This window comes from Acomys russatus, chromosome 19 (genome assembly GCF_903995435.1).
Source record: "Acomys russatus chromosome 19, mAcoRus1.1, whole genome shotgun sequence".
In the NCBI taxonomy this organism is placed as follows: domain Eukaryota; kingdom Metazoa; phylum Chordata; class Mammalia; order Rodentia; family Muridae; genus Acomys; species Acomys russatus.
Window position 1 is genome coordinate 39,627,312 of NC_067155.1, and position 67,329 is coordinate 39,694,640.

Below are 67,329 nucleotides of genomic sequence, written 5' to 3' on the forward strand. Positions count from 1 at the left end.
GAAGGGACACAATCTTGAGACAGGAGAGGCTTCAACAGGCATTGGTGGATTAGAGCAGTGTGTGAATGGGTCCAAAAGGTTGGAAAACAAGCAGAAACAGGCTAAAAGAAGCCAAACAAAGGACAGTCTCTGTGTCACTAGGAGGCAAATGTGGGTAGATTCTCATTGAGCCAGAATCTCTAGGGGGCAAACCTACAGAAGACCAAATGTGGCGCTGGTGAGCCTTGAGAAGGCCTTAGGACCGACAACAACAACAGACAGACAAAAAACCCCAAACTCTGTCTGGTATAGTTGATTTCTTCTTATCCCCAGTGGTGGGGGAAGGAGGTCTCGGGGGTTAGGACTCTACACAGCCACTTTCCTGATGGAGTGGCCAGGAGCAACTGCAGGTAAGGCCACCGTAACGGAAAGCCTCACGTACAATTGTGGATTTCCTGGTCTTTTACTAATGCTAAAAATCTTTGGCCTTAGGCAGATGCTGGAAGCAGGTGTGCCTGGTTCCTGGTGGCCTCCGGAGTATTAGAGGCAATTAAACACCCGTTGGCCGATATAGAGAGAAAACAGTGCAAGTTAAAGGGATTAAGCCTAAAGCAGGACTGGGTGAGTCTCCTGAGTGTACTATGTGCATTTCTTCCAGGGGATGGAGTTTGAGGTTGAGGGGACCAGACAGGGGCTCCCTCAGCAGCCAGATGTGGTCCATGGGGAGATACTGGCTATGCCTGCAATGCTGTGCCAGCTAAGAGTCTATAGCTTTTAGTGGGGTGGGCATACATGTAGCCCCAAGGAATACAGGGTTAGCCTAAGGGAACAAATGTTGGCCAACCATTGACCTAGGCCAAACTACACTGCCCCCAAAACTGACCCCTTTAAGCTAATCAGAGGCCCCATGAGAAGACCCCAGGTTACAAAAAAGGAAAAAGTTGTAGCAGGTAGTGGTGTAAGCTTTTAATTCCAGCACTCTGGAGGCAGAGGCAAGTGGATCTCTGAGTTTGGGGCTGTCCTGGTCTATAGAGTTCCTGGACAGCCAGGGCTACTCAAAGAAACCTACCTCCTTAAAAAATATACTGAAGAACTCAAATAGAAATGCCACTGCATCATTACAAAGAACTAAATAAATTAGTGCCCCCAGCTATGCTGCTGTACCTAATATTGCCTTTTTTTTTTTTTTTAAAGATTTATTTATTTATTATTATTTATACAGTGTTCTGCCTGCATGTATAGCTGCAGGCCAGAAGAGGGCATCAAATCCCATCATAGATGGCTTTGAGCCACCATTAGGTTGCTGGGAATTGAACTCACGACCTCTGGAAGAGCAGTCAGTGCCCTTAACCTCTGAGCCATCTCTCCAGCCCCTAATACTGCCCTTTTGATTTAAAATAGTTTTGATCAAATATTTAATAACATCTTTTTTGTTTGTTTTTGTTTTTCGAGACAGGGTCTCTCTGTGTAGCCTTGGCTGTCCTGGACTTGCTTTGTAGACCAGGCTGGCCTCGAACTCACAGAGATCCGCCTGCCTCTGCCTCCCGAGTGCTGGGATAAAAGGTGTGTGCCATCACCGCCCAGCTTTAATAACCTTATTATGCTATAATAGACCTTGCCAACTGATTCCCTTTTTTTTTACAAAAATTGAGACAGGGTTTCACTATGTAGCTCTGACTAGCCTAGGGCTCACTTTGTAAACAAAGATCTGCTTTCCTCTGCCTCCTCTGTGTTGGGACTTAAAGGTAAGTTTCACCATGTCCAGGCCAGTGTGTGTGTGTGTGTGTGTGTGTGTGTGTGTGTTTATGTGTGTGTGTGTGTTTATGTGTGTGTGTGTGTGTTTATGTGTGTGTGTGTGTTTGTGTGTGTGTGTGTTTATGTGTGTGTGTGTGTTTATGTGTGTGTGTGTGTGTTTATGTGTGTGTGTGTGTTTATGTGTGTGTGTGTGTGTTTATGTGTGTGTGTTTATGTGTGTGTGTGTGTGTTTATGTGTGTGTGTGTGTGTTTATATGTGTGTGTGTGTTTATGTGTGTGTGTGTTTATGTGTGTGTGTGTGTATGTGTGTTTATGTGTGTGTGTGTGTGTGTGTGTTTATGTGTGTGTGTGTGTTTATGTGTGTGTGTGTGTGTGTGTGTGTGTTTATGTGTGTGTGTGTGTGTGTGTGTGTGTGTTTATATGTGTGTGTGTGTTTATGTGTGTGTGTGTGTGTTTATATGTGTGTGTGTGTTTATGTGTGTGTGTGTGTGTTTATGTGTGTGTGTGTGTGTTTATGTGTGTGTGTGTGTTTATGTGTGTGTGTGTGTTTATGTGTGTGTGTGTGTTTATGTGTGTGTGTGTGTTTATGTGTGTGTGTGTGTTTATGTGTGTGTGTGTGTGTGTGTGTGTGTGTGTGTGTGTGTGTGTGTGAGATATCTATACGATGACTCACAGAGATCCCCCTGCCTCTGCCTCTTGCATGCTGGGATTAGAGGCCTGCACCTTTCTAACTTCTATTATCACTTGATCTCTGCTTGAAGCAGAAGACAACAGTGGGAGGGTTTCACAACAGTTATCTCCATAATCCCACTTTCCCCTATGGGATGGCGGTCCGGGTCTTTGCATTGTTGTCATGTTCACCCTCTGTTAAAAGGCTCCATTATATCTGGATAATCTAATGCTAACTCTTAAGGGTTTTAAAAGCTTAGGGACCCATTTGAGAGACTTGTGAGCACACTTAAAGTCGGAAGGATGGCTCAGGGGTTAAGAGTGCTGGCTGCTCTTCCAGAGGACCTAGGTTCAATTCCCAGCACCCACATGACAGCTCACAAGTTTTTAAAGCTCTAGTTCCAGGGGTTCCAACACCTTCACACAGACATACACGCATGCAAGACGCCAATGCACACAAAAATTAAAGATTTATAGGGGGGAAAAAGATGGAAAATCAGTTTACAAACGATTCAAGTGCCAGGCACAGCTGAAAAGCCCTACGTTAAAACCCCAGCATCCCAGCATCAGCCTGAGATGCGTGAGAGTCTGTCTCAAAAACACAAGCCAGGAGTCCCTAATGTCATCACTTGGGAGGCAGAGGCAGGGAGGTCAAGTTCAAAACCCTTGTGTACACATTGAGTTTAAGGACCATCTAACCTCCATGAGACCCTGTTTCAGGACATGAAATAAATTCAAAATCTAAGAGAGGACTTGGAGTCGGCTCAGTGATAAAGTCCGTGCTCGCCAAGCATGAAGGCCTGAGTTCAAATCCACAGAACCCATGTGGAAAGCCAGATGTGGTAGTGCACATCTGTACTCACTGCTTCTAGTGAGAGTTGGAGACAGAAACCACCACAGAGGCTCATGGGCCAGCTACCCTCGTGTGTGCACTGCTGAATAACAAGAGAAACTCTGTCTCAAACATGGTAGAAGGTGGGGGAAACACCCGAAGCTGCCCTCTTATCTCTACAGGGACACTATAACACCTACACATCCACACTTGTGTTCAATTACGTGTGTGAGTGTGCACATACTTCTGAAGGTCAGAGGACGTTTTCAGTTGTTGGTGCTTGCACTCCACCCTGCATTGAAACAGTCTCTGTCTCACGTCGTTTTGTTTTGTTTTGTTTGAGACAGAGTTTCTCTGTGTAGCCCTGGCTGATATGGAACTCACTCTGTAGATCAGGCTGGCCTCAGTGATCTGTCTGCCTCTGTCTCCTGAGTGCTGGGATTAAAGGCCTGAGCCACTACAGTGGTAGGAATCAAGCCCGTGGCTTCTTGGGTACCTTAGTTAGCACCTCACAGACTGAGCCACAGTCCTCCCCTAAGCTAATACTTTCCAGTCACCTCCCCCTCAACCCCCTTAGCACTGCAGAGTAGCCTCTGGCCTTTGCCTTCAATCTTGTCAGGGAGACGAAGGGACCTGCATGGCTGTTGGGCTATCAAGGAGTAGAGAGAACCTATTGGAGCTTAGTGGAGAAAGGCATAGGGCAGAGCTTGCTAGTGTGTGCGTCGGGGGTTGGGGGGCATGGTGTAGAAGAGGAAGGAGCCTAAGGGACTGGGGGGGGCAGAGTTTACGCTGGGGGGGGCAGTGGAAAGGTGGAGCAATGGGCGGGTGGAGGAGAGCAAGTAGGAGGCTCATTGTCCCCACAGGGGGAAGTCTTTTGTTTCTTCTCTTCCCTTGGCAGCCTGACAGGATATGAGGCCAAGCGCCCCCCCCTCCCCACCCCGCGCCATGCCAATATCTCCGGTCCCAACCATTAGACTGCGCCTTCCCTTCCTTACCACCCTCCTGATGGGAAAGGAGGCGGGGGTGGGGCAGGGGCCGGCAAGGAGACTAGCTCTGGTTAGGACTACGAGAACGATTAGTGGTTAGGGACTAGGTTACCGGTGTTCTAGAAGGACCCCCCCCCCCTCCCAAAGAACTGGAGCTGCTGGCTAGGTCAGCTTGGCAGGGTAAAGATCTGTGTTGGGGAGGAGCAGGAAGCCAGGTCCCGGGTGGGGCCACCACAGAGGGTGGTAGCAGGTCGGGCCAGGGGGGAGGTAGGCTTGAGTCCCAGAGGAGATGACGCAGGGCTTCAGGCGTCTGCCAGCCCCCACTGTTCTCGCCTGGGAGCCAAACAGCACACCTGAACCCCGAGATTGCCCCCACCCCCTCCATTCCCTAAGGTTGACATCACACCACCAAGACAGCTTGCAAATTCAGGTGTCCCCGGGCCCTCTAGGTCCAGTGCCCCTGCCCTGCCGCTCACACCCTCATCTCCAGGATCTAGAAGGATCCCTAGAGGAATCCTGGAATGTCATTCCCACCCGGAGGTTTTTTTTTTTTTTTTTTTTTTTTTTTTTTTTTGCCTCATCAGCTGTCCTGCAGGAAGGGCGCCCTGCTCGGCTTTTGCCTCCCTTCCCGAGCCCTTTGTTTGCTGGGTTTTCAGGAAATTGGAGGGGTGGTGGCTAAGGGCTCATCTGCCCTAGGGACCTGGACCTGGTCGTTCTGAGGGGTGGGGGTTGGGGGGAACGACAGAACCACCAGACTCTGGAGAGCTTACGGTGGGAGGGAGGGAGGAAATTATCTGAGGTCTTGTTCGGACTTCCCGGGTTCATTGCATTTCCTGGTCGGCCAGGGAAAGGACAGATTTTGTGTGTGTGTGAAGCTGTGGAGGTCACTTTAATACATTGGCAAAGTGTTGGCACAAAGGGGATAAACCAGTTACTTGAATGCCTCAAGTTCATCCTCCTGCGATGGATCCAAGAAGTGGGGAGGTAGCAGGTAGGTCAGATCAGACTGTCTCTGAGGTTTGGGTGGGTTTTTTTTGTTTGGTTTGGTTTTGTCTCTCTTTTAAAAACCGGGGAGAGGGAGGTCCAGCGCGTAAACCCAGAATTCCCGCCTTCCCAGCATACAACCGCAGAAAAGACGCCGATGTGGACGCTCTGGGGCGCACCAGCGTCCTCTCGTTGATTGCCCGCTCTGAAGCCACTGCGGGCGCCGCCATAGTTCCTTCCCTGGGGGCGGGGCCTGTGCAGTCACGTGAGGAGGAAGACCCTGGCGTCGGCTTACAGTTTCTGTGGAGTGGGGGTTTCTGCAGCTGCTATCTAAAGGAATGGCTTTTTAAAAATTTATTTATTTGAGACAAGTCTGGCTACGTAGCCCAGGCTGTCCTTGAACTTGAGGTCCACCTGCTTCTGCCTTGTCAGTGCTGAGGCGAGCAACCATGCCCAGTTTGAGGCTGGTGGGTATCTTAATTTTGAAAGAGGAAGAGACTATAACTAGATTAATCCTGTGTTGTAGTCCTGGACAAAGCATTTCTCCTAAAACAGGCCCCCTGGAACTGGAGTTACAGATAGTTGTGAGCCACCGTGGAGGTGCTGGAAACCAAATCTGGACCCTCAGCAAAAGCAACAAGTGCCATTAACTATATTTCTCCAGCCCTGGGCAAGTCATGTCTCAAGTGACCCACTTGAGCAGAATTTGACCTAAAGGTTAAGGCAGCCAAGTGTACAGACAGGACAAGGGCAGCTGCTGTGACAGCTAAGAATTACCAAAGAGACAAACCTGTGGGTAGGTTGGTGAGGGATTTTCTAGCTAGCTCAACTGAGGTGAGGAGACACACCCTCACTGTAGCCTGCCATCTTGTCTTAGGCTGGGGACTGACTAAAGAGCACGGAGCTGAGCAGCAGCAGTCACCTCTCCCTGCTTCCTGACTGTAGGTGTCATGTGTCACTTTTAATCCCAGCGCTCAGGAGGCATAGGCAGGTAGACCTTTGAGAGTTCAAGGACAGCCTGGTCTACATAGTTAAGTTCCAGGCCAGCAGGGGCTGCGTAGTGAGACCCTGTCTAAAAAAAGAAGAAGAAAGAAAAGAAAAAACTGGTGTGGTGGTGCATGCCTGTAATCCCAGCACTCAGGGAGGTAGAGGCAGGCAGATTTGTGAGTTCAAGGCCAGCCTGGTCTACAAAGGGAATCCAGGACAGCCAGGGCTACACAGAAAAACCCTGTCTCGGGGGGGGGGGGGGGGGAATACCGTGAAGCTAGAGAACGGAGGCTCCTCCTCCCTCCTTCTCCTCCTCAGTGCTTGGAGACAGGTGCTAATGTAGGCGAGGCTAGCCTCAAACTCAGTATGTAGAGAAGGATGACCTTGAACCCCGACTCCTCCTGCCGCAGCCTTTCCAATGAATGGTGGGATTACAGGCACGGACCACCAAGCCTACTGTGGTTTACTTAGGCTTTTCCTCTCTTCTCATGAGGGAGACTCATTAGGAAGGATTGTTTGCTCTCATAGGCTGCCTGACACTGGAGTTGATTCTGGGTGGCCTACTGAAGATATTTCCCGGGGTGACATCTTTCCATAGTAACTGCAGAGGGAACACCCTAGCCTGTTAACCCAGGTGTATTTATACCTCTGACATTAAGTGCAGACAGGAGGGTCGGGAGTTTAAGACTTACCTGGGCTCCATGAAACCCAATCTCAACAACAAACAAACAAACAACACTCCCTGCCCCCCCACACACACACACTTAAAGCATAGACAAGAGCGATGGATGTGTTGGCACATTCTTTCATCTCAGCCCTTGGGAAGCAGAGGCAGGTGGATCCCTGAGGTCAAGGCTGCTCGGGGTCTGCAAAGCAGGTTCCAGATCAGCCAGGGCTACACAGAGAAACCTTGTCTTGGGGGGAAACAATCAAAAACAAAAAAAAAATAAACATACAAACAGAAATGTAACCAAGAAAGGATAAAGCAAGCATGGTGGTGAAAGACCTGTAATTCCAGCACTTGGCAAGTGGAGGCAGGAAGGCTAGGGATTCAGGGTCAGCCTCTGCTAGGAAGCTGGATTACTCAAGAGACGCAGCCAGACAAACGAGCCGGTGGGGTGGGTGGGGCTGGAGTACGTGGGCAGAATGGAGGGAGCCCTATCCCAGCTTTTAGAAATTAAAACAAAACAAAACAAAATCACCAAACATTGTGACTGAAACATGGGTAGCAGAGGGTGGCTCCGGGAGTTGCAAAGCTGCCCCTGGTAGAGCTACACCGTATGTGTGAGTTTGTGTCCACATATGTTCACATGCATGTGGAAGCCGGAGATGTCCTCTTTTTTTTTTGAGACAGGGTTTCTCTGTGTAGCCTTGGCTGGGCTGGACTCACTTGTAGAGCAGGCTGGCTTCGAACTCACAGAGATCCGCCTGCCTCTGCCTCCCGAGTGCTGAGATTAAAGGTGTGCGCCACCACTGCTCTGCTCCGACTTTATTTCTTAAGACAGGTCTCTCTCTGAGCCTCAAGCTCACCAGTGCAGCTGAGCCCCAAGGATCCTCCTGTCTGCCTCCCCATGAGACTCTATAACTATGTTCATTTCTGGAGGTCCAAATAATAGGGTGACTGTAAATCTCCATATAAAAGGTCAGACTGTGTTGCTAAAGGTCCCCAACGGACCGGTGCGATGGCTCAATGGATAAAGGTACTTGCGGCTCTTGCAGCGTACCCACCCAGGTTCCGTTCCCAGCACCTACAGGGTGGTTCATAACCACCCATTAATTCCAGTCCCAGGGGATCCAGTACACTTTTCTGATCTCTGTGGGGACCGGGCACACACATAATGCACATACATACATGTAGACAAAACACAACATTAAAAAAAAAAAAAAAAAAAAAAAGCAAGCCACCCACCTTCGGTTCCCTAATTTAACAAAACCACAATAGTAGCAACATCCACTCACAGACCGGTTATACGTACTCAGTAGAATACTGTGTGGGTGTAAAAAAAAAAAAAAAAAAAAAAAAACACTGAATAAACTCATGCATTCGACTAAAGAGTCAGTATGTCAAGGCTGTGCTGTGGTATAGCATCACTGGTGCGCCTGAAGCCGTGTGTTTAATCTCGGGACCGGGTGGGGGAGGTTGGGGGCAGTGCTCTTTGAGGAAAATAAATATTAGCATCAAACTGTGATGTTATCTGTAATCCTAACATATGGGAGGCCAGAGGCGGGAGAATCAGAAGCTTCAAGTCAGCTATGCAGCGAACTGGGGCTAAGGAGCGCCACACACCTACCACTACCCGCCCCCACCACCCCCACCACCCCTACCACCACCACAATGAACGTTTTATAGATGAGGAATCGTAGTTGTTGAGACCTGTAAGGGTTGAGGAGGAGGGCACCAATGTAAAAGTTCGGTTCACAGTTCTATGATCTTTGTCGACAGGCACAAAAGCAGGCAAGGCAACCTGCTTGTCCACCAGGACCTGCGCCTGGATGGGGGCTCAAGGCTCCCTCCGGTGGCGGAAGACAAGAGTGCAGCCGGTGGGCTGAAACTGGGTGAGGAGATGATCTCTGGGCGTGAAAGGGAAGAGGATGGGACCCCGAGGACATCCTTGGTCTCTGGAGACACTGGAATAGTATGACTCCGGAAGGCGCCGACCGACGTCGCTCGCAGTTCCCGGCCACACACCTGAGTCAGGTGCCGCGGTTCCGCCCACTCCAGGCCACTTTTCCGCAGTCGCCAAAAGCCCCTTTCCGATACTCCTGGGGGTTCCTCGGAGCTCGGAGTGGAGTCAGACCCACACTTAGGCATCTCTTAGCATCGTGGTAACGGGGGCTTTGAGGATCGTGACCTACTACCTTGCAGAAGACACCCGGGACGCACGTGGAGCAGTTTGTCTGGCACCCGCAGCTGGCGAGAGTGTGGGCGGAGCTTGTGGTCGGGCCACGCCTTCGGGGCGGGGCTTGGTCTGGGACCAATGGAAGGCTTTTCTGGGGAGGGCAGGCTCCGGGCCTGACATCCCGGTAGCCCGTTTGCTTTTTCCGGCTCCCTCGTCCCCCTCTGTGAGTAGCGGAGACCCCCCCCCCCCCAGGAGCGCAGGGATCACCCTGGAGCAGCTGCGTTCCTAGGGTGGTAAGTGAGCACCCAGCTGCGGGGCGAGCTTGGCCGGCCGGAGCCAGATCCCTGGCCCCCAAGCATCCAGTTACTGGAGCAAGTGGACAAGACCGGGGGGGTGGGGGGAGCGGGGAGGACCCTGGGGATCCTGTGTGGCACGATGCCTGGCGGCCTGCATGTGTGTTTGGACAATCGATGGCTCTGTTTGGATTGATAGAGTTTGGTGGGCTCCTCGTAGAGATTAGAAAAATCTGGTTAGGATCGAGATGGGTTGAGGGACAGGAGTGATGGAGGGTGGGGCTTTGAGAGATTTGAAAGTTTTATTGCCCGTGTGTGAGATGCTGTGTTGGGGGTACCCTAGAGTTGCAGCTTAGGACTCGGGAGGGGGTGTTTACTGGTAGACACTTACTTCCCTTTGGGGAGCTAGCTCTCCTTCCCCTCTTGTTGCCAGTTAAGGAGAGACCCGGTTTGAGAGGGAGGAATCTATATCCTTTTTGTAGAGCCTCTGCTACCCCTAGTTTCAGGGGCGTGGTCCATAAGAGCCGAAAGGGGCCCTGATTACTTAAGCACCGGGTTCCAAGATTGTGAGGAAGTTGGTGGGACGGTTTTGAGTTTCTGTGCCGTGTGTGTGTGTGTGTGTGTGTGTGTGTGTGTGTGTGTGTGTGTGTGTGTCCCCTTTTGTGACTCTCCTTTTGAGGAAGCTCTGAGGGTTTGAGTGCTTGATTAGCGTTTTGTTTAGGGGGAGAGGTTCTGTGGACTTGCTGTCCAGCCACTAAAGTCTCTTTCTCACAGGTCTGGCCTAGCCCTTTTGTGGCTTCCTCTGCCCACCCTCAGCTATGGCCAGTGAGAGTTCCCCTCTGCTGGCCTACCGGCTTCTGGGGGAAGAAGGGGCTGCCTTCCCTCCCAACGGAGCCGGAGGATCTGGGGTGGCATCAGCCCGCAAGCTCTCCACCTTCCTGGGTGTGGTGGTGCCCACCGTCCTGTCCATGTTTAGTATCGTTGTATTCCTAAGGATTGGTGAGTGGAGGGAGAACTTCCTGGGAAGGAAGCCCAGGCTCGGGATGGCCCCAGTTAGATATGGTCAGATGGCGGGTAGGAGGAAAAAGGCCCTTTGTGGCCTTGTTTGGGGGGGGGGGGTGGCGGGCTCTGCTGTGGGACTCTGCTACTCAGCGGGATGGGGGTAGGGGACAGGAATGTCACCATCCCTTGTGACCTGCTTCTCTGCCCCTTGCTCAGGCTTTGTGGTGGGCCATGCTGGGCTGTTGCAGGCCCTGGCCATGCTCCTGGTTGCGTACATCATCCTAGCACTCACCGTACTCTCCGTCTGCGCCATTGCCACCAATGGAGCCGTGAGAGGGGGCGGAGCCTACTGTATCCTCCAACAGAGGTGGACTGGGTCTGAGTTAGCCTGTCCACCGGGCTTTGGGCAGGGGGAGGGGCCAAAAGGCCAAAAGTTAATGTGTGTAGTGAGTAGCAGGAGGAGATGGTAAAAGTGACCGGCACTCTGTCTTCCACGTTAATTACTACTGTCCGGTCTTCTAATGATATTAGCAGTTAGCATTTTAAGGGCAGAGGCCGTATGTAGCTCAGTGGTAGAGTGCTTGCCTAGCAAGCAATGAGTTTGGGGCCTGGGGTTTGATGCCCGGTTCTTCCCTCTCACAAACAAACAAACAAACAAACAAACAAAAAAAGGTCAGTGATAGTCATTTTACAGACGAGGCAAGAAGATGCCAGGTGTAGAAATGAAGGCCTCTCATCTTAGATACCTGGGAGATGAAGGATTAAAAGTCTCAGATTATCCTTGGCTACAGAGTGAATTTGAGGCTAGCTTGGGCAACTAGTGGAGACCTTGTCTCAGAATAAAATGTAAGAGTGGGGCCTGGCGATACATGCCTCTAATTCTAGCACTGGGTGGAGGGGTGGGGGAGTGGAGGCAGGAGGATGAGGAGTTTGAGGTCATCCAACCCATAGTGAATTGGAAGCCAGTCAGGGCTTCTTAAGATCTTGTATCAAAAACAAACAGAGAGTAAGAAGAGAGCAGGAGTAAAATGGCTCAGGGTAGAGAGTTTCCCTGGCAGGAGTGGGAAAATGGAGCAGGCCGTGTGGTCATCCAATCTATGCGAAGATACAGGGTATAAGTGCACCGTTACTGCGAACTGAACTGATGTTTGCAGGAAAAGCTGGACGTGAAGCTGCCAGAAGGCCGACCTATGGTCCCTTCCTCCATTTCAGTTTCTTTTCCCTTAACGCTCAACCTCCTGCTTCCATTTTTAGTCATGATCAGCAGGACCCTGGGGCCGGAGGTTGGCGGCAGCATCGGCCTCATGTTCTACCTGGCTAATGTCTGTGGCTGTGCCGTGTCCCTGCTGGGGCTGGTGGAGTCTGTGCTGGATGTCTTTGGCGCTGGTCTGTGTTCTCCCCAACCTGGTCTGGGTGGTGCTGGGGTCTCAGGGTCTGGGATGATGGAGTCATGTCTTCCAAGATGCATGTGCTGCTGCCTGATGGACATGGACACATGAGCAACTGAGTGCTTGTCTCTCTCCCCAGGGAATTTTACCATTTCCAGGCGTGTCCAACCTGCAGCCCTCTGGCCACATGAGGCTGTGTATAGCCATGGATAGCTATAAGTGCTCCCAACACAAAATTCTAAGCTTGCTTAAAAAATTAGATTCTTTTTTATATATGCATTTCTTTTCTCTCTTTTTGAGGGGGGCAGGAGAGGCATATGGGGTGTTGATGTGTGATGTGTTTATGTGTGGGTGAACTTGCATGAGCACGGTTCATGACCTATGTGGAGGTCAAAGGTCAGTGTTAGCTATCTTCCTTAATTGCTCTTTGTCTTATTTATTTATTTGTAAACTTTCATTAACGTTTTTATTGTTGTGTTGTGTTAGGGTGTCACACACCTACTATGGCTTGAGTGTGCAGGTCCCAGGACAACTTTGTGGAGTCAGTTCTCTTCTTTTACCTTTATGTGGTTTGGGGGGGGAGGACCAAACTCAAGTTGCCAGGCTTGCATAGTAATATTTCTTACCCACCCACTGAGCCATCCTGCCTGTCTCCAGCTTCCAATAGTTAGACAACAGGCATGTGCTCCCATACCTGAGTTTATGTGGTGCTGGGAATGAAACCCAGGCCTTTTTGCTAAGCAAGCACTCTACCAACTGAACTACAGACTCAGTCAGTGTGTGTGTGTGCATGAGTGAGTGTGAGTGGGGTGTACATGAGTGTGTGTGTATGAGTGTACGTGCATGCATGAGTGAAAATGTGTGTGCATAAGTGACTGAGTGTGTGTGCATGAGAATGTGGACGAGTGAGAGAATGTGTGTGTACACCCGCGTGTGCATGCCATGTCCTTCATGTGGAGTTCAGAAGACAACTTGTGGGAATTGGTTTTCTTCTACCATGTGGGTCCCAGGCATTGAACTCAACTTGTCAGGCTTGGCAGCAGGTGCATTTACCTCCCATGCCATCTTACTGTCTTTTTATGAAATTAAAAAAAATTTTTTTTTCCTTTGTACTTTGGGAAGTTCTTGAGCAGGATTTTTCAGTGACAATGTTATGTTGCAAAGTCAAAAGATTGGACACGCCTGGTTCTGGTCAGAGAGACCAGCCTAATGTTCTGTAAGTTACCAGAGCAATACTGGTACCCAGCAGGGAGAGCAGAGATGCTGGGGCGATCCTGAAACAGGATGCAGGATAATTAAGGTCTCTAGTAGCAGGTGGGTAGGGGGGAGCTGTCATAGTGGGGGCTGGGTGTCTCCTTGGGGGAGAATGTCACCCCTTTTAAGTCAATCCTGCTTCTCTCCAGATGCCACAGGTTCCAGTGGACTCCGGGTCCTGCCTCAGGGTTATGGCTGGAATTTGCTCTACGGCTCCCTTCTGTTGGGCCTCGTGGGCGGTGTGTGTACTTTGGGAGCTGGACTCTACGCCCGCGCCTCCTTCCTTACATTCCTGCTGGTTTCTGGTTCCCTGGCCTCCGTGCTGGTCAGCTTTGTGGCGGTGGGACCTAGGGACATCCCGTTAGCTCCCCGGCCGGGCACCAACAGCTCCTCTGTGCCACCCCGCTATGGCCACTTCACTGGTTTCAACAGCAGCACCCTGAAGGACAACTTGGGTGGTGAGCTGAACACTGCAGTGCCAGGGGCCGTGGGGGAGAGGTGGGCCCTAGGATCCCCGGAGGAGGGGCCCAAGAGATGCGTCCACAGTTAGGAGTGCCGGGCCATCCGGGTCAGGAGTTCATAGCTCCAACTTCAGCGGACATGACATCATTACGATGGCCTCCTTGGGCACCTGCACACACGTGGCATAATCCCCTCCATAAGTATAATAAAATATACAAATGAGTCTTAAAAACAAGGATCCCTGGAGGAGCTGTGGATGTAGCCCTGTTGGTAGAGCTCTTGCCTGGCATGGTCAAAGCCCTGGGTTCTACTTCCTGCAACCGCTCATGGTGGCGCGCGCCTGTAATCCCAGCACTCAGGAAGTAGAGGCAAGAGGATCACGAGTTCAGTGTCACCCTTGGCTTCACAGTGGGTTGGAGGCCAGCCTGGGATACAATGAGATCCTATCGTGAAAGAAAGAAAGGGACGGACTAAAGGTATAGTTCAAGCAGAGAAGCGAGACCTACCGTATTTTTCGGACTATAAGATGCACCTGAACATAAGACGCATCCAGTTTTTAGAGCAGTAAAGCAAGAAAAACAGTAAAGACAGCGATCAGACCATAAGGCACACCCTAACCCCTCCCCCTTTTTTGGCGCAGGGGAGCGGCGGCGGCGGGGAGGGGGGGAGTGCATCTTATGGTCCGAAAAATATGGTAACCTTGATTTCGGACTGGGGAAGGCACAGGCAAGACCTGCAGGTACTCTGAGCTGGGTGGGCGAATTCTGATAGGAGTAGGGGTAAAGAGGCCAGTGAGGAACTACTGAGGAACGTGGGGAGGAGGTGACACAAGGCCCCCACACGGGTTGGGCCGGGGTCTAAGTCAAGGCTGTGGAGGGGAGGTAAACACTTGGCGAATGTGAAAGTGAGATGGCAGGGGGCGGGGCATGATGTCTGGATCCCTAAGAGGAAGACTGACGCACCTTTCTCCGTCAGCTGGCTACGCTGAGGACTATACCACTGGAGCCATGATGACTTTTGCCAGTGTCTTTGCTGTCCTCTTCAACGGCTGCACCGGCATCATGGCTGGCGCCAACATGTCAGGTGAGGGCCGGCTCTTGGTGGTGGCGGGGGTTGGGGTGTGGTAAGGCTGCCAGCATGAGAGATACGGGTGTGATGGGAGGACTGACCTCTCTCCCTCTCCCTCTCCCTCTCTCTCTCTCTCTCTGCTCCTGTCCCTTCAGGGGAGCTGAAGGACCCTAGCCGGGCGATCCCACTGGGCACAATCACCGCAGTCGCCTACACCTTCTTCATTTACATCCTCCTCTTCTTCCTCTCCAGCTTCACTTGTGACAGGTACATCGTGGTGGGAGGTAACAGACGCACGTTGAGGCTGAGTGTTGGAACAAAATGGTTCCCTGGGTCGCCACAGGTGGGCGAGTAGGACCAAAGTTTTGAGGGTGGAGGGACAATTGGAGATAGTTCCTCCAATGGTGCTACCCATGGGGGGAGGGGGAGGGCTGGTGACACACACCTTTAACTCCAGCACTTGGGAGGCAGAGGCAGGTGGATCTCAATGAGTTTGAGGCCAGCCTAGTCTACAAAGTGAGTTCCAGGACAGCCAAGACTACACAGAGAGACCCTGTCCAAAAAAGAAGGAGGAGGAGGAGGAAAAGAAGAAGAAGAAGAAGAAGAAGAAGAAGAAGAAGAAGAAAGATGACGATGATGATTAAAAGAAAAAGCAGCAGCTATGTCCTAGAGCATGGTCTGATGACTCACACCTGTAATCCCAGCACTCGGGAGGCCGAGGCTGGAGGATTACTATACGCATAAAACCATAGGGTAAGACCCTGTGTCAAAACAGAAAAGGAGAGAAACTCGGTTAGGCCAGGTGTGATGGTGCACATGTGCAAGAGGGGCCAGAGAATCACTGGTCAAGGTTGGCCTGAGGTACAAAGCAAAGTCATGCCTCAAAAATACAACAAAGGGCTAGAGAGATTATCTCAGTAGTTAGGAGCCATCTCTGGTAACCATGAAGACCTGAGTTTGGATCTCAGCACCCATGCGACAAGCCAAGCATGGTTGCAACCCCAGAGGAGACAGGAGGATCCCTGGGGCTTGCTATCTACCAGCCCAGGAAATAAAAACAAATCATAACAAAAAGACAGGCTCTCCAAGTGTAGTGAGAGACCCTGCCTCAAAGTAAAAAGAAGACAGGGATGGTGGCTCAAGCTTTTAATCCCAGCACTTGAGGAGAGGAGGCAGGTGGATCTCCATGAGTTTGAGACTAGCCCAGCCAGGGTTACACAGAGAAACCTTGCCTTAAAAAAAAAAAAAAAAAAAAAGTAAAAGAGAGAGAGAGAAAGAGAGTGTGCGCACGGGCGCGCACGCTAAAGGGCACCTAGACCTTTCTTTCTTTTTTTCTTTCTTTCTTCCTTCCTTCCTTCCTTTCTTTTGGGTGGGTGATTCTTTTGAGACAGGGTTTCTCTGTGTAGCCCTGGCTGTCCTGGAACTCACTTTGTAGACTAGGCTGGCCTCGAACTCATTGAGATCCACCTGCCTCTGCCTCCCGAGTGCTGGGGTTAAAGGCGTGTGCCACCACTGCCTGGCAACCTAGCTTCTTTTTGTTTGTTTTTGAAACAGAGTCTCATATAACCCAGGCTGGCCCTCAAATCCTTGTAGTAGTGGTTCTCAACCTGTGGGTCGTGACCCCCTTAGGGAGGGGTATTGACTCTTTGCCAGGGGTTGCCCAAGACCATCAGAAACTATAAATATTTACATTATGACGCAGAACAGTAGCAAAAGTATAGCTAAGCTCTATCCAGGAAAATAATTTTATGGTTGGGGGCCGCCACAACCTGAGGAACTGTATTCAAAGGTCATAGCATTAGGGAGGTCGAGAACCACTGCTCTGTACATAGCTGAGGCTGGTCCAGAACTGGAGATCCTCCTGGCTCTACTTCCTGAATGCTTGGATTACAAGGCCCCCTCTAGGACATGGCTCTAGGGACCTTTTCTCAGGAGGACCTTATGGTAGCAGCCCACTGACCAACCCTTCCTCGTCCTTTTCCTCCTGGCTAGGACCCTGCTTCAGGAGGACTACGGGTTCTTCCGTGGCATCAGCCTGTGGCCCCCACTCGTGTTGATCGGCATCTATGCCACGGCGCTCTCAGCCTCCATGAGTTCTCTCATCGGTGCCTCCCGAATCCTGCACGCCCTAGCCCAGGATGACCTCTTTGGTGTGGTGCTCCCTGGGTCTGCTGAGCTGCCCTGGGCTTTGCCCCCTTGGGTCTGTCTCCATCCCCTCTAGACTAATGTGTCTGCTGTGATTCTGTTTTCCCAGGTGTCATCTTGGCACCGGCCAAGGTGGTGTCTGGAGGGGGCAACCCCTGGGGTGCTGTGCTGTATTCCTGGGGACTGGTGCAGGTAAGTCTTCCTTTGAGCTGGCATGCCTCTCACTCTCAAGCTAGCCAACTCAGAAACCATCTTATGCCTGGAGTGGAGGTGTAAATGAAACTAAGGATGTAGGCCAACAGTGCACACCAGTAATCTGCACTTGGAGGTAGAGGCAAGGAATGGATTGAAACTTTGAGGCCAGGGGGCTGGAGAGAGAACTGCTTTTCTCCAGAGGACCCGGGGTTCAAATCCCAGCACCCACATGGCACCTCACAAATGTCAATAAGTCCAAGATCTGACACTCTCACATAGACATAGATGCTGGCAAAAAACAAACAAAAACAGCAGTGCACATGAGATAAAGATAAATAATAAATAAATTAAAAAAAGAAAAAAGAAGGGGCTGGAGAAATGGCTCAGAGGTTAAGAGCACTGCCTGAGTTCAAGTCCCAGCAACCACATGATGACTCACAACTATCTACGATGAAATCTGGTGCTCTCTTGTGGCCTGCAGGTGTAACGTGCAGGCAGAATACTGTATACTAAATAAATAAAGCTTAAAAAGAAAAAAGAAACTTTTGAGGCCAGCCTGAGCTGTGCAATAAGACCCTGCCTAAAAATAATAAATAGCACAAGGTGGGTATAACCCAAGCATGTAATTGTAGCACTCAGTAGGCAGAGGTACAAGGGTTGCAACAGGTGGGAAGCAGGCTAGCTAGACAGCACAAGATATTGCCTCATAAGAACACACACACACACTCACACACTCATTCATGTGGTGCACTGACATTTATTTTTATCTATTTCTATTAAGACAGCCTCATGTAGCCCTGGCTACCATGGAACTTTATAGGCACACCAGAATGGCTTAGAACTCATAAAGATCTGCCTGCTTCTGCCTTCTAAGTGCTGGGATTAAGTGCGTGCTCTACCATGCCTGGCCACATTTAATTTATTAATTTTAGTTTGCAGTCCTGGGGTTTGTGCCTAGTATCTTACACATACTGAATCCTCATTGAGTTTTACCTCCTACCCTTCATCTTTTTTTTTTTTTTTTTTTTTTTTTTTTTTTTTTTTGAGACAGGGTCTTTCTTTGTAGCCCAGGCTAGCTTGAAACTCACTGTGTAGCCCAGGTGGACCTACAACTCTTGCCTGCCCTCCTGAGTTCTGGGAGTGCCTTGGCATTTTGTAGTGTACACTGACCTTTCTTGGGGGACACTGGCATTTTGTGGATCTTTGTGGGGGGTAAATTGGCATTATATAGAGTTCCTTGGTACCTCTTCGGGTACATAGATATTGTAGGGTTGAATTGACATTCTGGTTTTGATTTTATAATTTTGGATATAAGCATGGTCTTGAATGTCTCAGGCTGGCCTCGAACTTCTGATCCTCCTGCCTCTTCCTTCTGAGTGCTGGGATTACAGGTGTGCACTTCCATGCCTTGCCTGTTTTGTGTGGTGCTGGGGATGGAACCCAGGGCTCCATAAGTGCTGGTCAAGCATTCTGTCAGCTGAATATTGTCCTAAGATTTGCAATGGTACTTTAAAAACAAAAACAAACAAACAAAACCCTGGCATAGTGCTGCATGCCTGTAATCTCAGCACTCAGGAGGCAGAGGCAGGCGGATCACCCTGAGTTTAAGGCCAGCCTGGTCTACAAAGCAAGTCCAGGACAGCCAAGGCTACACAGAGAAAGCCTGTCTTAAAAAGCAAAACCAAAACCAAAAGACTGGCCTGAAACTTGTTGTGTAGACTGTCCTGGAACTCACAGAGAACTACCTGACTTGGGGATCCCTGGGGTTGAAGGTGTGGGCTACCACACTTGGCCTAATCCCTTTCATTTTTCTTTCTTTTGGCTTTTTGAGACAAGGTTTCCTCTGTGTAGCCCTGGCTGTCCTGGACTCACTTTGTAGACCAGGCTGGCCTCGAACTCACAGCGATCCGCCTGCCTCTGCCTCCCGAGGGCTGGGATTGAAGGCGTGCGCCACCACCGCCCGGCCCTCTCGGTTCTTTTGCAGCTGGTGTTGTTGGCTGGGAAACTGAACACATTGGCTGCCGTGGTCACTGTCTTCTACTTGGTGGCCTATGCTGCGGTGGACTTGTCTTGCCTGAGTCTGGAGTGGGCTTCCGCTCCCAACTTCCGGTGAGGAATAAAGACACCATAGAGAATAGGAGATTACCGAGGAACGGGAAGGGTGGAGCCTCAAGAGGGCGGGCTGGGGACTAGAGCGAGTGACAGGCGGGTGTTCACGGCCCACCCTGAGTGCTCTTTTTTTTTCTGCCCATCCCAGCCCCACCTTCAGCCTGTTCTCCTGGCACACCTGCCTGCTTGGGGTGGCCTCCTGCCTGCTGATGATGTTCCTCATTAGCCCTGGGGCTGCAGGCGGGTCCCTTCTTCTCATGGGCCTACTTTCCGCTCTTCTCACTGCGCGAGGAGGACCCAGCAGTTGGGGCTATGTCAGCCAAGCCTTGCTTTTTCACCAGGTTGGGGGACCCTTGAGGAAAGGGGGAGGGAGGTAGTCTTGGGAATCTCTCCCCGTTCCCACCCTAGGGAGTTGGTATTTCTGTCTGAGAAGAATTGAACGGTAACTGGAGCTTCTCCCCAACTCCTGACCCGCTACCCCCCCCCCCCCAACCCCCGCGCGCTTTCCAGGTGCGGAAGTACTTGCTCCGCCTGGATGTCCGCAAGGAACACGTGAAGTTCTGGCGGCCACAGCTGCTGCTCCTGGTGGGAAACCCCAGGGGTGCCCTGCCTTTGCTGCGCCTGGCCAACCAGCTAAAGAAGGGGGGACTCTATGTGCTGGGCCACGTCACTCTGGGAGACCTTGGTAAGTGACTGTGTTGCTGGTTCTTGTCCTTCCTTCCTTCTGTCTGAGATGTCTCCTTTTCAGCCCAGACTCATACAGGCTTTGAACTCTAGGAAGGAGTAAGTGATCTAAATGACCTAGGATATTGCTGAGCCACATCCCAGCCCCTCACTGAGGGATTCTAGGCAGGTGCTCTACCACTGAGCCACACCCCAGCCCCTCACTGGGGGATTCTAGGCAGGTGCTCTACCACTGAGCCACACCCCAGCCCCTCACTGGGGGATTCTAGGCAGGTGATCTACCACTGAGCCACACCCCAGCCCCTCACTGGGGGATTCTAGGCAGGTGCTCTACCACTGAGCCACACCCCAGCCCCTCACTGGGGGATTCTAGGCAGGTGCTCTACCACTGAGCCACACCCTGGGCCCCTCATTGGGGGATTCTAGGCAGGTGCTCTACCACTGAGCCACACCCCAGGCCCCTCACTGGGGGATTCTAGGCAGGTGCTCTACCACTGAGCCACACCCCAGCCCCTCACTGGGGGATTCTAGGCAGGTGCTCTACCACTGAGCCACACCCCAGCCCCTCACTGGGGGATTCTAGGCAGGTGGTCTACCACTGAGCCACATCCACAGCCTCTCACTGGGGGAATTTAGGCAGGTGCTCTACCTAGCCTGTGTCTGTCTATCTGTCTGTCTCTGTGTCTGTCTGTATGTCTCCATCTCTCTTTCTCCCTCGTGTTTCTGGTGCTGAGGGTTGAACCCAATACCTTGCACATGCTGGGCAAACACTTCACTACTGAGCTATATTGCCAGCCCTTGTTTTTGTGAGGTAGGATCTCCCCTTGAAGCCCAGGCTGGCCTTGAATTTGTCATCTTCCTGCCTCAGTCCCCTGATCACTGGGGTTAGGTGTGTGTCCCTAGGACTGACATCACCTTCTCTCTTCACTTCCTCTGCAGACTCCTTACCCTCAGACCCTGTGCAGCCGCAGTACGGTGCATGGTTGAGCCTGGTGGACCTTGCCCAAGTGAAGGCCTTTGTGGATCTCACCCTCTCACCCTCTGTGCGTCAGGGGGCTCAGCATCTACTGCGGATCTCTGGCCTCGGTGAGCTGCTCCTCTTGCGATGGCTTCAGGACCCCTTAGTGGGCCCTTTCCATTTTTGTAGCCCTCTCTCATCCCTCCTCTGTCTCCCACCAACACCCCCCCCCCATCCCCTGGGAATCAAAGGAGATTGTGGATTTTGCAAAGGAACTCACTACACAGCGTAGATAAGACTGCAGCCAATGATACCAGCATCGGCAGAGTGTCTAACAGGAGTCACGATGTCTCATTGGAGATGTGGCATAGACAGGGCATGATGCTTGTGGTTGGCTTTTAAAAAATTACATTTAGCTGGGGGAAGTGGTGGCGCATGCCTTTAATCCCAGCTCTTGGGAGGCAGAGGCAGGCAGATCTGTTAGTTCGAGGCCAGCCTGCTCTACAGAGTAAGTTCCAGGACAGCCAGGACTACACAGGGAAACCCTGTCTCAAAAAACAAAACAAGCCGGGCGTTGTGGCGCACGCCTTTAATCCCAGCACTCGAGAGGCAGAGGCAGGCGGATCGCTGTGAGTTCGAGGCCAGCCTGGTCTACAAAGTGAGTCCGGGACAGTCAAGGCTACACAGAGAAACCTTGTCTCAAAAAACCATTAAAAAACAAAACAAAACAAAACAAATGCCAGGCATAGTGGTGCACACCTTTAATCCCAGCAACTAGGGAGGCAGAGGCAGGTAGACTGCTGTGAGTTCGAGGCCAGCCTGGTCTACAAAGCAAGTCCAGGACAGTCAAGAAACCCTACACAGAGAAACCTTGTCTTGCAAACCAAACCAAACCAACAAAAATATTTGTGTGTGTGTGTGTGTGTGTGTGTGTGTGTGTGTGTGTGTGTATTTGCATGTGTGTATAGGCGTGCCACATGGGCAGAGGTCAGAAGGCAGCCTCTATGAGTTAATTCTCTCCTTCCATGTGATCCATCTTGTGGCCATATGTGTGTGTGTGTGTGTGTGTGTGTGTGTGTGTGTGTGTGTGTATTTAAGGCAGGGTTCAGTGGAGCTCAGGCTGGCCTGGCACTTACTCTGTTGCTGAGGGTGACCTTGAACCACTGATCCTCTTGTAGTGCTAGGCTCTGGTTTACGGGGTTCTGGGAATAGAACCGAGGGCTTTGTGCTTGGTAGATTAGAATTCTATAAACTGAGCCATGTCGTCTGCTCTTTTCTTTCTTTTTCTGAGTCAAGAGTTAGAGAGTATTTGGGCTCTGGAGAATATTTTTCCAAGGAAAGTGGGGAAATTGAGCCTTAGACTGCCCAGTTAAAACAGAATTTCTCCCATCCACATACTGACTAGGCTTTAACCCTGCTTAGTGTCTGAGGTGCAGTGAGTTTGGCACTTGCTGCTACAGATAAAACAGATGGTTGCTTAACCACGAGAATTCAGAGGAAGCAAGAGTGCTGGATAGTGATGTGGTCAGCCGAGGTTTTGTGGTGAGATGCTAACTCAGCCAGGCCTGAAAAGGCTCTGTAGTAGAGAGGCCAGGGTGACAGTTCATGTCTGCGATCCTAGCACTTGAGAATCTGAGGCAGGCATTCTCAGTCTGGCTGGGATTTACCGCCAGACCCTTCCACCAGCAAACAAGCAGTCAGGTAGCGGGAAGGAGTAAAATGGGTTCCTGTGTCACGGAGGGTGTCACGGAGGGAATCACGGAGGGAGCTAGAGGGGTGTGAGTGTGATGCTTGTGGGTAAATGGGATATTGCCAGCTCTGTGACTCTTCCTGTCTCACAAACACACACACATACACACACAAGCGCATGCACGCAACCTAAGGCTTTTCTGAAGTTAGGCAGGTGCTCTACCACTGAGCCACACCTCCAGCCCCTCACTGGGGGATTCTAGGCATGTGCTCTACCACTGAGCCACACCTCCAGCCCCTCACTGGGGGATTCTAGGCAGGTGCTCTACCACTGAGCCACACCCCAGCCCCTCACTGGGGGATTCTAGGCAGGTGCTCTACCACTGAGCCACACCTCCAGCCCCTCACTGGGGGATTCTAGGCAGGGGCTCTACCACTGAGCCACACCTCCAGCCCCTCACTAGGGGATTCTAGGCAGGTGCTCTACCACTGAGCCACACCTCCAGCCCCTCACTGGGTGATTCTAGGCAGGTGCTTTACCACTGAGCTATACCCCAGCCCCTCACTGGGGGATCCTAGGCAGGTGCTCTACCACTGAGCCACACTCCAGCCCCTCACTGGAGGATTCTTGATGGGTGTTCTACCACTGAGCCACACCCCAGCCCCTCACTGGGGGATTCTAGGCAGGTGCTCTACCACTGAGCCACACCCCAGCCCCTCATTGGGGGATTCTAGGCAGGTGCTCTACCACTGAGCCACACCCCAGCCCCTCACTGAAGGATTCTGGTAATACTTTAATTATAGTAATATTTTACAGCTAAGCTCAATTTAAAAAAAAAAAATTTTTTTTTTCGATAGAATTTCACTAAGTTGCCCAGGAGGACCTTGAATTTGAAAGTGTGTGTGTGTGTGTGTGTGTGTGTGTGTGTGTGTGTGTGTGTGTGTGTGTGTGTGTGTTTTGTGGCAGGGTTCCTTTAAGTATCCTTGGCTGTCCTGAAATTCAATCTGTAGACTCAAAGAGATCCTTCTGCCTCTGCCTGCCAAGTCCTGTGACTAAACATGCAAGCCACTACCTCCAGAGATCTTGAATTTGAGATCCACTTGCCTTAACCTCCCACGCTGCTAGGATGATAGGCCTGTACCACCCAGGCCGCTCTAGTCCCATGCTCAGCCACCTCGTCGATCCCAAGACTAGTGTCTGCCATCTGAGTAAGCACCCCCTTCTCCTCCTGCCATCAGTCAGGACAAAGGTCAACAGCACTGAACTTCGCTCAGCTTGGTGCAGAGTACAGGGTGGTGGGCGATTAGTTCAGCCAGTGGGGCTAGCTGAAGTTCCCTCCTGCCAAGAGGTTTGGGGTGTCACTTACCACTGACCACTGGAGTACCCGAGGGCTTTAGCTCTTCTTTTCTGGAAGGGGGGTCACTTACTCTGAGGAAGATGACGCCAGCAGAAAGGAGAGGGCGTTGCAGGTGTAGCTGCCCTCTGCAAGTTAAAGGACCTACGTTTGAGTCCCCGGTACTGTGTAAAAGCCGAGCAATTCTATGCACATCTAATTCCAGCACTAGGAAGGTGGAGACCAGAAGGCTGTTGAGGGGGGGGGTTGTCTGGTGTAGCTCCAGGCAGTGAGCTTCGGGTTCTGTAAGACTCTGTCTCAAAAAATAAGATGTAGGGCTAGCAAGGTGGCTCGGCTGATGGACTGACAATCTGAGTTCAATTCCTGGTACGCACATATAGGAAGTGGGAGAACTGACTCCATAAAATTATCCTGATTTGCACATGCAAGCCTTGGCATGCATGGTGCCCCATTATGCATAACGCACAATAACAATAATAAAAAAAATAATAATGATAAAGGTGGAGACTAGGTATAGTGACACACACCTTTAACTCCAACACTTGGGAGGCACAGGCAGTCAAGTTCCTGTGAGTTCCAAGCCAGCCAGGGGTATGTGGTGAACCTGTTTTGAGAAAAAAAATGGGGGGTGGGGGACTAGGGGGATACAAATTTTAGATGGGGTGTCACTAAATTGTCTAGGCTGGCTTTGAACTCAGTATTGTTTTTGTTGTTTGTTTTTGTTTTTTCCCCCAGACAGGGTTTCTCTGTGTAGCTTTGTCTTAGACTCACTTTGTAGACCAGGCTAGCCTCACACTCACAGAGATCTGCCTGCCTCTGCCTCCCCAAGTGCTGAGGTTAAAGGCGTACAGCACTGTGCCCAGTGTGGTTTTGAACTCATGATGCCCCGCCTCAGCTGCCCAAGTGCTGAGATTATAGGCATGAGCTACCACCTCCTGCCAATGATACGCAGGCGGTAGGGTGAGTTCTGGGTCAGCCTGGGCAACATAAGGAAAACCCTGTCTCAAAAACATTTTAAAACTATGACAAACTCCCAACAATTATGGTCAGGAATTTGAGAGGTCCATCAGTCTGTAATGACCCATTGGGACGTCTTCGAGTGAGATTTGGGTCACTGCTCCAAGCCCAGCTGGGTCAGTCAGAGAATGGCCTTTTATGTGAGCAGACAAATTCACCTTTGTGTCTAAGCCCTTTAGGCCCAGAGGTTTTAGGGCAGTGACTTCATTGCGTGGGGCCTGAGGTTGGTTCCTTATCTGTAAAAGAGGGAGAATAAATAGCACTTATCTCATAGCATAGCCACAGGGTTCAAATGAGGTAAGCGAGTGCTTCTTCTCCAGGATGTGGCTTCTGATAAACCAACCAGATGCTTTCTGCTTCCTCTGGGTACCAGACAGCAGACCACTGTCCTTAGAGCTTTACAATGCCTAGCCTGTAGTTTCCATCCTCCCCTTAGGGATCGGAGGCCTCTTCCCTGGAGATCGATGTTATGAACTTGAATGTCTGATTTTATTTTACCCAGGCCTGGTGATGCAGGCTGTAATCCCAGGTACTCAGGAGGCCAAGGCAAGAGAGCTGCAAGCTCTGAGGCAGCTTGGGCTACGGCAGAAGTCTCGCTTCCTCAGTAGAGTTCAACATGAATTTTTGAGGGTTTTTTGTTGTTGTTGTTGTTGTTGTTTGTTTGTTTTCTGGTTGGGACAGGGTCTTTCTCTGTAACCTAAGCTGCCTGAAACTCACTGTGTAGACCAGGCTGGCATCAGACTTGTAGCAATCCTCCTGCCTCAGCCTCCCGGGTGCTGGGATTATGGGCTTGAGCTATCCATCACAGCTGGCCCAAATGGCCTCTTCAAATAGGAAAAAGATGAGCTGTTTAAATCCTGGGGTGGGTAACAACCAACCCTGACCCTAACCCTAAACACTAACGGAACCGAGAGCTGGGGCTGGAGCTCCAGGGTGGAGCACTTCCTTAGCATGCATGAGGCCCTGAGGCTCATCTCAGCATCCCATGAACTTCCTGAGATAGTGGTAATCACACCTATACTCCCAGCACTTGGGAGGAGGATGCAGGACAATCAGGAGTTCAAGGCTTTCTTCTGCCATATAGAGTTCCAAGCAAGCACAGGATGTCTAAGACCTTGTCTCAAAAGCCAAAAAACCACTCGGGAGGCAGAGGCAGGCAGATCGGTGTGAGTTCAAGGCCAGCCTGGTCTACAAAGTAAGTCTAGGACAGGCAAGGCTACACAGAGAAACTCTTGTCTAGAAAAAAACCAACCAACCAACCAACCAGGCCAAAAGACCTTGGGTGCATACCTTTAATCCCAGTACTCAGAAGACAGAGGCAAGTGGCTTTATACTTGTTTGTGCCTAGCCTGGTCGACATAGTGAGTTGCAGCCCAGTCAGGGGCTACATAGTAAAACCATGCCTCAGAATGATAAAAGCAAGAAAGCCAACAAACAAAAGCCAAAAAGATAAAATAAAATAAAAATATTGGGTTTTGCCTGGCATGGGTAAGGCATTAGGTATGCTCTCCAGTACCACCTCCTCGAAGGGGGGGGGGGGGGGGGAGGACGGGAATCTAAACCTGAACTTTACCTACTTAAAGAGGAGGAGATTATTCTTAGAGATAGTCAAATAAATGCATGTGAAAGTGTTTAGGAAAGCCAAATCATTGTGCAAACGTGTGTGTGTGTGTGTGTGTGTGTGTGTGTGTGTGTGTGTGTAATGTTGCTGTAAGGGCCCCAGCCAAAGAGGATGTCATACCTCATGGCTGACCTAACTACGAGTGGGTGCATCTTCTGTTGTGTAAACTGAGCCCTCAGCCTGATTTCTGTTTCCTCCTGCTTCTCTTCTCTGCCCCTAGGCGGCATGAAGCCCAACACGTTGGTGCTTGGTTTTTATGACGACGCCCCACCTCAGGACCATTTTCTAACAGACCCAGCCTTCTGCGAGCCTACTGAGGGCACCAAGGAGGGTGGGTCGCCATCCTTAAGTACGCTGTTCCCTCCACCTCGGGCTCCTGGGAGCCCCAGAGCTCTCAGTCCCCAGGACTACGTGGCCACGGTGGCAGATGCTCTGAAGATGAACAAAAACGTGGTTCTCGCCCGAGCATGTGGGGCTTTGCCCCCGGAGCGTCTAAGCCGGGGCTCCGGTAGCAGCTCTCAGATCCATCACGTGGACGTGTGGCCCTTGAACCTGCTGAGGCCCCGGGGTGGGCCGGGCTACGTGGACGTCTGTGGCCTTTTCCTGTTGCAGATGGCTACCATCTTAAGCATGGTGCCTGCCTGGCACAGTGCCCGGCTCCGGATCTTTCTGTGCTTGGGGCCCAGGGAGGCTCCTGGGGCAGCAGAGGAAAGGCTCCGGGCCCTGTTGAGTCAACTCAGGATCCGGGCAGAGGTGCAGGAGGTGGTGTGGGGTGAAGGGGCCGAGACTGGGGAACAAGAGGAGGAGGAAGGGGACTTTGTGAATGGTGGGCGGGGAGATGAAGAGGCTGAGGCTCTGGCTTGCAGTGCCAACGCCCTGGTGCGCGCCCAGCAGGGCCGAGGCACAGGAGGTGGCCCTGGGGGACCTGAAGGAAGGGATGGGGAGGAGGGACCCACCACAGCCCTTACCTTCCTGTACTTGCCTCGACCGCCTGCCGATCCTGCCCGGTACCCCAGATACCTGGCGCTTCTGGAGACCCTGAGCCGCGATCTGGGCCCCACCCTTCTTGTTCATGGTGTCACTCCGGTAACCTGTACTGATCTCTGATGCCTGTTTATACAGGGTCGGATACAGAGGGTCCAGGCTCGTTCTGAACAATGGAACCCCCACACGTGGGCCCTTACCTTCCGATGATGTTTTAAGGAGGCCATGATCTCCGTTGGGGGGGGGGGGGACGACGACACAGTACACTAATTCTGGGTGGTTGTCCCCATTGCAGGGGAGACCATTACGGCCCTGTCCCTGGTCTGCCTCCGTTTCCTTCATTGGTGCCTTGACCAGAGGGGCTGGTCTCTTCTGTGACTCTAGGCTACCTCAGTGTCCTCATCCTGGCCACAGGCGCACCGCCTCCCTCTCCCCAGACTTCCTTGGGCGGTGATGTTTGTGTTTTGTTTTATTTTTCTAACTACTGACCATGAATAAAAGACCAAAACACTATGGGCTGGTGGAGCACTGCTGGTGTGTAGGTGAGAGGGAGGCGGGTGGGAAGGGAGAGGTCTGTAAGCGGGGTGGAGACCAGAAACTTTCAGAGCCCCGGGGCCGCCCAGAAGCTGCCACGTGCAGTACTGGGGCAGGATTCATAGAGAATTGCCGGGCCCGAACCTCTCTGAGTAGCCCACCCTGTGGCTGAGCTCCGGAGGAGGGCGGTCCTCTCTTAACCAGGAGGGGGGCCAGAGAGAGGAGGGAATCGCAGATTAGGGTTTAGGGGACCACGTGACCCTCCCCCAGGAATGTGGTGACGTCAGGGGGCGTGGTCGCCTCCAAAATTGGGGAGGAAGGGGGAAAAAAAAAAGCCAAAAAAAAGTTTCTTTGCGGGAGTCCCAAACGGGGCGTGGGACGGAAGCGCGGAGAGAAGGGGCTCCAGGCTCCGGGTTCCCCGGCTTGTGGGAGCTCTGACCTCTGTCTGGAGTGGAGTAACCCCATTCCAGACCATGTCGGGGCCCACCTGGCTTCCTCCTAAGCAGCCAGAGCCTTCCAGAGTCCCTCAGGGGAGAGCGCTTCCCCGAGGCGCCCTGGGGCCGCCACCGGCCCACGGAGCAAGTAAGTGTTTCCTTCTCACACCATCCGGGAGTGACGGAAGAGCCACTGGCCCCCCTCCTTCACTTTTTCTCCCGTTTGTCCGCTTTCTGCTGTTCCCCCAAGCCAGAGGCCCCTGCTCTTGTGCAACTTTCCCCGACTTCTGTCCATTCCCAGAACCCCCGGGTACGTGAAGGAGGAGAGCCGCCCCGAGAAGGGCAGTTTTCACGAGGCACCCCTCCTTCTCCAGTCCCACCTCTCTTCTCTCTCTAGCACTCCAGCCTCACCCCAGGGTCAATTTTTGCCCCCTCCCACCTGAGCAATGTTACCAGCCTCCGGGGGTTCCGGAAGATCGGGGGCCTACCTGGGTGGCCTCCCATGGGACACCCCAGCGCCTGCAGGTGAGAACTGGGGGTGAGGGTAAGATGTGTGGGTCTCTCTCTCTCTCTCAGGGTGAAGGTGAGAGAAACCGAGGGCTTGTGATCTGTATTTTGTCCTCCCTGCCCTGGCTCTGTCCCCAGGGGCTCCCGCCAGACAGGGGCGTCATCCGCCCTGGAAGCCTGGACGCTGAGATCGATTCACTCACCAGCATGTTGGCTGATCTGGACGGGGGTCGCAGTCATGCTCCTTGGCGACCGGACCGACAGGTGACTTACTGTGTGTCCTGTCTCTGCTTTCCCATCCTCAGCCAGTTCCCTCCTATAGATTCTCAGCCACAATCCACCCTCTTCGGTCCCACCTACACGCTTGGCAACTAATAAATAACCTGGTTAGAGAAATCATGAACTTCCTCCTCATCAGGCCTTGCCACCCCCCCCCCCCAACTTGTCAAAAGTCATGGCTTCCCTGGGGTTCCCACCTGGCATGCATGGAGCTTGGATGGATTTGGCCCTTACTCACTGTTTTTCCATTGCTTGTCTCCCCAGGCTTTTGAGGCACCTCCACCCCACACTTATCGTGGAGGAATTATTAAGCCCAGTGGAGGTGCCGGCCCAACCCCGATGCTCCCAGCGTCCCCCTATGGTGGACCTACCCCGGCTTCCTACGCTACCGCCAGCACTCCTGCTGGCCCGGCTTTCCCTGTACAAGTGAAGGTGGCTCAACCGGTGAGAGGCTGCGGACTGCCCAGGCGGGGCGCCTCCCAGGCCTCAGGGCCTCTTCCAGGCCCCCACTTTCCTCTCCCAGGCCGTGGTGAAGTCTGGGGGGCAGGCTACAGGAGCCACCGTGATCCAGGACCTGGGGTTAAGGAGGGAGCTGCTGGGGTACATAGCCCTGCTGGAGGAGGAAGAGGAGGCGGGCATGGGTCTCAGGTAAGCTGCGGGTGGGGGCACTGTGGTTTGTGGTAATTGAAGTTAACTGGGCATTGATTGGGGTGTTGTGGAGACTGAGGGATACTTAATACTGTTTTTAAGCTGAGCATGGTAGCACATGCCTGTAATCCCAGCGCTCAGGGAGGCAGACACAGGCTGAGCTCTGTGAGTTCGAGGCCAGCCTGGTCTTCAAATGAGTCCAGGACAGCAAAGCCTACACAGAGAAACCCTGTCTTGAAAAACCAAAAAAGGAAAAAGAAGAAGAAAGAAAAAAAGATACTGTTTTTTTAGGGCATGCAGTTCAGTTGTTAGAGTGCTTGCTTGGTATGCAGGAATTCCGAGATAACAGGCGTGGTGGAGGTAGAGGCAGGAAGATCAGTAGATTAAGGTCATCTTTGGCTGCAGGAGGAGTTCCAAGCCAGCCTAGGCTATAGGAGACACTGTCACAAAAATAAATAAATGAATAGATCAACTCCGGTTTTTAGAGTACTCTAAGGTTAAGGGTCAAGAAGTTCAAAGGGGGAGGAGCTAGGGCTTCCTTCCTCCATCTGCTGCTTCTGAGGGGTGTTCTCAGAGGAGATACCAGAGTTCCTGATCTTACGGGTGGGTTATTTATGGTGACAGAGATTATCGGCACCACCGCAGAGCCCTGCTTCTCACCGTAGGGCCCCTTAAGCCAACCTCCGGAAGAGGAGCTGGAGAGACTGACCAAGAAACTGGTGCATGACATGAGCCACCCTCCCAGTGGGGAGTATTTTGGTGAGCTGACCTGGTGGGAGAGGCGGGGAAGTGGGAGGAGACAGTGGATCTGGTGGTATGGCCCTGGTGTGGACTGATCTCGTGGCTCTGCCCTCAGGTCGTTGTGGTGGCTGTGGCGAAGATGTAGTTGGTGATGGAGCTGGGGTTGTGGCCCTGGACCGTGTCTTCCATATTGGTTGTTTTGTGTGTTCTACCTGTCGGGCCCAGCTCCGGGGCCAGCATTTCTATGCGGTGGAGAGGAGGGCGTATTGTGAGAGCTGCTACGTGGTGAGTGGTTAGGCTGTGAGAAAGGGGAGGGGGAGCCAAATGAAGCCATCAGGATCCGCAGGTGGGGGGGGGCCCGTCTAAGAGAGGACCAGATACTCAGTCCTCTTGAAGCTGGGGGACCCAAGCTGAGGTCCAAGGAGGAAGGAGCTAGCCATGGTGACTGGCCTCTCTGGAGGAGAGAGGATCAGGAGTTGGGGGCTAGCCTGAGCTATCTTGGAGCCAGCCTTGGGCACAGGTTTCTGAAGATGAACTGGTCCATCAGTCAAAAGAACATTTTGGGTTTTGGATTGTTTGTCGTTTTGAGGTGTGTCATGAAAACCTTGAATTTCCTGCCTCTATCCATGGGCTATAGGGGTTCCAGGTGTGTGTCACCAGATCTGTCCCATGTGGTTCTGGGAACGAAACCCAGGGCTTTGTGCGTGCTGGGCAAACTACTTTACTAAGCTGCAGCCCAGACCAAAGAAGTAGTCAGATGTGATAGTGGCTGAAGGAGGAGGAAAACAGCTACTTTTTTCAAGTGGGAGACCATCTCCCCCCCCCACCCCCAGTCTCACTATGTAGCCCAGGCTGGTCCTGAAGTCACGGTCCTTGGGCCTCACCCTCCTGAGATCTGGGGAAACCGCTGTGTGCTGCCATGCCCAGCTAGAAAGGTGTTCTAGAGTTGACATAATTTGTGAGAGTTGCTAACCGTTGCTGAGAGGCAGGCATTACTGTGTCATTGGAAGAGGAAGTACGTGGAGGCTACAGTCCTGGGATGTGACCTCAGAAATGCTAACTCCACCTTGCACTGAATTCCGGGTGGGAAACTACACACAGCAGATGTGTGGGCAGACAGCTGCGCGGTCCTGGCTGTAGTGCTTTCCCTCGCTGACCTTCCTTCCCTGCCTGCTTTCCTGTTAGGCCACCCTGGAGAAGTGTTCTACCTGCTCTGAACCCATCCTGGACAGAATCCTGAGGGCCATGGGGAAGGCTTACCACCCTGGCTGCTTCACCTGTGTGGTGTGTCACCGGGGCCTCGATGGCATCCCTTTCACGGTGGACGCCACGAGTCAGATTCACTGCATTGAAGATTTCCACAGGTCTTGCCTTCACTCAGAACGTCTGACCTGTCCTACTTCTTCTCGCCCCAGGCTCTGCCTCTTCCGTTTCCAACTTCCAGTCCTGTCTTTTTCCTCCAAGACCCCTCCCTATGCATCCGTCTCCCCAATCCTTTGCATTTACCTCCCTCTTTCCTGGGCTCCGATGTGAGCCTCTTGCAGGGAGGGAGGGATCTGACACTTCCGTTCCCTTTCACCTCAGGAAATTTGCCCCACGGTGCTCAGTGTGTGGTGGGGCCATCATGCCGGAGCCAGGTCAGGAGGAGACAGTGAGAATAGTTGCTCTGGATCGAAGTTTCCACATCGGCTGTTACAGGTGTGAGGTGAGGAGGGGCAGGAGGTGGGGGGTGGTGGCAATCAGAGCAAGAGCCCTGCAGAGAGCATGGGTGCTGGGAGGGAAAGTCACGGAGCTCTTGGGCTAATAAAGGTTTTGTCTCTCCTCACAGGAGTGCGGGCTGCAGCTGTCGTCTGAGGGTGAGTGTCAAGGCTGCTACCCTCTGGACGGGCACATCTTGTGCAAGGCTTGCAGTGCCTGGCGTATTCAAGAGCTCTCAGCCACTGTCACCACCGACTGTTGACATTTCCTGGAAGTACCTGCTGGGATCTCAGGCCACCCCACCCCCCCCCCCCCCCCCCCACCCATCACCTCTCCTGACATCCACCTTTACTATTTCTCACCAAATCCTGTCTCTTCTTCTTCTCTTCATGAAATAATCTCTGAAGAGTGTAAAAGCACTTCCAAGTCTCTGCTGTTTCATTTGGAGTCTCGTGGGATGAGGCCGAGGAAACCTCGAACCCCAGCACTTGGGAGGCAGAGGCCGACCGGTCTCTGTGAGTTTGAAGTCAGCCTGGTCTATATATTAAGTTCCAGGCCAGTGAGGGCTACACAGTGAGATCTGCCTTAAAACAAAACAAACACTCCCCCCTCTCCCAAATAAAAACCTTCTGTACTGAGCTTTTTAAATGCCTCTTACTGTCCATATACCTTTTTACATGCTGGAATCCTCCCCCGTCCCTCCCCAGCAAGGCTGTGGCATGCTCCGTTCTTTAGCTTAACATTTGATGCGTTGAGAAGGGCTTAGTGTTATCTTAGTGTTAACTCTTATTCTGTATTTTTATTGTTCTTACATAAATTAGTCCATTTATTGTAGGCTAGGGATGTCTTAAACGGTTGCGTTTCTACTGGTCTTTCTTGCCTTTGGGTTTTTGAGACAGAGTTTCTGTGTGCAGCCCCGTCTGTCTTGGACTCACTTTTGTAGACCAGGCTGGCCTTGAACTCACAGATATCCGGCTGCCTCTGCCTCCCAAGTGCTGGGATTAAAGGAGCGTGCGCCACCACGTCTGGCTTCTACTGATCTTTCAATTCCTTCCATCTTTATTGACAGCGGAAGTGGTGTTGCTGGCCCAGGCCCACCAGTCCTTGTCCCTCATGCAGGGACCGCAGTGCCAGATGCCAAAGACCTGTTTCTTCATCTTGGTCTTGCTCTCGGATTTCAGTCTTCTCTGCCGTTTTCAGGAGTGAGGCATCATGGCAGGTCCTGTGTTTATTAATGATGCCAATTTTCTTGGTGCATTTAGCCTTGAGGCTACGACATAGGCTAAAGCCGGAAGAGGTACTTTTGTAAGGGACACACTCTGAAGTATCCCAGGCCACCCTTGAATTGGATACACAGCTGAGACAGCAGAGGCTGTTCTTCAACTCTGGGCTCCCCTTGCCTTTGCTTCTCAAGTGCTGGGGTCACGGAATTGTGCCAATGCATCTAGCTACATTTTTGTGGGGTTGGGAAGGTGGTGGGCATGGGCCAGGGACTCACAAATACTAAGCAAATGCTCCACCACCGACCCCAGGTCCTGTCACATGGTAGGCAAGCATTCTAGCATTGAGCTATGTGTCGCTGCTGCTCCCCCTCATGGCTTTGTTTGTTTGTTTTTGTTTTGGTTTGTTTATTTATTTATTTTCGTTTTGTTTTTTTGAGACAGGGTTTTCTCTGGGTAGTCTTGGCTGTCCTAGAACTTCCTCTGTAGACCAGGCTGGCCTCAAACTCACAGAGCTCTACCTACCTCTGCCTCCAGAATTCTGGAATTAAAGCCGTACACCACCATCTAATGGCTGTTTTCACTAAATTGTGTATGAACCGGTTGTGGTGGTTCATGCCTTTTATCCCAGCATTCAGGAGACAGAGGCAGGAGGGTCTCTGAGTTGGAGGCCAGCCTGGTCTATAGAGGGAGTTCTAGGGCAGCCAGGGCTACACAGAGAGACCCTGTCTTAGAAAAAAAATGAGTATATGCATATGTCAAAGTGTGGGTATATGTACATCTGAGTGGAGTGCCCTCGTAGTCCAGAAGAGGTCATCAGATCCCTAGCAACTGCAGTTAACAGCCTGTGTGCTGCCAGATACATGCATGCTGGGAATCGAACTCTGGTTTTCTTTCTGTAAGAGCAGGAAGTGCTCTTAATCACTGAACCATCTTTCTAGCCCCCTTTGGAAAATGTTTTTGAGACAGTTTTGTTAAATTGTCCGGGCTAGCTTTGAATTCATTCCCTTGCATTTGTGATTCTCCTGTTTTCAACTTGCTGAGTAGCTGGGATTGCAGGCCGGTGCCAACATGACTTCTGTACCGAGCTTTTTAAATGCTCCTTACTGTACATACGCCTTTTTACATGCTGGGTGCACCGCCCCACACCCCCATCCCCCAGCAAGGCTGTGGCATGCTCCGTTCTTGTGCATGAGTGCTTTATCTGCAGAAGAGGGCATCAGATCACATTATAGATGGTTGTGAGCCACCATGTGGTTGCTGGGAATTGAACTCGGGACCTCTGGAAGAGCAAACGGTGGTGCCCTTAATCTCCAGCCCCAACATGGCTCCGTTCTTTAGCTTAACATTTATTCATTGAGAAGGGCTTAGTGGTATCTTGAGGAATTATGAATTAAAACTGGGAATCACTGGGTCGTGGTGGTTGTTTCCAGACTGCACTGTACAGCTCCCATTAAAGTATTGGGCGTTATGACTGAGATTTGCCTTAGGAGGCAGAGGCAGGCGGATCGCAGTGAGTTCAAGGCCAGCCTGGTCTACAAAGCGAGTCTAGGGCAGCCAAGGCTACAGAGAAACCCCGTTTCAAAAAAACAGAAATAAAGCAAAAAGACCGATCTGCACGTTTTCCCACGAGGATCAGGCGCCTTTGTCCCAAGAAAAGCAGGAAGAACACGTTTTACAAGTAGCACATGCTGTAGATTCCTGCGTTAGAAAATGGTGGGAGGAGAAGCCTTTAAAATGGTTGCTTCTATGCATTATTCCCTAGACATCCACCGTCCCCAACACGAGGAGCGTCCAAATCCACCCTTGAGAAGGTCAAGAGGTGCCCCAGCCCAGGAATCTTTCAAAACAACCTCTGGATGCAAACTAGGTCCGACCTAGAAGACTGTTAATGGGGATCGAAGCCCTATTCCGTTTCCATCATGTTGAGAAGGCACGACCACGTTCCGGAGACCTGGCTTGGCCTAGCTCAGCTTCCGTAGCGCCTACGGCTGGGGTTTTGTCGCAAAACCGCGCGAGACTTCCGCGTCTCCACCCTTTTCCCATCAGTCCCTTAATCTCTCTTAGTTTTAGTTTGGTCGTTGGTGGGGGGGGCGGCCTGGTGGTCTTGTTTGTAGTTAGAGCCCGAGGTCCGGGGGCGACAGGAGCTGCGCGCGCGACTCCTCTCACCCTCCGCGGCCCCACTTTCATCTTTCCGGGCTGAGAATCCCCGCGTCTCCATCAAACCTTCTTTGCGGTCGGTCCATTGTCGCGCGTTCCGGTCCGGCCGGAAAACAAGCCCGCCGGCGCGCGCTTCCAACGGCCCCGGCCGCTGCCAGGTGGGGGAGGGGAAGGAAAGACCCGGGTGGCGGGATCGGAAGGAGAGGACTGTGCCCGGGGGGCTTCGGGGGTGGACAAAGGGGGGGGGGAAACCCCTGGGGACAGTGAAACTGTCGGACCGATCGCCCTGCCCCGGATGGCAGGCCGGCCTCGGCGGGAGGGAGGCGGGCGCGCTGCCCCCGGGGGACTGTCCCTCCTCTGGTCCTTGTTCATCATCACCGTGTCCACCCGCCGCCGGGCCCCAGGCCTCCTCTGACAGCACCATGGGTGACAGTGATGACGAATACGATCGAAGACGCCGGGACAAATTTCGAAGAGAGCGCAGCGATTATGACCGTTCCCGGGAAAGAGATGAAAGACGGCGAGGGGACGATTGGAATGACCGGTGAGACAAGATTGACGTTAACCCCAAGATTAACGTTATCCCTACCCTCTACCCCCACCCCCGCAACCCTTGCGCTTCTCAGTTTTATTCCGTTACACTGTGTCCGCATAAAATCTCTTTAGGATGTAATCCACCGCTGGACCATTTTCTGTAGTCTATTCATTGTTGGCTTAGATTTTGAAAGGTCTTTTAAGATCAAAGTGACAGCCAGTAGTAGTGGCGAACAGGAGCCGCCTCTCAGCTGGCTGGACCACTGCATCTTCCTCGTGGGCTACGTAGGGAGACCCTGTCTTAAATCTAAATAATAAGGAAGCACCAACTGATCAAAGCGTTAGAACTAAGGAGTTGGCATTACTTCTTTTTCTTTTTCTTCTTCTTTTTTTTTGTTTGTTTTGCTTTTGTTTTTCGAGACATGGTTTCGAGACAGTCGAGTCCTGGCTGTTCTGGACTAGCTTTGTAGATCAGTCTGGCCTTGAACTCACAGAGATCTGCCTGCCTCTGCCTCTGATCTGCTTTAATCTCTGCTGGGATTAAAGGGGTGCACCAACCCAACGAGCTCAGTTTGCATTTCTTTTTTTACCCCACCTCCCTTCCTCCATTGAAAAGATAAGGTTTCTTATAACCTGGTTGTCCTGGAACTGGTAGGTAGCTGAGGATAACACTAAGCTGCGACCCAGGGCTTTGCACATGCGAGGAGGCACTCAGCTAACAGTTATATCTGCAGTCCAGCGAGTGCATGTGCACTTTATTACTTGTAAAGTGCATATTTGTTTGTTTATGATTTCAAGACAAGGACTCGATGTAGTCCTGGCTGTCCTGGAACTCACGATGTAGGCAGAGCTTAAACACACGGAGATCTACCATTGCTGGGATTAAAGTCATGGCTCTTAAAAGGTTGGTTTAGGAGAAACGAGGAACGCAGACTAGCAGACTGGAGAAGAGTCAGACCACTTTGCTGGCAAGATGTGGTGAATTCTTGCACTAAGCTCTTGGGAAGAGCAGGGTCAGTGTTAATTGATTCGGTTTTGCTGTTTTTGTCTCCTTAGGCAGGGCCTCCTTGTGTGGTCCAGGCTGATTTTGAGTTTGCTTTCTAGCCCAGCTGGCCTCACTAGGGCCTTTGGCCTCTGCTTTCCAAGTGTTGGGATTACAGGCAGTTGACTCGCTAGCTTAGCTGGTTGGATATGTATGACTTAGCTCCTGATTAGGTTTCTGGGAAATCCTTTTTAGTTAATTACATTGAAGATGTTCTTAAGAAATTTTGTGTGGGGCATGGGTGACACCTGCCTTTAATCCCAGCACTCAGGAGGCAGAGGTAGGTGGATCTCTTGAGATCAAGGCCAGCCTGGTCTACAAAGTGAGTCTAGGACAGCCAAGGCTACACAGAGAAACCCTGTGTTTTGGTGTTTTTGGTTTTTTGACATAGGGTTCTTTGTGTAGACCTAGCTATGCTGGAACTCCCTCTGTAGACCAGAGATTTGCTTGTCTCTGCTTCCCAAGTTACTGAGTTTAAAAGTGTGTGCCATCACCACTTGACTACCTTAAGAAATGTTTGAGGTGATTTTAAAACAGGTGATTAAGATGAGAGGAAGTGTGGAAGTTTATATATTTTTTTATTTCGAAAATATGTTTATGGATATTTTGCTTACTTTATGCCTCATTTGTGCCTGGTGCCCATGGACAGTAGAGGGCATTAAATCCCTTGGGAAATGGGGTTAAAGATGGGTATGGATTGCCTTGTGGGTGCTGGAACGCAAACCTCAGTCCTCTCCAAAAGTAGCCAGTGCTCTTACCTACTGAGCCAGCTCTCCAGCCCCCTCCCTTTTAAATCCAAGGCATCTTAAAAACAACAATAGCAGCAGGGCAGTGGTGGTGGCGCAGGCCTTTAATCTCAGCACTCAGGAGGCAGAGGCAGACGAATTAATGTGAGTTTGAGGCCAACCTGTTCTACAAAGTGATTCCAGGATAGCCAAGGCTACACAGAGAAACCCTATCTCAAAAAACGAACAAACAAAAAACCCAGCAGAGACAAACAAAAGAACAATTGTGAGTTAATGGCAGTAGCTTGACTTGAAAACATTTCCTTAAAGGAATTTGAAGTGACTTTTGTGATAGAACTTATGAAAATAAACTTAGTTTAAGAGATTGAGGCTAACCAGGGCTACAGGGTGTTATCCTGTCTCAATAAATAAGTAAATATGAAATTAAATTTTAAAAGGGAGAGTCTGAGCCGGGCGGTGGTGGCGCACGCCTTTAATCCCAGCACTCGGGAGGCAGAGGCTGGTGGATCACTGTGAGTTTGAGACCAGCCTGGTCTACAAAGTGAGTCTAGGACAGCCAAGGCTACACAGAGAAACCCTGTCTCAAAAAAAGGAGAGTCTGCCAGTCAGCACTTAGAAAACCCTGGGAAAGATGAAGCCTGGTGTGGATGTGGGTGTGGATGGTGTTGGCACATCAGTGTTTAATGACTATGGAGGCTAGAGGTGGTGGATCTCTGGAGATGGAGTAACAGGCACTTGTGAGTGGCTTGCCATGTGTGCTAGGAAACAAACAAACCTGCAGGAACAGCAAGTGCCTTTAACCACTCAGCCATGTTTCTAGCCCCTAGCACTGTTTCCCCGCACCCCTCCCCCCCACAGGGTTTCTCTATGTAGCCTTGGCTGTCCTGGACTTGCCGTGTAGACCAGGCTGGCCTCCAACTCATAAAGATCCGTCTGCCTCTGCTTCCTGAGTGCTGGAATTAAAGGCATGAGCTACCACACCTGGCACCTGCTTAGCACATTTTTAAAAACTATTAGTTTTTGGCTTGTATTTTGAGAGAGGGTTTCTCTGTGTAGCCCTGGCAGCTGTCCTAGACCAGGCTGGCCTCAAACTCAGAGATCAACCTGCCTCTGCCTGCCAAGTGCTGGGATTAAAAGCATATGCCACAATGCCTGGCAGCTTCCCTCCCCCCCCCCACCCCCCAATATGTACAGGCGCCACAAGCATGCTGTGCCTGGTGCCTGTGGGAAGCCAGGCAGTGTTGCATCCCTGGAACTGACAGGTGGTTCCTAGGAACTGAGCCTCAGTCCTCTGAGCCACATGCTGAGAGCTATCTCCCTAGCCCCCTGGCTCTTTAGTGTTTGAGACAGGGTCTCATGTAGAAAAAGCTGGCCTGGAACAGATAGATCCTCCTGCCTCAGGCCTTGTGAGTGCTGGAATTACAAGTGGGAGCCACCATACCCAACTCTGCTTGGTGTTTCTTGAAGAAAAAAGAAAATAGAAGTTTTTTTTTCTGAGTCTGAAGCCAGGTGAAGTCCTTCAGAGTTTAATCATGTGAGGCCAAAGTAGCTTTGGGGATAGGCCACAAAAAAGCCATGGCCATGGCAAAGGGACTTCAATTCTGAGGAGCAGATGATACCCAGGGTGCTGGGGAGAGCCACAGGAGAGAGACACTTAGCTGGACTGCTCTTACTTGGTTGGTGTAGTGATTCTCAAACTGTGTAGAGACATTGATGTCTTCCTTAGTGATGCTGCAGGAATGCTGGCTGAAAGCAGTGGTGCCTTAGGACAAGCATGCCAGCTTGAAGGAAGACCCCCAGTTAGTGTCTCTGGTGGAGCATTGCGTCTTAGTTTCTGGTTTGGTGTTCAGGATGAGCGATGGATGAGAAGTGTGCATAACAGTATTGTGCTGAGTGTAGGGTCAGCCCTGCCTGCACCAAGAGCAGCCGTGTGATTGACTGAGGAGCCTGAAGTGCTTTTCCCAGATGCCATTCTTGATTTGAGCACTGTCAGCACTGGGGTTTCACACTTAGTGTTAGGCAGGCATGCGCAGGAGAACAAGCTGGGAGAGCTGTTACTAGAGGAAAGCTGTCAGGATTTGTTGCTGGTGGAAACACATTTTGGAAAACTTACCTAGCAGCGTGAGCTCCACAGCGTCCCAGTGTCTAAATTTTTCCGAGATGAGCAGTCTCGGATGAAATGTCTTGCTACTGTATAGTGAGAAATGTTGGGAGATGTTCAGGGAGCCGGTAGCCTAGGACTTGAATGTAGCAGAGCACAAGGGCTTTGAACATTCTAGGCAGTGCGTTACCTCTGAGCTCTAGCCTGCTGGTGTGGCCGTGAGGAGCCAGTCCAGCTAACTTCATTTGCTTATTTTGAGACAGAGTCTTATGCAGCTCAGTGTGGTCTTGTATTTGCTGTGTAGCCGCCTTCATTTTCTAAGTGATAGAATCACACCATGCCGCCTTCATTTTCTAAGTGATAGAATCACACCATGCCACCTTCATTTTCTAAGTGATAGAATCACACCAGGCCTGCTTCAGCTTACTCGTAACCTACCTCTTTCTGGGAGAAGGGCTCACACCTGAAATGCACTCCTGAGGCAAAGGCAGGAGGATTGCTTGAGTTCAAGAGTGTGAGAGCTCTATCAGCATAGCAGGATGCCGTTAACTTTATGCAGAAGCCAGAAAGAGTAGCCCAAATCATCTGAGAAAGCCATTTAAGTATTTCCTTTTATGATAATATGTCTGTGTGAGTACCAGTTAATTTCTTCCCACCTAATTGCTGTGGAAGCTCTTCTAAGCCAGACCTTGAAGAGAACAGTGCTCCTTTCCATAGCAACTTTTTTTTTCTTTTGAGAAAATAGTTATTTTTTTTTTATAAAAACATATAATTAACTTGGCATGGTGCTATAGGCTAATAATCTCATCATCTTTTGAAGCTGAGGTGGGAGGATCTCAAGTTCAAGATCCGCCTACAGAGGCCGCTTGTGTAATTTCGGGCCATGGTCTCAAGTTTTCTAAAAGGGAAGCAAGGCTGGGTGCAGCATAATTCAGTAGTGAGACAAGCTCAGGGAGCACGAGGCTCAGTCTCTGTATCTCAGGGTGATTTCTATTAGTGTATAGTTTGAAGATTCACAGAGGCTAAGTATTTGCTGTAAGGTAGGTGGAGTGATGTGGCCCTTGGGAGGTGGACTTAGAACAGAAGGTGGTGGTGAGAAGCTGTGGTTCCAGAGAGTGGAGGCTAGCCTGTGTGTGGCCCACTACGGCTGTCACACCTCTGTGTGCAGTGCCAGAGAGTGAGCCACGCCTGTGTTTTCTAGGCAGGCATCCCAGCTGACGCCATCTCCACCTCAGCCACGTCCTTGTTCTTCCTTCCAGAGAGTGGGACCGTGGCCGTGAGCGCCGCAGTCGGGGCGAATATCGAGACTATGACCGGAACCGACGGGAACGCTTCTCTCCCCCTCGCCACGAACTTAGTCCCCCACAGAAGCGCATGAGGAGAGACTGGTGAGGTGGCATCACTTTCTTTTTACCCTCAGGACCCTCAGGCCTCAGTCCTTCTGCTGAAAGCTGGCTGCTTCCTTGTCTCACTTATCCCACGTACCCAGCGTTCCTTGTCCCTTTTATCCCTTGGGTGAGAGACCACATCTTGCATGTGCCCTTCTTCTTGCCCTTGTCCATGTTCTGAAATGTGGTTCCTGGTTCCTCCTGTGTCTGACTTTTGTGTCCCCCACCCTCAGGGATGAGCACAGCTCTGACCCATACCACAGTGGCTATGACATGCCCTATGCTGGGGGGGGTGGGGGACCAACATACGGCCCCCCTCAGCCCTGGGGCCACCCAGACGTCCACATCATGCAGCACCATGTCCTGCCCATCCAGGCCAGGTAAAGCCTGGGGTTTGGGGGAGAAGGGGATTGCTAGGTTTGGGGGAATGCCTGGGGCTGCTGGAGGTTATAGTTGAAGCCTGGGAGAGAATAGGTTCTGGGGTGCCTGTGAGGTATAGTACTTACTGCTTGGAGTGGTGGCATGTGGGCAGAGGAAGGGGTGTCTCACTATCTAGGCTCTACGTCTCCCTCACAACCAAGCCTCCTGATTGGACCTCCCCCCCCCCCCCCCAGGCTGGGCAGCATTGCAGAGATTGACTTGGGTGTGCCCCCACCCATCATGAAATCCTTCAAAGAATTCCTTCTGTCCCTGGATGACTCTGTGGATGAGACCGAGGCAGTCAAACGCTACAATGACTACAAGCTTGACTTCCGAAGGCAGCAGATGCAAGACTTCTTCCTGGCCCATAAAGATGAGGAGTGGTGAGTACCCCTGCTTGCCTGCCCCTTTTGCCCTGGCCCATTGCCTGGTCTGGCTGGAGGAGCTGCAGCCCTGTCCTGGTTCTCCCCAACATGGCACTTCCTGGGAGTGGGGAAGGGGAGGGAAACAGTGTTGGCTGGTGGGACCCATCCGTCTCCCATCTCTGCCGGCCTCACTGGGACACCTCCAGGCAGCTGACCAGAGCTACTTAGGCTCTTGGTGCAGCACACAGACTGCGACCCTCTTGTTGGTGTGGGTCATTGTCATCCCCAATCGCCAGGACCCAAGGTGGCCGCGGTCTCCTTGTGAACGAGTGAAGCCAGACAAGAACAGTCAAGATCTCAGGGTCGTTTGACAGAAAAAAGAATTTGATTTTTTTTCCTTATGTGGATGTTTTAATTTTAATCAACCATCTTTTCCCCCCTCCTGCTCCTCCTCCTCATCCTCTTTCTGCTCCTCCTCCTTGAAAAGAGCCAGAACTGGGAACTACACCCGCTCATCGACGGAGCTCGGAGCAAACCCACCTCCACCCCCACCATACCCAGCCCATACATGAACCCCTGGGCAGAGCGGCGGGGCCGGCCAGGCAGACAGGCAGGGTACCGCTGTGCACAATGCAGTGGTCTAGCTGAATGTATTGCTCAGGCAGCTAGTCAGTCAGGGCCCCCACCGCGGAGGCCCGCGGGGGCGGGGCATCTAGGCCGGTCACCCCAGCCAGGAGCCAGCGGGCAGCCCGCCAGCCAGCATGGGCCCTGGGCGCCACTAGTTAAATCTTGAGCTCTGTTTGACCAAGCTGCCAAGGTAAAGATCCTGGAGGTGATGCCTGCGGCTTTCCTCTCTGCTCAGCCTGTCCTGTCCTCATGTGTCTCCTCTGATTGCCCTGTGTCTGTGGAGCGCTCGCGCTCACTCATTCTCTCTCTGTCCATGCTCCTGCGCTCTGCTGAATACGTCTTGGTTTTGTTTTCTCAACTCGTCTGTCTGGGCCTCCCTTACACTCCCCCAGTTCTCCTCCTCTCTTTTCCTTATAGCCCTAATTTCTCTTGCTTTTGTTTTTCTCTCCTGCCCTTAGAGTCCTATTAAAATGTTTTCTTTTTCATGCTGTACCCAAGTCCTAACCCTCTAGCCCTCTTTTCTGTCCCATGGGCCTAGCTGAGGCCATGCAGACACTTGCCTCTCCCTTTTCTCTTTCCTGTCCCCCTCACTGCCTTTTCCTCCCTCCAAGGGAGAAAGGTGTCTTGCCCTTTTGGCCTTTTCTATCTGGTACACTTCAGGTTTCCTTCTGGCTCCACCTGGGGTGGAGGGAGTTGGCGGGAACCTCGTCTGGGCTTGGCCAGGAGAGGGAGGTTCTCTGGGGGCCCCTGCTCCCTTAGCTTTCTTCTGAGGCTGTGGGAAACGGCACCCTGGTGCCTCCCAGAGGCTTAGAGCAGTAGAGCTGCCTCAAAGCTCTGTCTTTTCCCAGAGCCATGGCCCTCCTAACCCAGAGCTCTCAATTCCTGCTTCTCTCCCAGATCTTTCCGGAGTACGACCTCTGGTTCTTTTTGGGGTGTTGGGTGGTTTTAGTGCACCCCTCTCTTGTTTTATGACCTTCTGTGGGTGTCAGGGACTATGCCCTGCCTTTCTTGGGCCCCTCCCTACATTCTGGCCGTGGCCGCTTGTAACTGTTCTGTCTCTCCCACCCTGCTTGTTTTCTTCCGCAGGTTCCGATCTAAGTACCACCCTGATGAGGTGGGAAAGCGTCGGCAGGAGGCCCGGGGGGCCCTACAGAACCGACTGAGGGTGTTCCTGTCCCTCATGGAGAGTGGCTGGTTCGATAGCCTTCTCTTGGACATAGACAAAGCTGATGCGATTGTCAAGATGCTAGATGCAGGTGTGGATTTAAAGGCTGGGAGGTCTCGGCTGGGAATAGAAGCCAGAGTCCTTTGGTTGTGACCTCTTGTGCTGTCGTTGGTAGCTGTCATTAAGATGGAAGGTGGCACAGAGAATGACCTCCGCATCTTAGAGCAGGAGGAGGAGGAGGAACAGGCAGGCAAGACTGGGGAGGCCAACAAGAAAGAGGAAGGCCGTGCTGGACCAGGCCCGGGGGACGGAGAGCGCAAGGCCAATGAAAAGGATGAGAAGAAAGAAGATGGCAAACAGGTCAGGAGGTGCCAGGGGCTGAGGGAGCTGGGACCTCCACAGGGTATGATGGGGTGGCTCTCATGCAGCCAGCAGAAAAGATGGCATTCTCAGGAACTGTCTCCCGTAGGCTGAGAATGACAGTTCAAATGATGACAAAACTAAGAAATCTGAGGGTGACGGGGACAAGGAGGAGAAGAAAGAAGAGGCTGAGAAGGAAGCCAAAAAGGTAAGGTGTAGGTGTGTCTTGCATGAGGCCAAGGTGTCAGGGCCAGATCCTGTGTGGTCTTGATTGGCCTACTCCTGTTGCTCCCACAGAGCAAGAAACGGAACCGGAAGCACAGTGGGGATGACAGCTTTGATGAGGGCAGTGTGTCCGAGTCGGAGTCTGAGTCTGAGAGTGGCCAAGCTGAGGAGGAGAAAGAGGAGACTGGTGCGGTCACTTTGCTGCTTCTGCTTCTTTGTTTTTCTTTGTGGGGTGATGGTGTGTGTGTTTGGGGGGGCTTCTCTCAGGTGATGTCTAGTAGTAACTGCCGCTCCACCCACTTGAATAGTGAAGTTACACTAACTCCTCCTTCCTGCTTAGAAGACGCACTTAAAGAAAAGGAGAAGCCCAAGGAAGAAGAGAGGGAGACGCCTAAGGATGCTGCGGGGCTGGAGTGCAAGCCGCGGCCCTTGCATAAGACTTGCTCTCTCTTCATGCGCAACATAGCACCCAACATTTCAAGGGCTGAAATCATTTCTGTGAGTGGGGACATTGGTTTTAGGGGCAGGGTTGGTGTGAGGCCCAGATCCTTCATGTGGTAGGCTGCCTTTGGCATGGGAGGCCTGTGGAGCCCTGCCCTTGGAGGCCTGGCTTGGTGTGCATTGTGGTTCTTGGTTGGGTTCTTTCGCTGGGGCACGAAGGGTGCTTCTTTAGTGTTGTTAAACAGTGGAGATGTTGGGAAGCGGGTGAGCGGGGTCACTGTGTGGCTTTTCTCATTCCTTCATTCTTGCAGCTCTGTAAAAGATACCCAGGCTTTATGCGAGTGGCACTGTCTGAGCCCCAGCCAGAGAGGAGGTGAGGAGGGGCTGGACACCTTGGGATAGGGTAAGAAGCTGAGGCAGTGAGCGGCCACACTGTTTTCATCCTAAGACAGTGCTGACAAGCTTTCTTCCGTAGGTTTTTCCGCCGTGGCTGGGTGACTTTTGACCGCAGCGTTAACATTAAAGAGATATGTTGGAATCTACAAAACATCCGAGTAAGTACTGGGCATGGGGCTACAGGAAGTACTGCTGGGCGCTGCCTGTCCGTCTCTTGCTGTGTCTGCTAAACCATGAGGCTTCATATACATGTTTTACTTCTGTTTGAGAAGCTCTGGGACAGTGACCATGCTTCAGTCTCCTTTGGTCCCTATCCTTGGAGCAACCACCGAGGTTCTCCATAGGGCCTAGTTTTCGGGGTGCAGCTTCTGGGGTACTCATTGGACAGCTTGTTGATTGTGTCCCTATAGCTCCGGGAGTGTGAACTGAGTCCTGGTGTGAACAGAGATCTGACCCGTCGTGTTCGCAACATCAATGGCATCACGCAGCACAAGCAAATAGTGCGCAATGACATCAAGCTGGCAGCTAAGCTGATCCACACGCTGGATGACAGGACCCAGCTCTGGGCAGCTGAGCCTGGGACGCCTCCTGTACCCACAGTCAGTGACTCCCAGGGGATTCTTTCTAGTGTACCCAATGGCTCCTTGTGCCACCTCTAGCCTCATCTGCTCATTTTCATGGTCACAACCTCCCTTATTTGCCCCTTTGGCTGGCATCTCCTCCAGCTTGTAGCGGCGTAGTCATTAGTGGGCTAGGAAGGATGGAAGAGCTTAGGAGTGCGGCAGGTGGTAGGATGCACAGGCTGTGCCCTCTGATGCCCTTCTCCCTCTTCACACCTGTTTACGGGCTGATTGTCTATCTCGTCCTTGCTAGAGCCTGCCCTCGCAAAACCCCATCTTAAAGAACATCACTGACTACCTGATTGAGGAAGTGAGTGCTGAGGAGGAGGAGCTGCTTGGGAGCAGCGGAGGACCCCCTCCTGAGGAGCCTCCCAAGGAAGGCAACCCAGCAGAGATCAATGTGGAGAGGGACGAGAAGCTGATTAAGGTGCCAGTTCTGACCCTCTGGAGCGTGTTACTGTGTGTGCACACGTGTGTGCGAGCAGGGCTGAGTAGTGACTTGTGTGTGTCCCCTCAGGTCTTGGACAAACTCCTTCTGTATTTGCGTATTGTGCATTCTCTGGACTACTACAACACTTGTGAGTACCCCAATGAGGACGAGATGCCCAACCGCTGCGGCATCATCCACGTTCGGGGGCCCATGCCCCCCAACCGAATCAGTCACGGAGAAGGTACACTCCAGGTCCCTCAGGTGACCAGCCTGTGTCTTCTGTCCCCTCCTCTCACCCCTTGCCTCCTGCTCCCCTCGGCCTGCCTTTGTCATCCCCACAGTGCTGGAGTGGCAGAAGACATTTGAGGAGAAACTGAGTCCGCTGCTGAGTGTGCGTGAGTCCCTTTCGGAGGAAGAGGCCCAGAAGATGGGACGTAAAGACCCCGAGCAGGAAGTGGAGAAGTTTGTCACCTCCAACACGCAGGAACTGGGCAAGGATAAGTGGCTATGTCCTCTCAGTGGCAAGAAATTCAAGGTGACTTGGGATGTGAGAAGAATGGGTAGGGTAGATTGGGAGGTGGGTTTGGGCCAGCAAGACCCCCAAAAGACTGGAGAGGCCGATAGCTCCAGGTGGGGCTCGGGGGTGAGAGAGTACAGCCCGCTGTCCTCATCCCCTCCTCTGCAACCCAGGGTCCGGAGTTTGTGCGCAAACATATCTTCAATAAGCATGCAGAGAAGATTGAGGAGGTGAAGAAGGAGGTGGCCTTCTTCAACAACTTCCTCACGGACGCCAAGCGCCCAGCTCTGCCCGAGATGAAGCCAGCACAGCCACCTGGCCCTGCCCAGAGTAAGATACGATCCATGGGGGCTGCCAGAGTTCCTTGACAGTGTGCCTGACCAACCTGCAGGCCCCATTTCTAGATCTTCTTGCCCTCCTTTTCCTCCCCCGCAGTAATTCATGCTCCTGTCCGTGCTGTACTCCCCCCAGGCCTGACCCCAGGACTTCCCTACCCACCCCAGACACCACAGGGCTTGATGCCATATGGTCAGCCCCGGCCGCCCATCTTGGGCTATGGAGGTGAGTCTGGAGAGGCAATGCAGGGGTGTCTGGGGGGCTACAGAGCTTAGCTGGGCTGAGGTTGAGGTCAGTGTGTAGTTCATCCTGGGTCTCTGTCATAGCTGGTGCTGTCCGCCCTGCAGTCCCCACAGGAGGGCCTCCATACCCCCATGCTCCGTATGGTGCTGGCCGTGGCAACTACGATGCGTTTCGAGGCCAAGGAGGTTACCCTGGGAAACCTCGGAACAGGTGAGTATGGAAGGAGATGCCCAAACTAGGTTTTCTCCCTCCTCTGACCACAGGGATGTCTGTTCATATCACTTCCTTTATTCACAGGATGGTTCGAGGAGACCCCAGAGCCATTGTAGAGTATCGGGACCTGGATGCCCCAGATGACGTTGATTTCTTTTGAGCTATCCACTTGCCCTCCACACCTACGACCATCTACACCTGTGACCACTTTACCCCATCAACTGAGAGGTTTTTTGTACGTTATTTTTCCTGCTAGTAAAAGCACTTTGGTAGTGCCTCTTATCTGTGTGTGGTTTGCTCCTTCCCAAACACAGGCTGGGCCACAGTGAGCTGAATGAGGCCAGTTTATTATCGCTTTCAGAACAGTCTCTGTCTGATTCCTGCCTGGCCTAGTACTTGCTGTATAGACCAGGCTGGCTTTGAACTCAAACCCTGTATCATTGTACCTGGCCCAAATTTGTGATGCTGCGGGGACCTGTGAGAAGTAACTAGCTGTGTGTGATCACTCACTGTTGTGGGGTCTGTCCCACAGTGCAGGCAGGTGTGTGGCTTCAGATACATCTGGTCAAACACAGGTTATAGAAGGAACTGGAATCAAAGACAGTGTTTACCTTTCGCCAGCCCACCCACCCAGCAGCTTGCAGTTCACTGCGGTCTTTCGGTGTGCCCCAGCAGTGTGGATCCAGTACCAGGACATAGGTTTCCATACCTGGGCCCTCACAGAATCCCAGCAAGGCCTTGGACTGAGCGTCTGCGTCCCCTCCCACCATTACTGGGCCCCCGCCCTCTGTGAAGTGTGAATAAAGCCGCTCCAGCTCTCCCTGAAGCCCAGCTCCGCGAGGCACGTGGTATAGGCGCCCCTGGGGTCCTCCGAAGTGTTCAAGGCACAGGCTGGCCTCTACACAGCCAATCCAGCTCCGGGAGTTGCGGAACCCCGGGGGCTTGTCGCCCATGTCCTCTAGGGCCCCTTGCACGGCTGTCAGCCCAGGCACGCCTGACGACTGGCCCCCTGGCCAGGAGCACAGCGTCTGTAGGGTGCGGTAGCCGCATCCCCAGCCGCGGTCATCCAGTCCGTCGCAGCCATAGTGATAGTAAAGGTAGTGGCCGGAGAGGAGGGCCAGCCGGGCGGGATCCTGGCAGGGCAGGGCCAGGCCCAGGTGCACGTCCTTTAGCAGATCCAGGGCGTTCAGTGAGGCTGTCACCGAGGCGGGGCGAAATCTGGTTCCTGGTGTCTTCTGGGACTAGCTGCGGGCAAGGTGGGCGCGCGTAACCGGGGAAACCTCACCGAACAGAAGACGGGCGCAGAAGAGACGTTGCCACGAGAAGACAGACACTGACTTCGGAAACACGCTCGCAAATCTGCCTGATTGCGCAGTCGCAAGCTCTGCCCTAAGGGGCGGACCCAGGGCCTACTTCCGCCGGATACTGCTGTTACGGTGCATTTGTGCTCACCAATCCTAAGGCTTCTCATCCCAGCGTCTCTGTGACTCGGTCCCCGCCCCAACTTCCCGCTGGTCGCAGACTTTAGTGGCTGTAACAGTTTATTGGCCGCCCAGAGGGGCGAAGGCACCGCGGGGAGGGGAGCTCAGCCTAAAGCATGCAGAAGATGGGGAGCCCCTAGTGGGAGGAAGTCGGGGTAAGGTGGACAGGGCCTGGGGCTCGGTTGTATTATATCCCAGCCCTTAAATAAATAGTATATATACAGCTAGGGGCTCGGGCAGGGCGGCAGGACCTGAAGTCCCTCCGGGGTCACAGGTCTGAGCAGCGATCCTGCTTGCTGTAGTGGTCGAACTGGTTTTTCCAGTGCACCATGTAGGAGCTCCAGCGGTGGAACTCGGCCTTCCACTGGCGCTCCGCCTCGTCCAGCGTGTCTGTGGCCAGGGCGCCCAGCGAGAGTGGGAGGAAGAAACGGAGCAGGTCGGGTAGTGGAGATCGGGTGTGTGTGCGCCGGTATACACGCAATATCGGAGGCCGAGTGGGCGGTGCAAAGACAACAGTGGATGATCCGAAGAATTGAGGTGGAGGAGGAGAAGGGTAGCAGGAAGGAGAGAGGAGAAAAATGACCGGAAGACAGAGGGGAGGGACAGGATCAGAACGGGAGGAGTGTCCATGGGTTGACAGGGAAAAGAGAAGATACAGAAATGATTGGCGGTTACAAGCCCCATTGGCTGGCGCCGCCTAGCCCCAAGCCCTTCTCTCAACGTCAGGGTCAAGCTCCGAAGGATAATTTTTACATTAAAACAAAACAAAACAAAGAATTTTGAGGTTTTGTCTAAACAAAGACGTGTAGGTCCCCGAGTCTGTCCGGTTTGTCTCGACTTGAGAATGGAGTGGGGCGCTGTATCCCTGAGAGGAGCCCCTTCCTTCTTCCCAGCCAAACACTAGAGTTAGGTGTCCTCTGAGGAACGAGGGGGAAGGGGCTGTAGTTACAGCCACGCAAGCCGGGAGTGGAGGAGGAAAAGGAAGAAAAGGAGGAGGGACAGGGATAAGTCTGGCATGGGCCTCGGGGCAGCCTCCCCATGGGCGGGGCTTGGGCAGGTGCAGGGAGCCTCCGTGGCTGGGGGAGGTGGAGAAGAGAGGGGTTACACCCTGTCTTTGCAACCCTTTTCTCTCCCCCTCCTTCCAACCCTTGCCGCCTCATCCATTCCTGCTCCCCTACCCACCGCGCCTACCGGTGGCACTGAGCAGTTTGGGTAGAAAGCGATTCCAGAAGGCGCACGTCTGGGCTCGAAGTCCCCGCCGCACCTCCAAGGGCTTCAAGTTCAGGGTCACGTATTGCTGAGCTGCAGTGGTGTACGGTGGCCATTGTGGAGACTTGGAGTCTCGAGGGTCATTGGGGTTCCTGAGGAAGGAAAGAGAAATCTCAGCCTGCCCAGAGAACGAAGGAATGAAGACGCGGGTCTTCTTCCTGACTCTGAACGCTCTTCAACGCCATGGAAATTCCCATTCTTCCCCCACCTCTCTTCTCCCTTCCCACTTTAGCCATCCATCTATCTGTCTGTCTGTCTACACAACTCAATGTGGCACTGCTTCTGCCTCAGTTTCCTCAGAGTGTGAGGATTCCAGACATGGGGCACCAGGTTCCCCTTCTCATCTTTAGTACCTCCCACCATCCTGGGGGTGTGGCTGGGGTTCTTCCCTTCGACTTTTCTGTCTCTTTCTCCCTTCCTGTTTGTTTTCTTGTTCCATTTTTATTTTACCCCTTTCGTTAAAAAAAAAAAAAAAGAATAATAATAATTTCTAGCTGGGCATGGTGCCACATGCTTTAATCCCTGCACCTAGGAGGCAGAGGCAGGTGAATTTCTCTGAGTTTGAGGCCAGTCTCACCTACATGGAGAATTCTGGGCCAGCCGGTGCTACATAGTGAGGCATATTTTAAAATAAAAATTGTAGGATTGTTCATTTGGCTGTGTAGGTCGGTGCAGCCCTGATTCTACAAACATCTCCTTTACTTTGGGCAACACAAAGTCTGATCATCTTATCTCTCTCCATTCATCCATCTCTCTCTCTCTCTCTCTCTCTCTCTCTCTCTCTCTCTCTCTGTGTGTGTGTGTGTGTGTGTGTGTGTGTGTGAGAGAGAGAGAGAGAGAGAGAGAGAGAGAGAGAGAGAGAGAGAGAGAGAGGTGGAGGTCAGAGGGTAACTGTGAAGTTGATTCTCTCCTTCCACCTTTATGGAGGCTTCAGGGATCGAACTCAGGAAGTCAAGCTTACATGGCAATCCCTTTTACCTGTTGAACCATCTGAGCAGTCACCTCCCTGTCTTTTGCAGTGCTGGGAGTGGCCTCCTGTATATTTGTGCTTTTCAGCCCTCTACCACTGAGCCACACCTCCAGCACTCACCCTACCTCCAATCCCCCATCAGGGCTATGAACTATGTGGTCCTGGCTAGTCTGGAACTTGCTCTAGAGATCAGACTGTCCTCCTGGGTGCTGAGGTTAAAGGTTTCTAGCTCTGTTTTTGTCTGTGTTGTTCTCTGCATCACCTTGACTCCCTCTCCATCTCCTTTTCTTTGTGGGTGCTTCCTCTTTTTCCACTACCATGCACAGGCACCCCTCTCCCCTGAATCCCCAGAGGCCATCCCCACTCCAATACCACTGACCCTGCGCGGGCAAAATTGGTCCAGTATTTCATAAGTCGCTGAGCAAAGATTCTCTCCTCTGTGGTGTAGTTCAGCGAGGGGTCCAGGGGGAGCCCAAAGATGAACTCGATTTCATAGCCGTGGGGCACCCCCATCCAGAGGGGCCAAGTCAGTGTGGAGGCACGGTGTTCAAAGACGTAGGCATAGACCCGGGCCCCTTGGGCGGCCAGTCGCCCAGCCAGCTGGGCCACGGGGCACACAACGTTGTGGTCTCCTACCACTGCACTCATGGCATCCCTCAGGTGGGCAGGGTCCTCAGGATGCAGCCAGTCTGTATAATGTAGGACCACAGCCTCGGCTGCCAGGTCACTTGCTTGGGGTACACCGATCCGCACCCCAGCCAGGAACTGGGCCCGGCTGATGAGAGATTCATTGTCTTTGCTGAAGCCTGGGACCCCGTAAACCAGAAAGTAGGAGCCCTCGTCCTTCACCACACCCACCAGCACCTGAGGACAGTTAGAGATGGGGAAAATATGGAGAGATGACAGACAGGCAGACAGAAACATGTGAGCAAACAATAGCCAGAGAGATGAACCATTGCAGAGCCAGAATTATGTGGAACAGAGAGTGGGGAAGGGACAAGGCATGGAGGAAGGAAAAAAAAAAAAATATATATATATATATATATATATACACCCATAGCTTTTTTTTTTTTTTTTTTTTTTGCCCAGCAACTACTTCGGGATCTGAACCCTCCAAAGGGAGGGGCTGCCTTTGGAACCCACAAGCTTGGACCTGTAACAGTGGATCTGCAATAAGCCCTTATGCCTGGGTCCCTGGGAAAAGGAGGAAGGATGGATGAAATCTAGAAGGCTCTGGTCTGCCCCTGTCAGCCATTAGTCACCTGCAGGTCTTGAAAATCTCCAGTATTGATGAGGGCCTCGGGCGTGTCACTGAGGAAGTCCCCATCCACCACAGGCACGAAAGAAAATCGGAAGATACTGTCTTGGGGCAGCACGTGCCACTCATGGTCCACCAGGTCCTGAGCGGGCCTTGTCCGCAGGCAGGCTATCAGCTCCGTGTCGTTGCCGCTAGCGCCACCTGGGGGACAGCCCACAAGGCGGGCCAGCAGCGTGGCCCTGCGCCTGGCCTCTCCCGCACCCACGGTGGCCCAGGGCCCATTGGGTGTACCACTCTGCAGGATAGCCCTGTGGAAGAGGCTGCGGCTGGGCGGGGACAAAATGTGCATGCCTACCGAGGCTGCACCTGCACTCTCCCCAAACAGAGTTACTGACATCGGGTCTCCCCCAAAGGCTGCGATGTTTTCTTGTACCCACTGCAAGGCAAGCCGTTGATCCAGCAGGCCTACATTTCCAGGGGCTTCTCTGCTTCCTGGCAGGGCCAAGAAGCCAAAGGTTCCCACTCGGTAGTTCATAGATAACACCACGATCCCCTCCACCTGGGCCAGGAACCGGCCATCATACACGTCCAAAGAGGATGCTCCACTGTAGAAACCACCCCCATAAATCCAGATGAGGACAGGTATGGGAGAGGTAGGCCTGGGGTATGGTGTCCACACATTAAGATACAGGCAGTCTTCACTCAGCTCTCGGTTGGGGTTCCACATCTCAGTACCCTCAAACCCAGGGTACAGGGTGTCCACATATTGGTAGCAGACATTTTGAAATGTGGTAGCATCTAACACCCCTGACCAGGGCCGCTTGGGCTCTGGTGGCATGAATCTACGCGAACCCACGGGTGGCTCTGCAAAGGGGATGCCCAGAAAAGCTGAGACTGGGCCCCCAGGGGCCTTCAGGCGGATGCCCCTCAGCTGGCCCCCTCGAACCCTCACCAGCAGCTGTGGGTCTTCCCGGCCCTCAGCCCCTGCCCCTCCTCCCAGGAGGGAGAGGAAGAGGACGAGGAGTGGAGAAGCCAGGGAGGGTGTGTGCAGGGGATACCGGGGAAGCCACATGGCTGCCGGGACAGGCTGACGTCTGCTGGGAGAAAGAAAGGTAAAGGGTGAAAGATTGGCGGCAGCTCAGAGACACACAGAGAGAGAGAGAGAGATTAACAACAGTCTCGCCCAAGGGCTATCAAGGAGTTGCAGAGGAGGTGGGGCCCCATGGGCAAGGGGAGGGTAGAAACGGAGTCAAACTGGAGGGAAACACAAGACCAGACACATGCTCACACCCAGACCACAACAAGTGCAGCCAACTGAGATAAGACTAGTTAAAGCATACTCTCCTCTCTGCCCAGGAAGTTCCAAGGCCTCCCATACTTCCTCTCCCTGTGGCTTGGGCTAAGATCCCTCACATACAGTCCGTGTACAGGCTCCAGGACAGGGGTGGAGCCCTCAAAGATGGGTGGGGTCCTTCAGGATCTTGCAAGTTACGGTAAGAAAGCATGGTCCAATTCTCTCCTGGGTTGGTTAAAGCCTTGGCGGGGCTGGGGTGGTGGTGGTGGTGGGGGACGGGAGTGGGTTGGGCATTCAAGGTATTAGGAGTGCCAGGTCCTGAAGGCATCCCAAATCTTGTCCCATCCACACCTTGCCCCACCCTGCTCCGCCTCATCTTCCTGGTACAGCCGGTTGGTACCCGGTTCTCATCAGCCGCACCCCTCTCGCCTGATTCTAGCCAAGTGGTTCGCTAGCCCCTTGAAGAGCTCCCCAGGACTCTAGCTAGCCTTTATACATTCCCATATTGCAGTGCTCGCTGCTGCCAACCGGGAGCAGTAGAGACCAAGAAGAGGCCAGAGCTCCCCACCCGAGCCTTGATGGGGGGAGGGGGGAAGGGGGGGGCAATCTGGAGGATCGTGAGCATCGCAGAGGGGACTGAAGGACAAGCCAGGACGCCTGTGTTCCCGGAGCTCCGGAGATCCCCGCTGCAAAGGCAGGGGCGCTATTTTGGGGGCAACAGCTGCTGTAGTTCCGGCATCTCCAGCCAAGATATCAAAATTCCCCGGGTCGGAACTACCCCCTCCGGGCGCTCACCCATCACCCAGCCAGCCCTGGTCGCCTGGATCTGGGGATAGTGGCGTTGTTGGAGATTAACCAGGAAACCCGAGTGGGGCTAATTATAACTCGGGGCTTCCGCTGAGCCTCCCTTTAGAAAAAGAAAGAAAAAAGAAAAGAAAAGAAAAGAAAAAGAGACGGAGTCTCCGCAGGAGGGGGTCCTGGAGCTGGCAAGGGGCTCAGCTGGGTAGGGACATTGGGGTCGCGGTCCTCGGGATGGGGATGGTGCAGTCGGGATGTCAGTAACCTGCGCAGTTTGGGCTCCGCCCCAAACAGGGGGCGTCTTCCAATGTCCCCAGACTTTGAGGAGAGTGGGGAAGGGGCGTTCAGGGGGAGTCCCTGCTGAAAGGGAACGCAGAGGCAGCGGCTGGCCCAGCAAGCATCTTCCATAAGTATGTAGCGGCTAGCGGGAGTTTCCAGAGGAGTGCTAGGTAGTGTGTGTGTGTGGGGGGGGGGGTGTGGAGAAGTGGGGGTTCTATGGGCAGGCCCTGGGGGGCAGGAGGTGCAGTAGGAGCTCTGTTTTGGGGTCTTCGATCCTTCCAGGATAGCACGGTTCCCCCTGGATGCGTATTGGTCCCCAGCCGATGGAAGGTCCCGGGTGGGTTGGGAGACTCACCTGAGGCGGCCAAGCCGGGCCGGGTCGGGCCGCGCCGGGAGCTGGAGGCGGCCAATGTTCCCCGGCGCAGGCAGAGCCGACAGTGACAGCCGCCTCCGGCCCCCCGCACACACCCCTCCGGGCCGCACGGCGCCCCCGCCCGCCCACTGTCTCCGCCCCCGCCCCTCCCCGCTTCCCCGGGCTGCCACCTCCCCTCCTTCTCCCTCCCTTCAAGCCCCGAGACCCCGGGGGAGCGGGGACCCAGACACACTCCAGTGGTAGACTCAGACAGACCGACAGACCCGCAGACCCGCAGCGGCGGGGCAGACACCCACGTGACAGACGGACGGCAGCCTGCGGAGACACCAGACACTGCTCCCGCAGGCGACAGTCTCCCGCGGTGACAAGTCACAGACGTACCGACTTCCATGGACAGAAAGACACACTGACAGCTCGAATCTAGAAAGATTAGAGGCCTAATACTTGCGCATCTGTAACCACGACATAGCAAGGGGGGTGGCTTAGGAGAAGCGACACTTGAAAGCCTGGCTGAAGACCCCCTCAGCTGGCACTGGTAGAAAAGATGACGTGGGACATCTCTGTGGACACCTGTGGGAACAGATACAGAAACATAAGCTCTTCCTCATAGGAAGAGACCCCCAAGGACAAGAAGGGGTGATGCGGGGACAGCTGAGAAGGCAGGTCACATAGTAGCACGCAGAAGGCTGCGGGGAAAGGCTGCACTCCGCTGCAACAGTGGAAACTTCTGGAACCCACAAGGGTGGGCTTAAGCAATTCCCCTGACCGGTGACCTCCGACTGTCATTACAAGGGTCCAGCCGGGCCATGACATCACCAGGCCAAGCTTTCATTGGTCGCTCTGGCTAGCAGGTGGGAGCGGCCTGCCTTTGGAGCCCCTAGCCTGTTCAAGAGTCCCACAGACCACATGCCCAGCCTTCTAGGGAGTCTCCCACCTATCAGCACCCGAGTGATGGTGGGAATTGTACAATTTTGTGCCCACTTGCGATCACTACGTGAGAGGGACAGCTGGTTGACAGGGCGGGTGGGGGCATCTGGCTCTGGAGCCTGTTTGCTGCTGTTGCTGCTGCTGCTGCTGCTGCGTGGGTGACTGGCCTGCACGAGCGAGCGTGGGGACGTGCGTGCGCGCGGTGCCGGGCGCTGCGTGGAGCGGTAGGGGTGGGACACGCGCACGCATGCTCTCTGTGGCCGCCATTCCCTTTCCCTGGAGCCCCATCCACGTATAGGTCACCTCTTCAGAGCAAGGGCGCGCCTGTCTTGCAGAAGGTTGGCCCAGGGGACATCAGAGCAGAGTCAAGCCCCGCCCAGATGTGCGATTTACATCTCTCCAAACAGCGGCATCCCCCCCCCCCCCCCCCCCGCGTGCATCTCCCCAGCCCCCCCGCCCCCCCCCCCCCACCCCCGCCCCAACCATCCTGTCTCTGGAGAACCTGGCCACTGCATGCCGGGAGACTTATCTGCAGGCCAGCTCACCCGCTACGGGTCCATACTTGACTCGTGACACTATCGCCAGGTGGCGCCAGAGGTTGCCACTCGGGTCTTGAAGACTGGGCTGGAATCAGCCCTTGATCATCTTTCCTGGTCTCTCTGGAAAGAGGCACAGAAAAAGGTATATAACTGTTACTGTGGGAGAGAAAAGAGTCCGAAGCGGTTTCTGAGCGTCGTAATGCTATATTATTAAAACCATGGAGGGAAATGGAGAGTGAATGAGTCCAGGCCTGTCCAGTCTTGAAGCTCAGGGACTTTTAGCCCATAAAGAGGCCCTGTTAGTGATGGTATCTTGTTCCTTTGTCCCATTGTTCCAAAACAAGTAATGCCGGGCAGTTTCTCTCTTGACCTTTGTAATTATGAGTTTGTTGCACTGAAGGACAGATCCTTGAACAGGAATAAACCATCCATGGGCCTCACGGTTATCATAAAACCATAATAGATTAGACAGCTTAGTAGGCAAAAGGACAGGAAAAGGTGGCGAGATGACCCAGAGAGCCAAGGCACTTGCCACCAAACACCATAAAGTAAATTCCAGCCCCAGGACCCACAGGCTGGAAGGAGAGAGAGCAAACAACCTGCTGACCTCTGCATATGCACCACAGCATGTACCCTACCCTTCATAAATAAGTGGAAGAGATGGAGGAGGAGGGAGGAGGAGGAGAAAGAAGAAGAAGAAGAAGAAGAAGAAGAAGAAGAAGAAGAAGAAGAGCCATGTAAGGTTGGCACATTGCACTTGGCATCAGGGACATCAGGGACTAGTTGCTTTTACATGGAACTTTGTGGTCCCTTTCTCAGTATCTTGCCTTACCGTCTTCAGCAAGCAACTTCCAACGCATGGTGTAATAAGGTTACTGAAATATCAGCCATCACATCTGTTTTTCTCCCCGAAACAGGATGGATATAACCTTGAGTGACATTCCTGCTCCATGGAAGGCCATTTCCTGGAAATTGAACACATAAATACTGAGTTTCCATACTACTGGCCAAAGTGTAATTCTAAGGCGATAGTTGCTATGACAGAGGCCCAAATATGTTGACTTTGTTTGGATGTCTGGATTGTTCTAAAATTTGACTGTATTTAAAACATTTTAATTACATATTTATTTATCTTATGTGTAAGTGTGTAGAGGTCAGAAGACAATTTGTGGGAATTAGCATTCTCCTTCTACCACATGAGTCCTGCGGATAGAACAGAGGTTCTTGCTGGCAAGTCCCTTTACCCACTGAGCCATCTTGTCACCCTTGGCTGTCTTAATAACAGGAAGAAGGGAGAACAGTTACTTGGGCACAGTACCTATCTGCTAAATGCCATGACACATCCTGTTGTCTCTGCCACCTCAGGTCTGAAACACATCCGAAGTCTTCAGATTTGAAAGATGCCCCCAGTTCTTTCACAAAATTCCCCGCTTCAGGTTTGTAACCTGTGGTCCCTTCCCCCTAGTTGATGCTTCAGGGTTTAGGTGGGTTCTCATGCCACTGGAGGGCGCTGTTTGAGATCTATGATCCTCCTGGAAGAGGACCATCAGTTACGCCCACTGGAGGGCGCTGTTTGAGATCTATGGTCCTCCTGGAAGAGGATCATCAGTAGCACCCACTGGAGGGTGCTATTGAGACTTTTGAGACTCAAAGAAGGAATCTCCAAGATGGAGGTCCTTAAGCGCATTGTGGAGCAGAAGAGGTGTTTAAGGGCAAGGAGTCCTAAACAGAGAAGTTCTCCTTGGGGATAGTAGGTTCTGACTTAGATAATTCCAGGGCAGCGTAAGACGGATGAGTTCCAGCTGACTTCATTGTTATTTGCTCAAGTTTGGGGATGTCCTAGGCAGCCACTGAGTGACTCCCATGAATCTAGGCTGTGGCTCTACAGAGTGAGCAACCTGAGGCCAGGAAAGGGGCATTTCTTTCTCGGCCCATTGTTTCCTATGTTCCTTACTTCAGGTTGTTTTAAAATTCAAGGCTAGGAGCACTTATCCGTGGAGTAGCACCTGCCTAGAATCCCCCAGTGAGGGGCTAGGGGTGTGGCTCAGTGGTAGAGCACCTGCCTAGAATCCCCCAGTGAGGGGCTAGGGTGTGGCTCAGTGGTAGAGCACCTGCCTAGAATCCCCCAGTGAGGGGCTAGGGTGTGGCTCAGTGGTAGAGCACCTGCCTAGAATCTCCCAGTGAGGGGCTGGGGTGTGGCTCAGTGGTAGAGCCCCTGCCTAGAATCCCCCAGTGAGGGGCTGGGGTGTGGCTCAGTGGTAGAACACCTGCCTAGAATCCCCCAGTGAGAGGCAATGAACATGTCTCAGAGGGTGCTGGCCTGGGACATGGAAAATGCTGGGTTCTATCCCTGCCCAGCACAGAGGAAGTCAAGGAAGACAATGTCTCATTACTTCAGGAGGAGCTTTAGCCTTGGATTAAACTTTTGAAACCCAGATGACTAAGGAGAACTATTCTTTATATAATGGTGGGAATACCACTTTGAAATATCTTTTAATTTTATTTTGGCATTTATTTACTGCCCCTCCGTGTGTGTGTGTGTGTGTGTGTGTGTGTGTGTGTGTGTGTGTGTGTATGTGTGTGTTCACGGGTGTTCCATGCCACGTGTGTGGTAGTCAGAGGCTAACTTTTGGGAGTGGCTTCTCTCTACTGTGTGGGTTCAGGAGATGCATCTCAGGTCATCAGGCTTGTTGCATGCTGGACAGGTGCTTTACCTTTGAGTAATAACTCCAGTGACTGTAGATATTTGTCACTGTACCCAGGAGGATTGAATTAAAAGAAGGATTTCCAATCCCAGCACTTGGGAGGCAGAGGCAGGCGGATCACTGTGAGTTCAAGGCCAGCTTGGTCTACAAAGTGAGTCCAGGATGGCCAAGGCTACACAGAGAAACCTTGTCTCGAAAAAACAAAAAAAAAAAAAAAAAAAAAAAAAAAAAAAAAAAAAAAAAAAAACAAAAAAAAAAAAAAAAAAAAAAAAAAAAAAGAAGAAGAAGAAGAAGAAGAAGGATTTCCACACAGTCTCAGATGGCCCTCAATGACTGAGCAAGTCTGTCCCCTGCTGTAGCCCCTGCTTCTCTATGGACCTTCCCAGTAAATTTGATCTTCCCTGGTTCTGCTGATATCTTTTCCTAGAGAAGAAATAGTATAAATTCTCACTGGGGACCCCCCCTGCCCCTCACTATTGTTGCTGAGCTCCTGCAGCTTCTGAGTAAGTTGGGATGGAAGGGAAGGGTGGGCAAGTTGGAGTGGTGGAGAGTGGGGCTACAAGTACTTATGATAGTTAAGACCTAAACTCCTCTTACCTTCCTCCCTTACCAGGGCTCCTGTGCTCCTCATGTTCTCCCTTCTATCCCTACCTCCTCCAGAGAAGGATCTGGAAGAAGGAGTCTTTGTTTTAGAATCTCATCCTGATTTCGTTTCTGTTGCTATGATAAAATGAACCTGAGTGGGGGGGACCCACAGCTTAATAGGAAAGGGTTTATTTTTAGCTTTACGAGTTTCAGGTAACCATCTATGATTGTGGGACTGTCACAGGAGCAGGGGCTGAGACAACTAGCCACGTCACACCCATAGTCAAGGGCAGAGATAAATGGATGCATGCATGTTCATTTGCTTGCTTAGCTAGATTTCTCCACTCTTAGACAGCTCAGGGTCCCCTGCCTAGGGAATAGTGCTGCCCACAGTGGGCTAAGGCTTTCCACATCAATTAACATAAGACAGTCTCCCAGAGAGGCTGGCCGACCCAATGTAGGTATTCCCTCAATGAGACTTTTTTCCCAGGTCACTTCAGGTTGTGTCAAGTTGACAGTCAAAGCTAGCCATGGGGTTCTAGGAAATGAGGGAGGGTCCTTAGAAAATGCTAAGTTATCCCCGGTTCTCCCTCTAGAACTGGATAGCCTGTGCCCACATCCTCCCCTAAAATGCTGAAGACACTTGTCACCCACAAGTTCAACACTGTGAGCCCCCAACTGGGGCTCAAGAGAACTAGAGAAGCAGAGAAACACATAGGTAGAGTCAAAATGAGAAAAGGGAACCGCCATAATTTTTTTTTTTTTTGTCAACTTGACACAAACTTAGACACATCTGGGATGTGGGAAACTCAGCAGAGGAACTGTCTACATGGGATTGGCTCAGCGCATGCTTATGGTTGTATTTTCTTAATGGCCGATTGATGTAGGAGGGGCAGCCCATTGTGGGTGGTGCTATCCTTGAATAGATGGGCCTGGGTTGTATAAGAAAGCGGGCTGAGGAAGCTAAGACAGCAAGCCAGTAGGCACTGTTCCTCCATGATTTGTATTTCAGTTTCTGTCTCCATGATCCTGCCTCAGTTTCCCTAGATGGATAGAACCTATAATCCAAGTAAACTCTTTCCTCACCCAAGTCACCTTTTTTTTTTTCAAGACAGCATTTCTCTGTGTAGCCTTGGCTGTCCTGGACTCGCTTTGTAGACTAGGCTGGCCTCGAACTCACAGCAATCCACCTGCCTCTGCCTCCCAAGTGCTGGGATTAAAGGTGTGCGCCGCCATACCTGGCTAGAGCTTCTCTTTTAAGTCCTGGCGTCTCTTTGTAGACCAGGCTGGCCTTGAACTCACAAAGATCCACCTGTGTCTGCTTCCTGAGTGCTGAGATTAAAGGCATGCGCCACCATGCTGGTGTGGTCAGTGTTTTATCACATGTTTTGTGTGTGTTTGAACATATGTGAGTGGGTGGGCATGTGGAATCCTTGAGTTTTCTACCTTATTCTCACTCAATCAAACCCAGAGCTCACTGATATGAGTTCACTCATTTTACTAGGCAGCTTGCTCTGGAGAGCCCCTGTCTCTGCCTCCCAAGGCTTGAATTATAGGCAGCCTACCACACCCACATAACATTGACCAGGGATGTGAGGATACAAACTATGGCTCGCACACTTGTACAACAAGAACTTTAATCACAGTGGCATCTCCCCAGCCCTGGGAGGAACTTTTCTGAAGTCACAGAAGGGGTGGGAGGCTCGTTAAACACCCTGGCTCCAAGGTTAGAGTTCTCATATAAAGTCCAGAGGCTTCTACTTACCACCTAATGAAAGCTAGGAAGTAAGGGGTCATGCCTGTGAGTAATGCCTCCGCCTGTTTTGGCTTCCTGCCTATTCCATTGCCATGGTAAACAAAGGCTACCTATGCTGTGCCCAGATTGATCCAAAAAAAGAACCAGAAAGACTCGAAACCGCTGTAAATACAAGAGGAATCTTTAATTCAGCCCGGGCTGGACCGATCCCAATCCCCAAATCAAAGGTCTGGGGAAGCGACCCCGGGCGTTGATGTGGTGGGCTTCTTATGCGTTCTTCCCTTCCAATGCCTCCCAAGCAAGTGGGGACCCTAGTTAACATAAGGGGGTCTAACGTCCCAGTGGTTTAACTTTCTTTTTTTCTCTTTTTTCCGCCATTTGCTCGGGGAAGTGTGTAATCCCATCTCCGGGGAGGGACAGGGACAGGCGGGTCAGTTGCTATCTCTGGTTGTAGCTGTGAGTTTCAATCTCTTCTAAGTCTGTTTCTCCAAGGAGTTTTGTGGACCTCAGATAGGCTGACGCCAAGATCATCCAGCGTTAGCTCAAAAGGCTCCCTGCTTCCTTTGGGGTTTAGCCAATTTAAGAAAATCTTCTAGGCTTCTCCTTCTTTCATTTACAGCAATGGTCTGAGTAAGAATGAAATGAGATGGTATTTAGTGGCGTGTCCATGAAGGGGTTGGTAGGCAAAAGAGACCTCAACATCCTAATCCTAATATGGAACTAACAATGGGTCTGGGCAACTCATCACCCCACCTTGGTATTCCCAACATCAAAGACACGATAAGCTAGGGGCTCCAGTTGTTCCCCAGGATACCTGGCCACATGGCCAACTTTGCATGCTCCCCAAATCAAGGCAAGGAAATTTCAAGCAGGTCCCTTCCCTTCCTGTGCCGCTCCATGTGCATACTGAATGTCCCTAGAGCCTCAGCCAAAGTCAGTTAGGCAACCTAGGCTTCTGATGTGGCTCCTAGTTGGCCTGCTAATACCTGCAGGCCACGCCTGGAGCAGCTCCTCGGCTGTCGACCGTGGAAAACACTTCGTGTTTTTTAGCTTTTCGCAAGCACACACCCAGGATGCACAGCTAAACTGTAAACAGAAACCTTGTCACAGTGCCCAGGGCCTAGGGGAGCCTGGATGGGAGCAAGGAGCAAGGCAGGGATGCATTAAGAGGCCTGAATCTTGCTCTTCCATCCAGTTTTTCTTTGTTCTGGATGCATGGCTTCCTATAGCTCAAGCCTCAGTAGCCTACGGTGGCCTTGAATTCCCGATCATCCCTGCCTCCACCTCGAGAAAGCACTAGGACTACAGCGTGGACCACTCAACTGACTAAAGGAACGCCATCCTGTTCTGGCTCTACTTTGCAGTTGCTTAGACAGTTCTCCACTCTCTCCCCTCTCTCCCCGCCATCACATCGACTCGAGCAACACATTTGAGATGTCCATAGCCTTGACCATGGTCAGGGCTAGCAGACAAAATGGTTGGCAAGTGATGCCTAAATCAACAGCTGTGCTCTGCCAGGCAGGAACGAATTAGGGTACTCTGCCCCTCATCTAACTTGGATGCAAATTATGGGGTGTCTGGCCTTCAAAATCTCTGTATCTCTGAGCTTGGACATCATGAAACTTTTCAGAGGCACAGTAAAAAGGACTTAAAGCTGAGCGGTGGTGGCGCATGCCTGTAATCCCAGCACTCAGAAGGCAAAGGCAAGTGGATCTCTGTGAGTTCGAGGCCAGCCTGGTCTACAAAGTCAATCCAAGACAACCAAGTATACACACAGAGAAACCCAAATCAACTCTTCAAAGTTTAATTGGCTTAATTAATTATTGAACCAGGCGTGGTGGCGTGTACCTGTAATCCCAGCACTTGGGAGGCAGAGGTGGGTATATCTCTGTGAGTTTGAGGCCAGCTTGGTCTACAAAGAGAATTCCAGGACAGCCAGGGCTATTACAGAGAAACCCTGTCTCGAAAAACCAATATATATTGACAATCAATAATTGTCTCTCTCTATATATTGATTGTCAATAATTCTCTCGCATGGCTTATTATGCTACCACAACCAATGTACACGGCACTTGGGATGGAACACAGGACTTCATATGTGCTAGCAAGTGCTCTACCAAGTAACTAAGCTATAGCCACAGTCCTCAGAATTTTGTGTTATTTCTTTTTTGAGACAAGGTCACCAAGACTGGCTGGAATTCACAACCCCCCTGCCCTCCCCCAAGTGCTTGGATTAAAAGTGTGTCCCACTGCACCCAGTGTAATTTCTTAGTTGGTAACTTGTTCTTATTATTTTGCCTAGAGAAACGTTGGTGTCTATGATGTTTCAATGTTCCTTCAGTGACAAAAATCAAGTTTATTTGGGGCACTGCAAGGGACAGTGACCTATTGCTTCTGTAAATACATTTACTTATTTTGCACTCTCAAGGACTCACAGGGCATGAGGTCATGAATGGAGATCAGAGGACAACTTCTGGGAGTCAGTTCTCGCCTTCCATCACAGGGGGTCCCGGGGATTGAACTCAGCTTATTAGACTTGGCAGCAAGCATCTTCACCCACTGAGCCATCTTGCTGGCTGGTACATAATTCTATTTCTTTAGCCATATGTATTGGTTTAATGTGAGTGATGTTGTTAATGACCCTCCTTCCTGCTTCCTCTCTTATCGTTAGATTTTATTATCTCTCTAAGTATTTGCCTTTGTCCTATAAAATCTTCTAATGCATTTATTACTTGACTAGTCACCTTTAACAGCTCTGTGCTCTCTGGGCGAAAATTCCAACAAACTTAATCACCATATCACCATTCCAACTTTTCAAAAGAACCCTAGGTATTACTTTTATGATGTTTTAATGATAAAGTTTCACATTTATTTATTTCGCGCAGGGAGGGCACATGTGTGCCACAGCGTGTGTGTGTGTGTGTGTGTGTGTGTGTGTGTGTGTGTGTGTGTATGGAGGGTCTCAGAGGACAACTCTTGGGAATTGGGCCTCCCTCCTTTTTTATCACTTTGGTTCTGGGCACCTAACTTAGGTTGTCAGCTGTGGCCAACGCCTTTATCCACTGAGTGAGCCATCTTCCTGCCTCTGTTGTCAAGCTTTTTAATGTATACATTGTGTGTGTGTGTGTGTGTGTGTGTGTGTGTGTGTGTGTGTGTGTGTGTATTACCTCTCCTGCCCCCCCCCAACAGGATCTCTCTGTGTAGGCCTAGTTGTCATGGAACTCTGTAGACCAGGCTAGCCTCAAACTCACAGAGACCTGCCTGCCTTGCCTCCCAGGTGCTGGGATTAAAGATGTGTGCCACCACCCAGCTATATTACACTTTCCCCCTCATGTCTTGGTGCTGGGGATGAACTTAAGGGCTTGCACACACTACACACAAGTGCTCTATCTCTGAGTACACCCAGTTCTTCATTATCTTTTTATTTATTTATTTATTTATTTATTTTTGTTTTTTAAAAGAAGTGGTGTAATATAGACCTGGTTGGCTTTGAACTCACTATGAAGATCAGGTCAGCCTTGCTCACAGCCCAGCCTGGTCTAGGATGACTAGGGCTACATGAAGAGACCCTGTCTCACAGAGAGAGAGAGAGAGAGAGAGAGAGAGAGAGAGAGAGAGAGAGAGAGAGAGAGAGAGAGAGAGAGAGAGAGAGAGAGAGAGACAGAGACAGAGACAGAGACAGAGAGAGAGAGACACACACAAACACACAAAGAGACAGAGAAAGAGAGACAGAGAGAGACAGAGAGAGAGACACAGAGAGAGAGAGAGACAGAGAGAGAGAACTTTTCTTTCTACACAGACACATGAGTAAGTCATTGTTCCCAAGAGCCCATTGAGAGGCTTTTCCTTGACAGTTTGGAGTCACCCGTGCCTCACCTTCACCAGTAAAACATGCACATTGTGACGCTGTGCACATCTCAGGTTTTTCCTCTTAATTTAAAAGTCATGAGCTGGCAGGTAAAGGTGATTGCCACCAGTCCTGATGATCTGAGCTCAGTTGTTGGGATCCTCACGACAGAAGGAGAAATTCCCATTGCCACAAGCTGTTTTCTGTCTCCCCTGTGAGTTGTGGCATGTGTGTACAACACCCCTCCCCCCCCCCGATAGATGAAAATGTAATAATAATAAAGTGACAGTGTTCAGCCTAGGTATAGTGACACCTACCTTTAGTCCAAGTATTCAAGAGGCAGGTAGACCTCTGAGTTTGAAGCCCGCTTGATCTACACAGTGAATTCAAGGCTGGACGGGGCTTTATAGCGAGACCCTGTCTTAAAAAAAAAAAAGACAGTGAATCTGGTGCAGTAGTGCACGCCTGTGATCCCAGCACTCGGGGGAGGCAGAGGCAGAGGCAGGCAGATCTCTGTGAGTTCGAGGCCAGCCTGGTCTACAAAGTGAGTCCATGTCAGCCAAGGCTACACAGAGAAACCCTGTCTCAAACAAACAAACAAACAAACAAACAAAACAAAACCAAAGTAAAACAAGACAGTGGGTCTTGAGTTCTGTGAGTCTAGGATTTCGATAATTTTGTTTAGGGTTTTCAATTGTTTGATATGTGGTTTTTCCGATACTCTTATGACCCTTTGGATTTCTTTAGAATTTTATAGTAATTTGAGTCTTCTTACTATCTCTGTTTTTTTTTTTTTTCTTTTAGTTCATCCACCTAGATAAAGTTTTGTCAGTTTTGTTAATGTTCGAAAGAACCAAATTTTGAGCTTTGTGTGGTGGATTACTGTTGAGGGAGTCCGGGGCAGGACTACAGGTAGGACCCATCGAGGAATGCTGTTGGCTCCCTCTCTGCCTTGCTTACAGGTGCATGCTCAGGTAGCTGTTTATATAGCCCAGGACCACCTGCCTAGGGGATGGTGCTGCCCAGGGTGTGCTAGATCAGTTCACAAACCAAAACAAGCTCATAGGCATACTCACAGGTCAATCTGATCTAGGCAGCTCCTCCCCGAGTGAGGCTTTCCTGGTCGCAGGTGACTCTAGGTTGTGTAAAATTGACAATAAAAACTGACTAGGATGCCCGCACCTGTAAAATCACAGCACACAGGAGGTAGAGGCGGGAGGGTCAGAGTTCAGAGCCATCCCTCACTATGTACACACCTGTATGTGTGTGTGTGTGCCTGCGCATATATATGGAGGCCAATTTGGGCTACATGGTACTCTGTGTCAAAGACAGCAAAGACTTTTAAAAAAAAAATCAAATTTTCACTTTCGTTTGATAACTGATTTCCTTTCCCATTTCCCATTTTATCTCCTTTTCTTTCTTCTTTCTCTCTCTTTTTTGAGGCAGAGCCTTTCTCTGAGACAGTCCCCCCCCCCCCCCACCCCGACCCCCAGAGTCTCGATATACAGACCAGGCTGCTGTGGAACCCATTGCGTTGCCTTTTGCTTTCTTTTGTGGCAGGGTTTCCAGATGTAGCTCCTGGTGGCTTTAAACTCACGATCC

General features: G+C 51.8%; 5 protein-coding genes across 13 annotated transcripts; 3 read left to right on the forward strand and 2 right to left on the reverse strand.

Moving 5' to 3' along the window:
- The first annotated feature begins 10,028 nt into the window (after positions 1-10,028).
- Positions 10,029-27,785, forward strand: Slc12a9 (solute carrier family 12 member 9). The gene is made up of 13 exons (XM_051161237.1): positions 10,029-10,324; positions 10,544-10,678; positions 11,582-11,713; positions 13,119-13,427; positions 14,407-14,514; positions 14,655-14,766; positions 16,492-16,649; positions 16,754-16,836; positions 18,824-18,948; positions 19,097-19,289; positions 19,459-19,633; positions 20,572-20,718; positions 26,493-27,785. The coding sequence occupies exons 1-13, from the start codon at positions 10,144-10,146 to the stop codon at positions 27,377-27,379; spliced, it is 2,745 nt and encodes a 914-aa protein (XP_051017194.1). The 5' UTR covers positions 10,029-10,143; the 3' UTR covers positions 27,380-27,785.
- A 335-nt stretch (positions 27,786-28,120) lies between these two features.
- Positions 28,121-32,392, forward strand: Trip6 (thyroid hormone receptor interactor 6). The gene is made up of 9 exons (XM_051161238.1): positions 28,121-28,372; positions 28,622-28,749; positions 28,870-28,995; positions 29,275-29,658; positions 30,324-30,417; positions 30,515-30,684; positions 31,585-31,763; positions 31,984-32,104; positions 32,228-32,392. The coding sequence occupies exons 1-9, from the start codon at positions 28,264-28,266 to the stop codon at positions 32,357-32,359; spliced, it is 1,443 nt and encodes a 480-aa protein (XP_051017195.1). The 5' UTR covers positions 28,121-28,263; the 3' UTR covers positions 32,360-32,392.
- A 3,119-nt stretch (positions 32,393-35,511) lies between these two features.
- On the forward strand, positions 35,512-47,837 carry Srrt (serrate, RNA effector molecule). 6 transcript variants are annotated; one of them, XM_051161239.1, is made up of 20 exons: positions 35,512-35,635; positions 35,882-36,021; positions 41,160-41,288; positions 41,522-41,668; positions 41,903-42,091; positions 43,787-43,956; positions 44,041-44,225; positions 44,335-44,433; positions 44,523-44,637; positions 44,791-44,948; positions 45,203-45,264; positions 45,367-45,445; positions 45,698-45,886; positions 46,161-46,334; positions 46,425-46,578; positions 46,679-46,872; positions 47,028-47,184; positions 47,290-47,415; positions 47,517-47,643; positions 47,731-47,837. In XM_051161239.1, the coding sequence occupies exons 2-20, from the start codon at positions 35,900-35,902 to the stop codon at positions 47,804-47,806; spliced, it is 2,652 nt and encodes an 883-aa protein (XP_051017196.1). In that variant the 5' UTR covers positions 35,512-35,635; positions 35,882-35,899; the 3' UTR covers positions 47,807-47,837. The 6 variants fall into 6 exon arrangements, with proteins under 6 accessions (XP_051017196.1, XP_051017197.1, XP_051017198.1 ...); XM_051161240.1 differs by having other exon boundaries at positions 47,538-47,643; XM_051161241.1 differs by having other exon boundaries at positions 47,314-47,415.
- Positions 47,838-48,192: 355 nt separating this feature from the next.
- Positions 48,193-49,117, reverse strand: Ufsp1 (UFM1 specific peptidase 1 (inactive)). Its single transcript, XM_051162131.1, has 3 exons — positions 49,099-49,117; positions 48,932-49,035; positions 48,193-48,887 (listed from the first exon to the last, which is right to left on the reverse strand). Exons 1-3 carry the CDS (start codon positions 49,115-49,117, stop codon positions 48,198-48,200), a joined length of 813 nt encoding a protein of 270 aa, XP_051018088.1. The 3' UTR covers positions 48,193-48,197.
- On the reverse strand, positions 48,985-56,280 carry Ache (acetylcholinesterase (Cartwright blood group)). 4 transcript variants are annotated; one of them, XM_051161247.1, is made up of 5 exons: positions 55,813-56,280; positions 52,629-53,718; positions 51,746-52,230; positions 50,319-50,488; positions 48,985-49,517 (listed from the first exon to the last, which is right to left on the reverse strand). In XM_051161247.1, the coding sequence occupies exons 1-5, from the start codon at positions 55,833-55,835 to the stop codon at positions 49,396-49,398; spliced, it is 1,890 nt and encodes a 629-aa protein (XP_051017204.1). In that variant the 5' UTR covers positions 55,836-56,280; the 3' UTR covers positions 48,985-49,395. The 4 variants fall into 4 exon arrangements, with proteins under 4 accessions (XP_051017204.1, XP_051017202.1, XP_051017205.1 ...); XM_051161245.1 differs by lacking the exon at positions 55,813-56,280 and adding an exon at positions 55,665-55,803; XM_051161248.1 differs by lacking the exon at positions 55,813-56,280 and adding an exon at positions 55,351-55,460.
- Between the last annotated feature and the right edge of the window lie 11,049 nt (positions 56,281-67,329).

Bases quoted from the DNA above. Each gene is read 5' to 3' on its own strand.
- Slc12a9 (XM_051161237.1), top strand. From the start codon at position 10,144: ATGGCCAGTGAGAGTTCCCCTCTGCTGGCCTACCGGCTTCTGGGGGAA. The intron at 16,650-16,753 runs GTGTGGTGCTCC...CTGTTTTCCCAG, and splicing joins AGCCCAGGATGACCTCTTTG to GTGTCATCTTGGCACCGGCC. The intron at 18,949-19,096 runs GTGAGGAATAAA...TGCCCATCCCAG, and splicing joins GCTTCCGCTCCCAACTTCCG to CCCCACCTTCAGCCTGTTCT.
- Trip6 (XM_051161238.1), top strand. From the start codon at position 28,264: ATGTCGGGGCCCACCTGGCTTCCTCCTAAGCAGCCAGAGCCTTCCAGA. The intron at 28,750-28,869 runs GTGAGAACTGGG...CTCTGTCCCCAG, and splicing joins GGACACCCCAGCGCCTGCAG to GGGCTCCCGCCAGACAGGGG. The intron at 32,105-32,227 runs GTGAGGAGGGGC...CTCTCCTCACAG, and splicing joins TCGGCTGTTACAGGTGTGAG to GAGTGCGGGCTGCAGCTGTC.
- Srrt (XM_051161239.1), top strand. From the start codon at position 35,900: ATGGGTGACAGTGATGACGAATACGATCGAAGACGCCGGGACAAATTT. The intron at 44,226-44,334 runs GTCAGGAGGTGC...TGTCTCCCGTAG, and splicing joins AGAAAGAAGATGGCAAACAG to GCTGAGAATGACAGTTCAAA. The intron at 46,873-47,027 runs GTGACTTGGGAT...TCTGCAACCCAG, and splicing joins TCAGTGGCAAGAAATTCAAG to GGTCCGGAGTTTGTGCGCAA.
- Ufsp1 (XM_051162131.1), bottom strand. The intron at 48,888-48,931 runs GTGAGGTTTCCC...GCCCGCAGCTAG, and splicing joins CTGCGCCCGTCTTCTGTTCG to TCCCAGAAGACACCAGGAAC.
- Ache (XM_051161245.1), bottom strand. From the start codon at position 55,759: ATGGAAGTCGGTACGTCTGTGACTTGTCACCGCGGGAGACTGTCGCCT. The intron at 53,719-55,664 runs GTGGGTGTCTGC...TTCTCCCAGCAG, and splicing joins GGCTGCCGTCCGTCTGTCAC to ACGTCAGCCTGTCCCGGCAG. The intron at 50,489-51,745 runs GTCAGTGGTATT...TTCCTTCCTCAG, and splicing joins ACCAATTTTGCCCGCGCAGG to GAACCCCAATGACCCTCGAG.